The sequence below is a fragment of the Anomaloglossus baeobatrachus genome, chromosome 12, assembly GCF_048569485.1.
Source record: "Anomaloglossus baeobatrachus isolate aAnoBae1 chromosome 12, aAnoBae1.hap1, whole genome shotgun sequence".
NCBI lineage: Eukaryota > Metazoa > Chordata > Amphibia > Anura > Aromobatidae > Anomaloglossus > Anomaloglossus baeobatrachus.
Window position 1 is genome coordinate 14,288,136 of NC_134364.1, and position 72,089 is coordinate 14,360,224.

Sequence of the window (72,089 nt, forward strand, 5' to 3'; positions counted from 1 at the left end):
ATAACTACTATAATACTGCTCCTATGTACAAGAATATAACTACTATAATACTGCCCCCTATGTACAAGAATATAACTACTATAATACTGCCCCATGTACAAGAATATAACTACTATAATACTGCCCCCTATGTACAAGAATATAACTACTATAATACTGCTCCTATGTACAAGAATATAACTACTATAATACTGCCCCCTATGTACAAGAATATAACTACTATAATACTGCCCCTATGTACAAGAATATAACTATTATAATACTGCTCCTATGTACAAGAATATAACTGCTGTAATGCTGCCCCCTATGTACAAGAATATAAGTACTATAATACTGCTCCTATGTACAAGAATATAACTACTATCATACTGCCCCCTATGTACAAGAATATAACTACTATAATACTGCCCCTATGTACAATAATATAACTACTATAATACAGCCCCTATTTACAAGAATATAACTACTATAATACTGCACCTATGTACAAGAATATAAGTACTATAATACTGCTCCTATGTACAATAATATAACTACTATAATACTGCCCCTATGTACAATAATATAACTACTATAATACTGCCCCTATTTACAAGAATATAACTACTATAATACTGCCCCCTATATACAAGAATATAACTACTATAATACTGCCCCTATGTACAATAATATAACTACTATAATACTGCCCCTATTTACAAGAATATAACTACTATAATACTGCCCCCTATGTTCAAGAATATAACTACTATAATACTGCTCCCTATGTACAAGAATATAACTACTATAATACTGCCTTTATATACAAGAATATATCTACTATAATACTGCCCCCAAGCTGTGAGGTTATGTGTGAGCAGTTCTCCTGATGTCTGGAGCAAGGCCAGGGCGGGGCCCCCCTGGGCGGGGAAGCTCCCCAGGCAAGGCCCAGGCTTCCCGGCCTACACTGGGACACGGCTCCCAGGCCTCTTCTATTGGGAATACCACCCCCAGAGTCGCTGTGAGACCTGTGACTGTTGCACAAAGCTCCAGCAAGAAAGGAGAATCTAAGGAATCTGTGTGTCATGTTTTGGGAGGAAAACCAACTCCAAGTGCAGCAAAGAAGCCAGAAGTGAGTGAAGAAAAGAAACAAAGTGAGCAGTGTTGTGATTCCTCCAGAGAAGCCCCGGTCAGTGCACAGCTCCAGCCAGGAGCTCAGCTTCCATCACCGTCAGCTGTGCATGTGCAGCTCAGCTCTCCGGCCCGCAGACAGAGGACATCTTTGGAGAAGCAGACCCTGCAAGAGAATCTCCAGCAGCAGCATGTGGTGTCCGGCATGGCGAGCTCAGGCCGCACCAGGTCACAGTCCAGTGCCAGCGGTAAGCAAGTCCCAGTGCCTGGGTCCAGCAAGGCCACCATGCAGACGTCTGTGGTGGAGGCCTCTGACAAGCCTGTATTCAAGGTCCCTGCACCTGTGGCCAAGCCTGAAGCTGTGGAGACGGGGCGTGCGCCCGAGCTGCAGCTGGCGGAGGACATACCCGGACTGGTAAGGAAGATGGGGGAGTTGCAGACACATAAACAAATGCTGCAAAGTGAAATAGACTTTATTTACCACCTGAAGACCAGTCACCCTGATAACAATGCCACGTATGACATGAGGCTGAATGCGCTGGGTGTGGAGCTGGCCGGGGTGGTACAGGACATGGACTGTTGTCTGGAGGCGATGGGGCCCCTGAAGACCAGTCACCCTGATAACAATGCCACGTATGACATGAGGCTGAATGCGCTGGGTGTGGAGCTGGCCGGGGTGGTACAAGACATGGACTGTTGTCTGGAGGCGATGGGGCCCCTGAAGACCAGTCACCCTAATAATAATGCCACGTATGACATGAGACTGAATACGCTGGGTGTGGAGCTGGCCGGGGTGGTACAAGACATGGACTGTTGTCTGGAGGCGATGGGGCCCCTGAAGACCAGTCACCCTGATAATAATGCCACGTATGACATGAGACTGAATGCGCTGGGTGTGGAGCTGGCCGGGGTGGTACAAGACATGGACTGTTGTCTGGAGGCGATGGGGCCCCTGAAGAGCGGTGACCCTGATAATAATGCCACGTATGACATGAGACTGAATGCGCTGGGTGTGGAGCTGGCCGGGGTGGTACAAGACATGGACTGTTGTCTGGAGGCGATGGGGCCCCTGAAGGAGACCTACGTGAATCGGGAGCGGTTTGCCTCCTATACACAAGACTGTGCTGTGGAGACCAGGACCCCCCACATAAAGTCAGAGACTGTTCAGGACGAGACCCCCCAGCAGCAGACACGGCCGGTGGTACAGGCTGCACGCTTCTGCTTCCAGGAGGGAGCACCACTGCAGCAGCAGGGACAGCCTGTAGAGTCTGAACAGGAGCATACGCCTCAGACTCCAGCAGAGGCACCACAAGTCTCAGCATGCTCCTCACAGGAGCAGGACAGTATGTGTGAGACTGATTGTGCTGATGAGGCCGGTGCACAGGCTGGGCATAGTGACGCTGTGCCTGTGGGGTCGGGGGCTGGAGGGGATTCACAATCTGTGATGGACGTTGCACTGTCTGACAATGATGCTGCTCCTGTTAATGTACATGACATATGTGACTATCCCCCTTTACCATCTAGTCCACAAGGTGTGACAGTCCCCCCTGCTGCAGATCCTCTCCCTGTCAGTCAGCCCAGTGTGACCCAGCGGGTGCCCCCCAGGAATGCCTGGAGCCGCGGTGCCCCATCCTTCACCTCTAGTGCCAGGTATTCCGGCCAGACGTTTAAACGTATAAATGTTGTGCGTTTTAAGTACATAGGTCCCAAGGAGGATCTGCCGCAGCGCAGATATGTGGTGCGAGAGCTGCTGTGCCGCCAGATGGGGTTTGTGGTACATGAGATCCTGGCGGTCTCTAATCTGCAGGACAGGCAGGGCTATGAGGTCAGTTTCAAGCTCGTTGGTGATCTGGACAGGTTCTGGGCCCATTATCCCAAGTTCAGGGACACCGAGGGCTGGAATAAGTTTTTGTTGGTCCCCATTTCCAGGCCAGATACTGTTACTGTAAATGTCACCTTCTGGAATGAGGCCGTTCCCCCACAGGACATCGAGGTGTGGCTCCGGAGACATTGTGACCTCGTCTCTGATCTCACCAAGGTCAGGGATGAGGATGGTATCTGGACAATGGGGTGGAAGGTACAGGTGAAGCTGAGGCAATATAATAATATCACTGCCCACCTGCCCAACTCCTTCTTCATTGGGAGGGAGAAGGGGAGATGTTACTACCCCGGGCAGCCCAGAAAATGCTTCAAATGTGGTGGAAAGGGTCATCTGGCCAATGCCTGTACCGTGGTGAAGTGCAGCCTGTGTGGGGAAATTGGCCATGTCGCTGCAGATTGTCGGGACGTCCGGTGCAACCTCTGTGGTAAGATGGGCCATCCTCACAGGGACTGTCCAGACGCCTGGCACAACATCTGCAGAGAGTTACCGGATGAGGATGTGATGGCAGGGGCTGAGGCTCAGGAGGTAGTTGAGCTAGTGGCAGAGGCTCAGGAGGAGGATGTAATGTCAGGAGAGATACCGACCAACTCAGATGCCCACCAGGAGTCCGCCTATGTGACACCAGAGCAGCAGGGTACAAAGAGGAACATGGAGGCTGTCCCTCAGGTCCAGCAGCCTCAGGTAGGCCCCTCTTCAGCATCACTATTTGTATCTGAGGACTGGAGTGTTAAGCACAATAAGAGGAAGAAAAAAAATGCATCCTCTCGTAAACCTGAGGCAGAATATGACTCTGGTCAGAGTGCTAGCAAGAAGGTCCAGGGTTCTGCTGAAGTGATGGTCGTGTCCGGCAGGTATGGGGTGTTATCAGAGTCTAATGATGAGGACTATGAGAACGAGTTGAGGAAAATTGATGCTGAATGTGACAGGGACGTAGAGGACCATCCCCCGCCGAAAAGGAAGCCCATTTCTGTAGACCATCAGGTAGAGACTGACATGGACACCAGTGGTGGACAGAACATCTTTGATTCATGATGATGGCTGTTACTCTGCTCCTTTTATACTGTGTTGTGATGGCCGAGTTCTCATTAACAATAACCTCGAGTAATGTGAATAGTATTAAGGTGAGGAGGACGAGACATACGGTATATGAACATCTCAGATACCTGGGCACTGATGTCATCTTCCTGCAGGAGACGCGACTGACATCCCTGGGGCTTATGAGGGAGGCTGAGAGGGAATGGCGGTCCGGTCCATCATTCTGGTCACTGGCTGTGGAGCCTTACGCTGGGGTCGCTGTCCTGTTTAGCACCAATGACGTGACTGTACATAGGATGACGGAGGTGGTCATGGGGAGGTGTCTGGTTCTGGAAGTCACTATCCATGGTAGGCGACTCCGGCTTATTAACATCTATGGGCCACAGACGGTGACTGACAGGATCCAGCTTTATAATGACGTCAAGCCTTACCTCTTCACTTCTCTTCCAGTGGTGATGGCAGGGGACTTTAATGCGATACTGTCATCAGGTGACAGTTCCTCAGGCAGGACAGTGACCAGGGATGGTAAGGTCCTACAGAACATCATAACACAGGCAGGGCTGACTGACGCTTTCACACAGGGAGGTCGGCAGCCTAAGTTCACATATTCTTGTTCCAACAGAAGCAGTAGGATAGATTTTGTGTTTGTGAGTCCTACTGAGGCTGTCGGCGCCCTGAGTGAGAAGGTCGTCCCTTACTCTGATCACCTCGCTTTGTGCTTGTGCCTAGGGGTCTCTATTCGTCCGGACGTTGGTAGAGGGTTGTGGAGGCTTAATTCCAGTCTCCTGGATGATGTTTATGTCCAGAGTCGTATCCACTCCCTTATGGAGCTTCATCTAGACAGGGCTGACTTCTATGACAACATGACCGACTGGTGGGAGGACGTCAAGGAGGATATCAGATCCCTCTTGCAGAGACTGTCAGTTAATAAAGGGAGGAATAAGTACAGCCAGTACCTAAGACTGCGTAAAGAATTGGAGTCATTGTATTCGGCGGGTGGGGATGACAGAATAAGGATTAACCGGCTGAAATCTGAGATAAGGCAGTATCAGTACAGTAGGTACACCTCCCTGGTTCTTGAGCGAGATTATGGGTCCTTAGGGGCCCCTGATCCGTTTGAGAATTGCAGGGAGAGGGTGGCCAAGAAAATGGTCACAGGTCTCACTGATTCCCAGGGTGTATTGCAGGATTCACGGGAGGGTATCCTGGGGGTGGTGAGATCTTACTATGCTGACTTGTTTCAGAGGAAGGTTTTGGATAGAAATAAGATGGCTCAATTCTTGGAGGCAACTCCAGTGCCTGATACTTATGATCTGGACTTTTCTCCTTTGACAGCAAAATTAACGGTGGAGGAAGTTAAGGAGACTATTGATAAATTATGTCTGAAGAAGGCACCAGGTCCAGATGGCATTACAGCAGAGTTTTATAAGAAATTTAGAGACCTCCTCGCTCCAATCCTTGTGGATGTGTATAGCAATTGCCTAGAAACTCACCTGATGCCTCCATCCATGAGAGTCTCCTCGTTGGTTCTGCTGTCTAAAGGTAAAGAGCCGGGCGACATCAGGAACTGGAGGCCGATTGCCCTCCTGAATGTGGACAGGAAGATTCTGGCAAAGATCCTCTTTTGATTAATTAGCGATATACCACTAACTGAACAAAATACGCCTAAAATATACCTTTTATTAATTACTATTAAAAGAACGTGATTGTGTATGATAAAATACAAACGTTAGCAAATGCCATCGTATGGGAGGACGGGAGAATCCTTCATAGACACACTTCAGTTGTTCTCCCTTAATTTAGTCCCATACACAAAACTACTTTTTGGATATACCACCCGTGTGCACTGCACATCATCTCATTGCAGGGAAACTGATAGATCAGGATATATCAACAACCCCTTATATCAGAGTTTAACCCTTACTCGGTATATCCGCAACCCATCAAAACAGTGACTCATAAATTAAACAGCAATAATACCTTGCTATCTCCCACCCACCGTCAGAGATGCCTAGATATAGTGAAAAATGGAACAATCTCACCACGGTATAGGTGTTGTTGTCTTGGAGTCAAAACATTCTCCTACTCTGGTCACTGTTTGATCGTCAGATCAGTGGGACATTCCTGGTTCCCCCGATTTTTTCAGGTACTTCATAGGATCCAGTTATCTATCATCACTGATTACATAAAGCGCTCCACTCTCAACGCGTTTCCCTTCTCATCAGGAGAGCGGCGTATATGGATCCAAACAGTGTCCTCACATCAATGGACACATGTGCGGTTCTGGCCTCCCACGTGTCACGACAAACACAGCCAAAAACACAGCTTTTTGGCTGTGTTTGTCGTGACACGTGGGAGGCCAGAACCGCACATGTGTCCATTGATGTGAGGACACTGTTTGGATCCATATACGCCGCTCTCCTGATGAGAAGGGAAACGCGTTGAGAGTGGAGCGCTTTATGTAATCAGTGATGATAGATAACTGGATCCTATGAAGTACCTGAAAAAATCGGGGGAACCAGGAATGTCCCACTGATCTGACGATCAAACAGTGACCAGAGTAGGAGAATGTTTTGACTCCAAGACAACAACACCTATACCGTGGTGAGATTGTTCCATTTTTCACTATATCTAGGCATCTCTGACGGTGGGTGGGAGATAGCAAGGTATTATTGCTGTTTAATTTATGAGTCACTGTTTTGATGGGTTGCGGATATACCGAGTAAGGGTTAAACTCTGATATAAGGGGTTGTTGATATATCCTGATCTATCAGTTTCCCTGCAATGAGATGATGTGCAGTGCACACGGGTGGTATATCCAAAAAGTAGTTTTGTGTATGGGACTAAATTAAGGGAGAACAACTGAAGTGTGTCTATGAAGGATTCTCCCGTCCTCCCATACGATGGCATTTGCTAACGTTTGTATTTTATCATACACAATCACGTTCTTTTAATAGTAATTAATAAAAGGTATATTTTAGGCGTATTTTGTTCAGTTAGTGGTATATCGCTAATTAATCACTATTTCCTTAATACCACGTCCAGTGTGCTATATTAAAAAGATCCTCTTTTCTAGATTAGTTTGTTTGTCTCCGGCACTGTTGGCAGGCTCTCAGTTTGGCACAGTAAAAGGGCGGAACATCTCTGGAGCAGTCATCTCGATACGGGAGATGTTCGAGAGATGTAAAGCTCAGCGCTGTGGGAGATATGTTGTGAGTCTGGACCAGGCTAAAGCCTTTGACAGGATTGATCATGACTATCTGTGGGCGACTTTGTCAAAGTACGGTATTCCGGGAAAATTTGTGGATTGGCTGAAGACACTGTACAGAGAGGCGGTGAGCTTTCCTCTGATTAATGGTTGGCAGGGTGACACTTTTGGAGTTGAGGCAGGGGTGAGACAGGGCTGCCCATTGAGTCCACTCCTGTATGTTTTTGCCCTGGACCCGTTTCTGAGGTCACTGCAGGAGTGCGATTTTCAGGGGGTGTCGGTCCCCCACTGCTTGCCTCTGAATGTTGTTGCCTATGCGGATGATGTGACGTTGGTGATCTCCAATCCTCATGAGGTGCAGATGTTATCTGCGTCCATCAGAAGCTACTCAGAGGCCTCCAGGTCTCTGGTCAACCTTGAGAAGAGTCAAGCTCTGTGGACATTAGACACTGATCCCGGCTTTGATCTGCCGCAGTTTGCCAATGCCTCCACCCATATTAAGATCCTAGGGGTTAAATTCGGGAGGGATGATAATGCCAGGCTAAATTGGGAGGAGAAATTGGAAACCGGAAATGTGAAGGTTCAGCGATGGAAGAACTGGAGGCTGACCTACAGAGAAAGGGTCACTATGTTGAAGACTTACCTGGTCCCCGTGTTTTTGTATGTCTCTGTCATTTTCCCTTTGCCAGAGCCTTTCTCAGCGAGGCTCTTCAGCCTGTTCTTCCAGCTCTTGTGGGGGAATAGGCTGAACCTAATAAAGAGGGGAGTAACGTACTTACAGCGGAGAGAGGGTGGGTTGGATATGTTGAATCCAAGGGTTTTCTTTGACTCCATGTTTCTGAAGGTGAATTTTGGGAACATGGACTCAAACAGTAGCTCCCTGTGGGTGAATAGTATCCGGTACTGGATATTGCCTTTTGCAGAGGCTTGGGTGCGAGGCGGCAGTCTCAAGAGGAGGAGATGGACGGGTGACCACCTCCCCCAGTATCTGGACTATGGTCTGAAGTGTGTCAGGAAGTGGGGACTGCAGAGGTCTTACATTGAGAGCAACACGAGAAGAGACCTGTATGCTCGGATATGTGGGACTTTCTTCCATTCTCCACTGGCCCTGAGGGACTGTGTCACGACCACCCTTCAGGACAGTCTCAGGTTCCTGAACGGGAGACGACTTCCTTCCAAACTGTTTGATATTACTTGGCTTTCGCTCCATAGTCGGCTCTTTGTCAGAGGGAATCTGAAGTTTCTGAGCTTCTCTGATCGGACCTGTCCCCTTGGTTGTCGGCAGGAGGAGACTATGGATCACTTTATATGTGATTGCTGGGGAGGAAGGAAGATCCGGGAGGAAGTGTCCGATCGTCTCCAAATCCCCAGACTGCGGACCCTAAAGTATCCTGACGTAGTGTACGGTGTGCCCTCTAATGTCAGTAATATCGACAGAGAGACCATGTATATTATAATTAGTGTCATCAAGTACTACCACTGGCACATGAGGACCCGGGTATCGCTGCACAATGAGCCATTTGATCACACCGCTGCGGCCGATCAGGTTATGTCGGAGCTCAGGTGGATAAAAGCCATAGAAATTGGAAGGAGTCAGAGGAACGCCACATTATGGATGAATGTGAGGTTCAGTTAGGAGATATGGTGTTTTGTTTTTTTTTTTTTTGTTTTTTTTCTCTCCCTCTCTCTCTGCTAACGGTGGACTTCATCATTTATTTATGCATGTAATGTGATTATTTAGTGCTTTTGTATATGTGACCGCAGAATGCAGTGATTTGTGTTTTCTTCGGGCAATTTTGTGTTTTTATAATTGTATTTGTTTGTTTTATAATAAAAATTGCCCCCATGTACAAGAATATAACTACTATAATACTGCCCCTATGTACAAGAATATATCTACTATAATACTGCCCCTATATACAAGAATATAACTACTATAATACTGCCCCTATGTACAAGAATATAACTACTATAATACTGCCCCTATATACAAGAATATAACTACTATAATACTGCTCCCTATGTACAAGAATATATCTACTATAATACTGCCCCCTATGTACAAGAATATAACTGCTGTAATACTGTCCCCTATGTACAAGAATATTACTACTATAATACTGCTCCTATGTACAAGACTATAACTACTGTAATACTGCTCCTATGTACAAGAATATATCTACTATAATACTGCCCCTATGTACAAGAATATAACTATTTTAATACTGCTCCTATGTACAAGAATATAACTACTATAATACTGCCCCCTATGTACAAGAATATAACTACTATAATACTGCCCCTATGTACAAGAATATAACTATTATAATACTGCTCCTATGTACAAGAATATAACTGCTGTAATACTGCCCCCTATGTACAAGAATATAAGTACTATAATACTGCTCCTATGTACAAGAATATAACTACTATAATACTGCCCCTATGTACAATAATATAACTACTATAATACTGCCCCTATTTACAAGAATATAACTACTATAATACTGCCCTCTATGTACAAGAATATAAGTACTATAATACTGCCCCTATGTACAAGAATATAACTACTATAATACTGCTCCTATGTACAAGAATATAAGTACTATAATACGGCCCCTATGTACAAGAATATAACTACTATAATACTGCCCCTATGTACAAGAATATAAGTACTATAATACTGCTCCTATGTACAAGAATATAACTACTATAATACTGCCCCTATGTACAAGAATATAACTACAATAATACTGCTCCCTATGTACAAGAATATAACTACTATAATACTGCCCCCTATGTACAAGAATATGACTACTATAATACTGCTCCTATGTACAAGAATATATTTACTATAATACTGCTCCTATGTACAAGAATATATTTACTTTAATACTGCTCCCTATGTACAAAAATATGACTATTATAATACTGCTCCTATGTACAAGAATATAACTACTATAATACTGTCCCTATGTACAAGAATATATCTACTATAATACTGCCTCTATGTACAAGAATATAACTACTATAATACTGCCCCTATTTACAAGAATATAACTACTATAATACTGCCCCTATGTACAAGAATACAAGAATATAAGTACTATAATACTGCTCCTATGTACAAGAATATAAGTACTATAATACTGCCCCCATGTTCAAGAATATAACTACTATAATACTGCTCCCTATGTACAAGAATATAACTATTATAATACTGCTCCCTATGTACAAGAATATAACTACTATAATACTGCCCCCATGTTCAAGAATATAACTACTATAATACTGCCCCTATGTACAAGAATATAACTACTATAGTACTGCTCCTATGTGCAAGAATATGACTACTATAATACTGCTCCTATGTACAAGAATATAACTACAATAATACTGCTCCTATGTACAAGAATATAACTACTATAATACTGCCCCTATGTACAAGAATATAACTACTATAATACTGCTCCTATGTATAAGAATATAACTACTATAATACTGCCCCCTATGTACAAGAATATAACTACTATAATACTGCTCCTATGTACAAGAATATAACTACTATAATACTGCTCCTATGTACAAGAATATAACTACTATAATACTGCCCCTATGTACAAGAATATAACTATTATAATACTGCTCCTATGTACAAGAATATAACTACTATAGTACTGCTCCTATGTGCAAGAATATGACTACTATAATACTGCTCCTATGTACAAGAATATAACTACAATAATACTGCTCCTATATACAAGAATATAACTACTATAATACTGCTCCTATGTACAAGAATATAACTACTATAATACCGCCCCTATGTACAAGAATATAACTACCATAATACTGCTCCTATGTACAAGAATATAACTACTATAATACTGCCCCTATGTATAAGAATATATTTACTATAATACTGCTCCCTATGTACAAAAATATGACTATTATAATACTGCTCCTATGTACAAGAATATAACTACTATAATACTGCTCCTATGTATAAGAATATATTTACTATAATACTGCTCCCTATGTACAAAAATATGATTATTATAATTCTGCTCCTATGTACAAAAATATAACTACTATAATACTGTCCCTATGTACAAGAATATATCTACTATAATACTGCTCCTATGTACAAGAATATAACTACTATAATACTGCCTCTCTGTACAAGAATATAACTACTATAATACTGCCCCTATGTACAAGAGTATAACTACTATAATACTGCCCCTATGTACAAGAATATAACTACTGTAATACTGTCCCTATGTACAAGAATATTACTACTATAATACTGCTCCTATGTAGAAGAATATTACTACTATAATACTGCCTCTATGTACAAGAATATAACTGCTGTAATACTGTCCCCTATGTACAAGAATATAACTACTATAATACTGCTCCTATGTACAAGACTATAACTACTGTAATACTGCTCCTATGTACAAGAATATATCTACTATAATACTGCCCTCTATATACAAGAATATAACTACTATAATACTGCCCCTATGTACAAGAATATAACTACTATAATACTGCCCCTATGTACAAGAATATAACTACTATAATACTGCCCCTATGTACAAGAATATAACTACTATAATACTGCCCCTATGTACAAGAATATAACTATTATAATACTGCTCCTATGTACAAGAATATAACTGCTGTAATATTGCCCCCTATGTACAAGAATATAACTACTATAATACTGCTCCTACGTACAAGAATATAACTACTATAATACTGCCCCCTATGTACAATAATATAACTACTATAATACTGCCCCTATTTACAAGAATATAACTACTATAATACTGCCCCCTATGTACAAAAATATGACTATTATAATACTGCTCTTATGTACAAGAATATAACTACTATAATACTGTCCCTATGTACAAGAATATATCTACTATAATACTGCTCCTATGTACAATAATATATTTACTATAATACTGCTCCTATGTACAAGAATATAACTACTATAATACTGTCCCTATGTACAAGAATATTACTACTATAATACTTCCCCTATGTACAAGAATATAACTACTATAATACTGCCTCTATGTACAAGAATATAACTACTATAATACTGTCCCTATGTACAAGAATATAACTACTATAATACTGCCACTATGTACAAGAATATAACTACTATAATACTGCCTCTATGTACAAGAATATAACTACTATAATACTGCTCCTATGTACAAGACTATAACTACTGTAATACTGCTCCCTATGTACAAAAATATGTCTATTATAATACCGCTCCTATGTACAAGAATATAACTACTATAATGCAGCTCCTATGTATAAGAATATATTTACTATAATACTGCTCCCTATGTACAAAAATATGACTATTATAATACTGCTCCTATGTACAAGAATATATCTACTATAATACTGCTCCTATGTACAATAATATATTTACTATAATACTGCTCCTATGTACAAGAATATAACTACTATAATACTGCCTCTATGTACAAGAATATAACTACTATAATACTGCCCCTATGTACAAGAATATTACTACTATAATACTCCCCCTATGTACAAGAATATAACTACTATAATACTGCTCCTATGTACAAGAATATATTTACTATAATACTGCTCCCTATGTACAAAAATATGACTATTATAATACTGCTCCTATGTACAAGAATATAACTACTATAATACTGCTCCTATGTACAAGAATATATTTACTATAATACTGCTCCCTATGTACAAAAATATGACTATTATAATACTGCTCCTATGTACAAGAATATAACTACTATAATACTGTCCCTATGTACAAGAATATATCTACTATAATACTGCTCCTATGTACAATAATATATTTACTATAATACTGCTCCTATGTACAAGAATATAACTACTATAATACTGTCCCTATGTACAAGAATATTACTACTATAATACTCCCCCTATGTACAAGACTATAACTACTGTAATACTGCTCCTATGTACAAGACTATAACTACTGTAATACTGCTCCTATGTACAAGAATATAACTACTATAATACTGCCCCAATGTACAAGAATATAACTGTTATAATACTGCTCCTATGTACAAGAATATAACTACTATAATACTGCCCCTATGTACAAGAATATAACTACCATAATACTGCCCCTATGTACAAGAATATAACTATTATAATACTGCTCCTATGTACAAGAATATAACTACTATAATACTGCCCCCTATGTACAAGAATATAACTACTGTAATACTGCCCCTATGTACAAGAATATAACTACTATAATACTGCCCCTATTTACAAGAATATTACTACTATAATACTCCCCCTATGTACAAGAATATAACTATTATAATACTGCCTCTGTGTACAAGAATAAAACTACTATAATACTGCTCCTATGTACAAGAATATAACTACTATTATACCGCCCCTATGTACAAGAATATAACTACTATAATACTGCTCCTATGTACAAGAATATATTTACTATAATACTGCTCCCTATGTACAAGAATATATCTACTATAATACTGCTCCTATGTACAATAATATATTTACTATAATACTGCTCCTATGTACAAGAATATAACTACTATAATACTGCCTCTATGTACAAGAATATAACTACTATAATACTGTCCCTATGTACAAGAATATTACTACTATAATACTCCCCCTATGTACAAGAATATAACTACTATAATACTGCCCCTATGTTCAAGAATATAACTACTATAATACTGCCCCTATGTACAAGAATATTACTACTATAATACTCCCCCTATGTACAAGAATATAACTACTATAATACTGCCCCTATGTACAAGAATATAACTACTAGAATACTGCCTCTATGTACAAGAATATAACTACTCTAATACTGCCGCTATGTACAAGAATATAACTACTCTAATACTGCTCCTATGTACAAGAATATAACTACTCTAATACTGCTCCTATGTACAAGAATATAACTACTATAATACTGCCCCTATGTACAAGAATATAACTACTAGAATACTGCCTCTATGTACAAGAATATAACTACTCTAATACTGCCTCTATGTACATGAATATTACTACTATAATACTGCTCCTATGTACAAGAATATAAGTACAATAATACTGCTCCTATGCGCAAGAATATGACTACTATAATACTGCTCCTATGTACAAGAATATAACTACTATAATACTGCTCCTATGTATAAGTATATATTTACTATAATACTGCTCCCTATGTACAAAAATATGACTATTATAATACTGCTCCTATGTACAAGAATATAACTACTATAATACTGTCCCTATGTACAAGAATATATCTACTATTATACTGCTCCTATGTACAATAATATATTTACTATAATACTGCTCCTATGTACAAGAATATAACTACTATAATACTGCCTCTATGTACAAGAATATAACTACTATAATACTGTCCCTATGTACAAGAATATTACTACTATAATACTCCCCCTATGTACAAGAATATAACTACTATAATACTGCCTCTATGTACAAGAATATAACTATTATAATACTGCCCCCTATGTACAAGAATATAACTACTATAATACTGCCCCTATGTACAATAATATAACTACTATAATACTGCCCCTATTTACAAGAATATAACTACTATAATACTGCCCCCATGTTCAAGAATATAACTACTATAATACTGCTCCTATGTACAAGAATATAACTACTATAGTACTGCTCCTATGTGCAAGAATATGACTACTATAATACTGCCCCTATGTACAAGAATATAACTACTATAGTACTGCTCCTATGTGCAAGAATATGACTACTATAATACTGCTCCTATGTACAAGAATATAACTACAATAATACTGCTCCTATATACAAGAATATAACTACTATAATACCGCCCCTATGTACAAGAATATAACTACTATAATACTGATCCTATGTGCAAGAATATGACTACTATAATACTGCTCCTATGTACAAGAATATAACTACTATAATACTGCCCCTATGTACAAGAATATAAGTACTATAATCCTGCTCCTATGTACAAGAATATAACTACTATAATACTGCCCCTTATGTACAAGAATATAACTACTATAATACTGCCCCTATGTACAAGAATATAACTACTATAATACTGCCTCTATGTACAATAATATAACTACTATAATACTGCCCCTATGTACAAATATATAAGTACTATAATACTGCTCCTATGTACAAGAATATAACTACTATAATACTGCCCCCATGTTCAAGAATATAACTACTATAATACTGCTCCCTATGTACAAGAATATAACTACTATAATACTGATCCTATGTGCAAGAATATGACTACTATAATACTGCTCCTATGTACAAGAATATAACTACAATAATACTGCTCCAATATACAAGAATATAACTACTATAATACCGCCCCTATGTACAAGAATATAACTACTATAATACTGATCCTATGTGCAAGAATATAACTACTATAATACTGCTCCTATGTACATGAATATAACTACTATAATACTGTCCCTATGTACAAGAATATAACTACTATAATACTGCTCCCTATGTACAAGAATATAACTACTATAATACTGCCCCTTATGTACAAGAATATAACTGCTATAATACTGCCCCTTATGTACAAGAATATAACTACTATAATACTGCTCCCTATGTACAAGAATATAACTACTATAATACTGCCCCTTATGTACAAGAATATAACTACTATAATACTGCCCCTTATGTACAAGAATATAACTACTATAATACTGCCCCCTATGTACAAGAATATAACTACTATAATACTGCCCCCTATGTACAAGAATATAACTGCTATAATACTGCCCCTATATACAAGAATATAACTGCTATAATACTGCCCCTATATACAAGAATATAACTGCTATAATACTGCCAACCTGATGCTGAATATTAGTATAATAATAATAGGATATTTCTGCACAATGTGATGATGTTATGATGTATGTCATCTTGTGCGCTTAACTATAGAATCATCCCAGGCCAGTGAGAACGCCCCTGGTGGTTTGGCCACGAGTGGTGGTGATAACATGTGATAAAGTCTGGACCAGTGATGGAGCGGAGCGGATAGACCAGCGAGGTGAGCAGTGGGATGGGTGTCTTTTTAGTTATTTTTATTATTTTTTAATTTTGATGGCCTTTTCCAGAAAATAAAACTCTTTTTGGTGAATGCAGATTTTTGTCCTATTTGTGAAGAATTCAATAACAGTCAAACATATTCGCTTATCTCTATTGCTTCTGCCTCAAGGCGGTTTTTCATGGCAAGTGAGTATCATTGACCTAAAGGACTTCGGGATCATTTTACGTTGGACGATGGCCAAGGCTTCGGGGTCCAGTAAGGCTGTTACCCTCCGGCTTATAATTTTATTGCTTGGACGTCTTCAGGGTCTTGGCCTCATGTTCTCCTTTACACTTTCCATGTTTTACGCCATACCTTAATAAGATATCATCTTGGAGAGCAAATAAAAGAAGCGACTGTCAAGTAACGGCCGTCCCCGTCCTTGGTATCGCTTCTCCGGTGATCTCCTGGTGAGTACGGGCAGGAGATGGTCCAATAAATGTAACAGTTATATAAAATAGGCGACAACATTGATAAAATGTAACATTTTATTGAAGAAAAGTTTGACAAATAATCATTTGTTGGGGTTGAAGACTCTTCCAGTAAAAAGAACACTTTTAGCCTTAAGATCATACACAGTAAAAATATAAGGACGGTCGTATTTGACTGTAACCGGAAGCCTCATGAATGATCCCTCAAGCTCTGTGACGCCGGACGCCTCCGTCCCCTGCTCATTAACATTGAGCACAGCTTTGTGGACAGCCTACAGAGGTGGAGAAGACGCCTATTATAATACATGGTCTTACGAGAGAGAGAGAGGGGGTAGATAGGTCGGTAACATTTACCTTAGAGATCTTTGCCTTGGCTTCTCCAGTGATGCCGGATAGATCAGCGCTGTCTGAGAAGACGTCTACGATTCCCATCTTGCCCAATGTTTCTTTAAGGTTGACAGTACCGGTGATGGAGACTTTGGGAAGGTGAAGGTCCACAAAACTAAAGTAAAATAAAATGAAGAACAGGTTTTCAGATAATATACAGTTAGATCCAGAAATATTTGGACAATGACACAAATTTTGGCATTTTACCTGTTTACCAAAACACTTTCAATATACAGTTATGCAATCAATATGAGTTGTTCCGGGCATATTCTCAGCTTTAATTTGAGGTTATTCACATCCTACTTGGAGGAAGGGTTTAGAAAAACAGCTCTTTAACATATACTGTAGCTGCCTCTTTTTCAAGGGACTAAAAGTAGTTGGAAAATGATCTCAAAAGTTCTCTAATGGGCTATTCCCTCATTAATCTATCATCAATTAATCAGGTAAAAGGTCTGGAGCTGATTCCAGGTGTGATATTTGTATTTGGAAGCGGTTGTTGTGACCCCTCAACATGCAGTCAAAGGAGCTCTCAATGGAGGAAAAACAGACCATCATTGGGCTGAAATACAAGAAGAAATCCATCAGAGACATAGCAGAAATATTAGTGGCCAAATGAACACTTTGGAATATTCTGGGAAAAAATGAGAACATGGGAACTCAAAGAGGCCTGGATGTCCAAGAAAGACAATAGTGGTGAATGATCGCAGAATCTTTTCATTAGTGAAGCAAAACTGCTCCACAACATCCATCCAAGGAAAGAACACTCTTCAGGAAGTCCACCATAAAGAGAAGATTTCATGAACGGAAATACAGAGGGGTCTCCACAAGGTGCAAATACAGAGGGGTCACCACAAGGTGCAAATACAGAGGAGTCACCACAAGGAGAAAATACAGAGGAGTCACCGCAAGGAGGAAATACAGAGGGGTCACCACAAGGTGCAAATACAGAGGGGTCTCCACAAGGTGCAAATACAGAGGGGTCACCACAAGGTGCAAATACAGAGGAGTCACCACAAGGAGAAAATACAGAGGAGTCACCGCAAGGAGGAAATACAGAGGGGTCACCACAAGGTGCAAATACAGAGGGGTCACCACAAGGAGCAAATACAGAGGAGTCACCACAAGGTGCAAATACAGAGGGGTCACCACAAGGTGCAAATACAGAGGGGTCACCACAAGGTGCAAATACAGAGGGGTCACCACAAGGAGCAAATACAGAGGAGTCACCACAAGGTGCAAATACAGAGGAGTCACCACAAGGTGCAAAACAGAGGGGTCATCATCACAAGGATCAAATACAGAGGGGTCACCACAAGGATCTGTGGCGCCCTGGACGTCACAGGTACTGCAACAACACACCCCACACCCCGGTTATGCACACCAGCCACACACACAAATCCTTGTTGCATCCTTCCAGGGGCTGATGTCCACACCAGGTGGGGCGGAGCCAGGCGGTTGGCTCCTCCCACTGAGGAGTTCACAGTCCTGGAGGCGGGAAAGAAGGGCAATAGAGTTGAGTAGGAGAGTTTGAAGTTGAAGGAGGTAGTAGTGGAGGAGCAGACTGACCGTGTCCGGGTACGTGGCCCGGGCACATACAGCAAGGTTGGCAGACGGTGGTGACCATCTGCAGGAGAGGCAGATTGACGCACAACCATAAGGATCGGGGACGGGCGGTGGCCCGCCAGTACCGGACATGGGAGCGCAGAGAAGCCAGCACCATCCGGCAGGGCCTACGGACCCCAACCAGGCTAGGAGTCGCCGTTAAACCAGTCAAATCCGTCAGCGACAGGAACCTCCGGGGTTTCCCAGCAATAAAGACCCGACTGAAGGCAACCATCCAAACCGTGAGGAAGATAAAGCTACCGCCAGAGCTAGAGCTCCCAGGGCCAGAGCCTGCAGGCAACAAAAGGGGCTCCCTTAGCCAACACACCGCTGGGGAGCGGGCTACCGGTGGGAAGCCATTTGGGGCCGAGAACATAACACCGGTGCAGGGAGAGACAGTTACCGCCAACCGACCGGGAGTGACCGCCACAGCCGTCTGTGGGACTTGTCCATCCAGCCGTTTGTTTTACAAGAGACTCCATGTGCGTTACTGGCTGAGTAAGTACCACCGTGCCGTCTGGCACTGCGCTGCCCCGCGACCCTGCACCTGGCCAGTCCCTGCAATCCACCAAACAGACAATAACTCCGGGCCCCGGGACTACCAAAATCCCCCTACCCACGGAAGGGAGAGAAACATCCCAGCTGCTCCCTGTCATCGCTCCCGAGATACCCGTACAGAGCAGCGGTGGTGCCCCAACCTCACCACACACCGTGGGTGGCGTCACGAACCGACATCCCAAACCCCAACAAACCACCCTTTTCACCCACGGGCGAGGAGCGCCGCTCGAGTCCCCGGATTCGGCCCACCGCTCGAGCCACCAAGCAGCAGCAACGCCGGACCCGAGCGTGGTGAGCGCAGCGTCCCCTCTTCCGCCCGCGACAGATAAAATACAGAAGGGTCACCACAAGGGGCAAATACAGAGGAGTCACCACAAGGTGCAAATACAGAGGAGTCACCACAAGGAGCAAATACAGAGGAGTCACCACAAGGAGCAAATACAGAGGGGTCACCACAAGGTGCAAATACAGAGGGGTCACCACAAGGAGCAAATACAGAGGAGTCACCACAAGGAGCAAATACAGAGGGGTCACCACAAGGAGCAAATACAGAGGAGTCACCACAAGGAGGAAATACAGAGGAGTCACCACAAGGTGCAAATACAGAGGAGTCTCCACAAGGTGCAAATACAGAGGAGTCACCACAAGGTGCAAATACAGAGGGGTCACCACAAGGTGCAAATACAGAGGGGTCATGATCACAAGGATCAAATACAGAGGGGTCACCACAAGGTGCAAATACAGAGGGGTCATCATCACAAGGATCAAATACAGAAGGGTCACCATAAGGTGCAAATACAGAGAGGTCACCACAAGGAGCAAATACAGAGGGATCACCACAAGGATCAAATACAGAGGAGTCACCACAAGGTGCAAATACAGAGGAGTCACCACAAGGTGCAAATACAGAGGGGTCTCCATAAGGTGCAAATACAGAGGAGTCACCACAAGGTGCAAATACAGAGGGATCACCACAAGGACCAAATACAGAGGAGTCACCACAAGGTGCAAATACAGAGGGGTCACCACAAGGATCAAATACAGAGGAGTCACCACAAAGAGCAAATACAGAGGAGTCACCACAAGGAGCAAATACAGAGGAGTCACCACAAGGTGCAAATACAGAGGGATCACCACAAGGATCAAATACAGAGGAGTCACCACAAGGTGCAAATACAGAGGGATCACCACAAGGACCAAATACAGAGGAGTCACCACAAGGTGCAAATACAGAGGGGTCACCACAAGGATCAAATACAGAGGAGTCACCACAAGGATCAAATACAGAGGAGTCACCACAAGGAGCAAATACAGAGGAGTCACCACAAGGTGCAAATACAGAGGGATCACCACAAGGATCAAATACAGAGGAGTCACCACAAGGTGCAAATACAGAGGAGTCACCACAAGGTGCAAATACAGAGGGGTCACCACAAGGATCAAATACAGAGGAGTCACCACAAAGAGCAAATACAGAGGGGTCACCACAAGGATCAAATACAGAGGAGTCACCACAAGGAGCAAATACAGAGGAGTCACCACAAGGAGCAAATACAGAGGAGTCACCACAAGGTGCAAATACAGAGGGGTCACCACAAGGTGCAAATACAGAGGAGTCACCACAAGGAGCAAATACAGAGGGGTCACTACAAGGAGCAAATACAGAGGAGTCACCACAAAGAGCAAATACAGAGGGGTCACCACAAGGATCAAATACAGAGGAGTCACCACAAGGAGCAAATACAGAGGGGTCACCACAAGGTGCAAATACAGAGGAGTCACCACAAGGTGCAAATACAGAGGGGTCACCACAAGGATCAAATACAGAGGAGTCACCACAAAGAGCAAATACAGAGGGGTCACCACAAGGATCAAATACAGAGGAGTCACCACAAAGAGCAAATACAGAGGAGTCACCACAAGGAGCAAATACAGAGGAGTCACCACAAGGAGCAAATACAGAGGGGTCACCACAAGGTGCAAATACAGAGGGGTCACCACAAGGTGCAAATACAGAGGGGTCACCACAAGATGCAAATACAGAGAGGTCACCACAAGGTGCAAATACAGAGGGGTCACCACAAGATGCAAATACAGAGAGGTCACCACAAGGTGCAAATACAGAGGGGTCACCACAAGGTGCAAATACAGAGAGGTCACCACAAGGTGCAAATACAGAGGAGTCACCACAAGGAGCAAATACAGAGGGGTCACCACAAGGTGCAAATACAGAGGAGTCACCACAAGGAGCAAATACAGAGGGGTCACCACAAGGTGCAAATACAGAGGAGTCACCACAAGGAGCAAATACAGAGGGGTCACCACAAGGAGAAAATACAGAGGAGTCACCACAAGGTGCAAATACAGAGGGGACACCACAAGGAGCAAATACAGAGGAGTCACCACAAGGAGCAAATACAGAGGGGTCACCACAAGGTGCAAATACAGAGGAGTCACCACAAAGAGCAAATACAGAGGAGTCATCACAAGGTGCAAATACAGAGGAGTCACCACAAGGAGCAAATACAGAGGAGTCACCACAAGGAGCAAATACAGAGGGGTCACCACAAGGTGCAAATACAGAGGGGTCACCACAAGGAGAAAATACAGAGGAGTCACCACAAGGAGCAAATACAGAGGAGTCACCACAAGGAGCAAATACAGAGGAGTCACCAGAAGAAGCAAATACAGAGGAGACACCACAAGAAGCAAATACAGAGGGATCACCACAAGGAGAAAATACAGAGGAGTCACCACAAGGTGCAAATACAGAGGGGTCACCACAAAGAGCAAATACAGAGGAGTCATCACAAGGTGCAAATACAGAGGAGTCACCACAAGGATCAAATACAGAGGGGTCACCACAAGGAGCAAATACAGAGGGGTCACCACAAGGTGCAAATACAGAGGAGTCACCACAAGGAGCAAATACAGAGGAGTCACCACAAGGAGCAAATACAGAGGAGTCACCACAAGGAGCAAATACAGAGGGGTCACCACAAGGAGAAAATACAGAGGAGTCACCACAAGGTGCAAATACAGAGGGGTCACCACAAAGAGCAAATACAGAGGAGTCATCACAAGGTGCAAATACAGAGGAGTCGCCACAAGGGGCAAATACAGAGGAGTCACCACAAGGATCAAATACAGAGGGGTCACCACAAGGAGCAAATACAGAGGGGTCACCACAAGGTGCAAATACAGAGGGGTCATCATCACAAGGAGCAAATACAGAGGAGTCACCACAAGGAGCAAATACAGAGGAGTCACCACAAGGATCAAATACAGAGGGGTCACCACAAGGAGCAAATACAGAGGGGTCACCACAAGCTGTAAACCATTAATCAGCCTTAAAAATAGAAATTCCAGATTACACTAAAGAAGCCACTTAGTTCTGGAAACGCATTGTATGGACAGATGAAACTAAGGTCAACCTGTACCAAAATGATGGGAAGAAGAACGTCTGGAGAAGGCTCATGATCCAAAGCACAACACGTCCCCTGTAACACATGGAATGGCGGAGGTGGTGTGCTGGCTGGGCATGCAGGGCTTCCAATGGCTCTTGGTCTCCATTGTTTATTGATGATGTGACTGAACACACAAGCAGCCAGATGAATTCTTAACTACACAGGGCGAGACTTTCTGCTCAGATTCCACCAAACGCAGAAAGGTTGCTCAGACGGCACTTTATAGTAGAAATGGACAATAACCCAAAAAATACTGTGAAAGCAACCAAGGATTTTTTTAAAGCAATGAAATGAAATATTCGGCAAAAGAAGTGGAGTATTCGGCAATGACCGAGTCATCAACTGATCTCAACCACATTGAGCTGAGGATATTTTTGTTTATTCCCTTTAGTTAAATGTGAAAGTCTCCACTTCCGCTGCATCTCACTTATTTCAGTTTAAATAAAAAATTATGGCCTGCGGAGCTGAAATCACAAAAATGTGGTCCCTGTTCAAATATTTCTGGACCTAATTGTATAAACTATGGACTTTATAAGATAACGTGAAGATGATTCAAAGAGCACAAAAAGGTGGAAAAATAAATATCGATATGATATATAGATTGAATAATTCATGTAGATGTGATTGGAGTAAAAGCAGCATTTTTACTTTTATGGGATTGGAGTGCTGCCTTTTTTCTTCTGCATTTTATTGCATTGGTGCTGCTTTTTTTGGAATTTTAGTTTGGTAGATACTGTATGTACTCACTTGTTGCGCAATGAATTCTTCCACTTATAAATGGAATCTGTGTTTAAATTCCGTTCCAGTTCGGATAACTTTCCTTCCTTCGGCATGATGAATAAAGCACCGGCATCTCCATTGTAGGGTACGGAGACCACAGTGACCTCTCTGGTGATGGACGCCAAGTAAAATCCAGTCCTGAACATGAAAGGCACCTTCACAGTTGTGTTCTCATTGACGTGAAAATCTCCCTCAGTTGTCAATTCATTGGCAAATGGATTTTCCCATTTTGCTGTAAGTAAATGAAGAAAAAACAGTAGTATGTTATTATGGCATTGTGTTATCATATGGACTGATAATGGCTGAGCTGCCACATTATATGGACAATACTATTTACAGTATACCCAATAATGGCTGACTGTGGAGTGTACTCATCTGCTAGCAATCCATGTCCAACACCCAAGAGAAACATTCTGGCCAGTCATTACTGCTGACAAAAGTCATATTTCAACCTCCTATATACAGTGAAGGAAATAAGTATTTGATCCCTGATATTGTAAGAGTTCGGCCACTGACAAAGACATGAACAGTCCATAATTGTAACAGTGAGAGAGAGAATATCCAAAATAAAATCCAGAATATCACATTGTATAAATTACATAAGATTATTTTTATTTTCCAGAGAGAAATAAGTATTTGATCCCGTACCAACCATTAAGAGTTCTGGCTCCTACAGACGCTCCTAATCCCCTCACTACCTGCATTACAGACGCCGTCTTACATTGTCACCTGTATATAAGACTCCTGTCCACAAACCTAATCAGTCAGACTCTAACCTCTACAACATGAGCGACCAAAGAGCTTTCTAAGGATGCCAGGGACAAGATCATAGACCTGCACAAGGCTGGAATGGGCTACAAAACCATAAGTAAGACGCTGGGTGAGACGGAGACAACTGTTGATGCAATAGTAAGAAAATAGAAGAAATACCAAATGAGTGTCAATCAACATCGATTCTGGGGTTCCATGCAAAATCTTACCTCGTGGGGTCTCCAGGATCATGAGGAAGGTGAAAGATCAGCCTAAAACTACACGGGGGGAACTTGTTAATTATCGCAAGGCAACTGGGACCACTGTCACCAAGAAAACCATTGGTAACAACCGTAATGGCTTAATATCCTGCAATGCCCACAAAGTCCAACTGCTCAAGAACGCACATGTGCAGCCGGCCCGTCTGAAGAAGGCCCATGTGCAGCCGGCCCATCTGAAGAAGGCTCATGTGCAGCCGGGCCATCTGAAGGAAGGCCCATGTGCAGCCGGCCCATCTGAATAAGACCCATGTGCAGCCGGCCCATCTGAAGGAAGGCCCATGTGCAGCCGGCCTGTCTGAATAAGGCCCATGTGCAGCCGGTCTGTCTGAATAAGGCCCTTGTGCAGCTGGCCCGTCTGAAGAAGGCCCATGTGCAGCCGGGTGTCTGAAGAAGGGTGTCTGAAGAAGGCCTATGTGCAGCCGGCCCATCTGAAGAAGGTCCATGTGCAGCCGGCCCGTCTGAATAAGGCCCACATGCAGCCGGCCCATCTGAAGAAGGCCCACATACAGTCGGCCCATCAGAAGAAGGCCCACGTGCAGCCAGCCCATCTGAAGAAGGCCCGTGTGCAGCTAGACCATCTGAAGAAGGCCCATGTGCAGCCGGACCATCTGAAGAAGGCCCATGTACAGCCGGCCCATCTGAAGAAGGCACTTTTGTAGCTGGCTAGTCTGAAGCAGGTCCATGAGCAGCCGGCTCATCTGAAGAAGGCTCATGAGCATCCGGCCCGTCTGAAGATGGCCAATGAACTCCTAAATGATTTTGGGAGTGATTGGGAGAAGGTGCTGTGGTCAGATAAGAAAAAAATTGAGCTATTTGGCCTTAACTCAACTCTCCATGTTTGGAGGAAAAGAAATGCTGTTTATGACCCAAAGAACACCGTCTCCACTGTCAAGCATGGAGGTGGAAACATGTTTTGGGGGTTTTTCTCCGCTAAGGGCACAGGACTACTTCACCTTATCAATGGGACAATGGATAGAACCATGTACCGTAAAATCCTGAGTGACAACCTCCTTCCCTCCACCAGGACATTAAAAATGGGTCATGTTCCAGCACAACAATGACCCAAAACATATAGCCAAGGCAACAAAGGAGTGGCTAAAAAAGAAGCCCATTAAGGTCATGGAGTGGCCGACCCAGTCCCCAGACCTTAATACCATATGAAACTTATTGAAGAGCTGAAGCTCTGAGTTACCAAGTGACAGCCTCAAAATCTTAATGATTTAGAGATGATCTGCAAAGAGGAGTGGAGCAAAATTCCCCCTGACGTCAAACCTCCTCATCAACTACAAAAATGTCTGACTGCTGGGCTGCCAACGAGGGAACGGCCACCAAGTATTAAGTCTTGTTTGCCAGAGGGATCAAATACTTATTTCTCTCTGCAAAATTCAAATAAATTTATAACATTTATACAATGTCATTTTCTGGATTTTATTTTGGATATTCTATCTCTCACTGTTAACTTATCCTTAAAATTTAAAACTGTTAATATCTTAGTCAGTGGGCAAACTTACAAAATCAGCAAGGGCTCAAATAATTATTTCCTTCACTGTATCTTTGATAATTTTATGAGTCCTTGGGAAAATACTGTGGGTGACTTTGTACAATCTTTGAATCTGTTACAATGTAAGTGATTACCTTTAAAATAAATGTAGTTGATGAGGACAAAAATGAGATCTTGGTCTACACTGTCCAGCAGATCGGCAATCTTGCCATTGGTCTTCTTCTCCACGTAACTGTTGATCTGATTTTTTGCTTCTTCACTGTTTTTGAAGTCAGTTGAGAATGCCTCGGAGTGGTAGAGCTTCTTGGCTTTATCTAAGAACTCCTGCAGAATCTTGTGTTCCTGGGAGATGAAGAGCGCGTTCCCACCACTGAGCTGCACCTCCCTGTTCACATCATTTAGGAGAACCAGAAGATGGTGGAAACCGTCATGCATTTCTTGTTCTGAGATCTCAGAAGTGTTGAAACTGATTCCTTCAATGATCTGTGAGTGGGTCTGACCCTTAGCACCAAGAGACAGGAAAGCAAATGCAGTGGAAATACTGACCGGGGAGAAGACAAGGTTCTCAGAAGGATGATCTAGAGCCACCTGCCGATACAGGTCAAAGGTGAATTTGGAATTGTATTGAGCTATCTTGTGGCAGGGCATGGACTCATTATGATGATGGTGGGGCTCTTTGTCATGATGTTTCCCTTTCTTCTGATGGCCGCGTTTGTGGTCATGATGGTCATCCTTGCCATGATGTTCGCCCTCATGATGATCAGCCAAAGCCAATGTAAAGAGTAAAGTCACTCCCAAAAACAGAAAGACCCTCATTTTTTCTGCAAAACAAAGAAACCTTTCACTCACTTAGATAATTTTGAGTATGTGATGAAAAACGATGTCGTCTATATATTGTCCACAGTTACCCAACTAAAATATGAATTCTTGACTGCTATCTCCCACACTTTCTATTGCTTCATTCCAATAGACACTGCTGGTTAGTCCAACACTTCCTACTAATAGAAAACCACCATTCAAAGAAAAAAATACATTTTAGATAAAACAGTTCACTCATAACATGGTTCAATATGCAGATCAATGATAAAGTCAGTTCAAGTACATCTGCCACTAATATCATTGGAGTTCAAAAATAAATTGATTTTTATGTGTTTACAATACAGATTAATTGGAAATTAAATTATTTGTGTCAGCATGGTGGCTTGGTTATTAGCACTGAAGCTTTAAAGCACTGAGGTCCGGGGTTCTCACCAAAGACATCATCTGCAAGGAGTTTTATAATCTCCCCGTGTTTGCGTGGATTTCTTCTGGGTACCAGGTTTCCTCCCACAATCCAATGATATAATGATATGGAATTTAGATTTTGAGCCCCAATGGGGACAGTGATGATGATGATATCTGTGAAATGCTGTGGAATGTTGCTACAAAAGGTAACTAAAATAAATATTTTATGAGTCCAACACATCAGAAGATGATTGGTGTCACTGACTATTATGGAGGATACATTATATAGAAAAACAACCCCAACAATGTAGTAAATGTGAAAAACACCCAATATATAAAACATCTCGGTACTTACGGTGCCTCTGGATCCTCCAGACTTTGCCGGTGTCTCCAGTGTCACAGATTCAATTATATAGGATAATGGATTCATCCTATTGTGAAAGTTTAGTTCTCTAATAATTAACCACATAACCTGTGGACTGTGGGATTGTCTGTGCCAAAATCAATTACAATTATTTGCTTTTGAGTTGCATCAACGATGTACCCCCCCCCCCCCCCCCATTGAAGCTTATTGGGGTCACGAGATACTAAGATATATCTTCAAAATGGGAAAATTACTTTTCTGCAAGTCATTAAAATTTTACATTGTATAAAAAGATGTCTCAGTCCTATTATTATATAGTACAAACAATGGCTGGGTGAATGTAACGGTGAATATTTAATATGCGTAGCTCAGTGGTGATCATAGCAATTCCATAGATTTAGCAAATGGGTTTTTAAAATTTGGTGCACACTTTAATCATTAAACAACTACAAGTGCATCTCAATAAATTAGAATTTCATCAAAAAGTTTATTTATTTCAGTAATTCAATACAAAAAGGGAAACACATATGTTATATAGAGTCATTACACACAGAGGGATCTATTCCTATATATTATATAGAGCCATTACACACAGAGGGATCTATTCCTATATATTATATAGTCATTACACACAGAGGGATCTATTCCTATATATTATATAGTCATTACACACAGAGGGATCTATTCCTATATATTATATAGTCATTACACACAGAGGGATCTATTCCTATATATTATATAGAGTCATTACACACAGAGGAATCTATTCCTATATATTATATAGAGTCATTACACACAGAGGAATCTATTCCTATATATTATATAGAGTCATTACACACAGAGGGATCTATTCCTATATATTATATAGTCATTACACACAGAGGGATCTATTCCTATATATTATATAGAGTCATTACACACAGAGGGATCTATTCCTATATATTATATAGTCATTACACACAGAGGAATCTATTCCTATATATTATATAGAGTCATTACACACAGAAGGATCTATTCATATATATTATATATAGTCATTACACACAGAGGGATCTATTCCTATATATTATATAGAGTTATTACACACAGAGGGATCTATTCCTATATATTATATACAGTCATTACACACAGAGGAATCTATTCCTATATATTATATAGAGTTATTACACACAGAGGGATCTATTCCTATATATTATATATAGTCATTACACACAGAGGGATCTATTCCTATATATTATATAGAGTCATTACACACAGAGGGATCTATTCCTATATATTATATAGAGTTATTACACACAGAGGGATCTATTCCTATATATTATATACAGTCATTACACACAGAGGGATCTATTTCACGTGTTTATTGGAACAAAAGGGAGGACAAACGATCAAAGCCCAATAAAAATGAAAATCAAATTTATACAAAAAGTGATTTTTTATTATTATTAGCAAGTGTTCTCACAAGTATTACAGTGGACACAAAATATGCATCATATATGTCATATAAAACTCAAATCTATACAGCAGAGTTGTGTGGTTGTGACCAACAATAGCATATCCTGTTATAATATATAGCCTCTAGTCATACTCATGGTATCTATATTAGTGTGATAGAGGGTATGTTTGTTCAAAACATCCAGCGTATGTGTCCATATATATACCAATAGTCACTTTAAAATTACCTTATACAAGTAACCAGCAGGGGTCACTATGTTCCAACTTACCCAATGGCTGATAGCCAAAAGGGGACCTCTGCGTCATAAGCTGGATATTGAAATCATACAAAACCTCTAATCAGCAATACTTTACTAGATCTCAAGGCTATTAGACAATCCCATATATTGTGGCATGCTATAAACACCAAAACCGGGGATCACCAAAATATACGTAGTGTACTACTGCAGGCTAGAACTCACATAAGGGTAATGTTAGCAAATAGACAGCAGGGGTCGCTATGCCATAAATTGACTAATAATCAATGTGTGGCCAAGAAAGACCTATATATCATGTGCATAGATATCCAGCTAGATATTCAGATCATGCAAACCTTTAGTCAGCAATGCCGTATCGGATATCAAAGCTAACCGACAATCTCATATATTGTGGCAAACTATAACCACCAAACCCAGGGGTCATCAAAGTGTACGGAGTATATTTACCGCTGCATGCTGGAACTCTCATAGGGGTAATTTTACCAGATAACAGCAGGGGTCGCTATACCATGAATTTTACTAGTGATCAATATATATCCAAGAGAACCTATGTATCATATGCTAGATACCCACATCATAATGCCTCAAATCAATATTAGGGTCAAGGCTAACTAAGCTGCCGCTATTTAACATGCCACAAACATCAAGCCATAGTGGTCACCAGAACACACCAGTTGTAATTACCGCTGTGTAGTAGAACTCCCGAACTCCCGACACGTGTTTCGGCTTCTCAACCTTCGTCAGGGGGCGTGTCTAATCACCCAGGAGTACAGGCTTTAAATACTGCCTGTCTCCAATCATCATCAACCCCTTGGATGACGCGCGCGTTGTCATGGCGCCTTGCCGACGCTGATCCAGCTACCGCGTCACCAGTCATGAGCCCCAGGATATTATGACCCGGGAGTGAGAAACCAGTATAGACACAGCAAACTGGTCAGGGCCGGCCGCCAGTGACAGCCGTGCTTGCAGGAATAAGATGAAATATATGTGCAAAAAAACATAGTAATTGTGTTATACATATAAACTAGTGATCAGAAAAATATCGTCTCATGAAACAACGGTAAATATGGGATATATATATATGTGCCCATCTACAATTTGTGGCACATAAGTATCGACAAAAAAAGAGACAAATGAGGATATTATGGCAAGACATATAATTTGTGAAATAGTATATAGACTACCACATTTATACAAATCTCCAAATCAAATAAAACAATAGGATAGACAAAGTCCCCCATTCCACAAACAGCCATAGTGGTTGCTGTTTAGCATTTTCCATATATCCACAGAACAATATCATTCGACCGTATCCATTGTGTCAGCTGATACACAAAAATGAGATGTCAAATCCTCAATCTTTTCCATTTAATTTCTTCCGTCAATAGACCTATCCTCATTCATGAGAAAATATTCACAGATAACTAGAAATAATAAAACAAGGGGGTTAATTAGACAAAAATTAATTAACACTATAAAAATAGATGCATCTACGGCACATGAGTATATATAGGGCGTTCCAAGTCCTGTATGACAGAAACAGCATGATATTCTATAAGAATGACGCAAAACTGATATTTTCATTGAGGCCAGATGGACACACAGTACCCAATGTGTATATCCATCTGGCCTCAAGTTGGGCCAGTCTCCTGCTGATCTCACCACCTCTTATCCCCAAGTTGATTTGATCGATACCTTTCACCTTTAGTAGACCACTATTACAGGAATGAAATTTAAAAAAATGTCTTGGAAGGGTTTTTAGACCTTCAATGTCAGTCGCATTGCGTGCAGCTTCAATCCCCAATACATGCTCACGAGTGCGCACCTTCAGCTGACGTGTCGTAAGTCCGATATAGATTTTAGGACAAGGACATGTCGCGTAATATATAACTGCCCTAGAGTTGCATGTTATATATTTCCATATTTCATATGTTTTAAGATTTTTAGCGTCAGTGAAGGTACTCTCACGGCATATATTGGGGCATGCGACACACCCTCCACACGGGAAGCATCCCAATTTTACATTGGGTTTGAAATTTCCCAAAAATGTGGGGTCTCTCCTGTTGCTCCCATAGTGGCTACGGATCAAATGATCCCGAAGGTTTTTATTTCTACGCATGGTGATCGATATCTTCTCGGGGACAATTTTATTAAGGGTGGGGTCAGCTTGGAGTATGGGCCATGCCTTCTCCAGGCAATCACGTATGGATGGAATTTGCGCACAATAGTTAGTCACAAAGCGAATTTTATCACTTGACTCAGATTTCGGTTGGGAATATAATAGAGAATTTCTAGAAGAATGTTTGGCTCTGTGGTATGCTTTCTTTATTACTCGCCCACTATACCCACGCTCTTTAAATCTTGCCATAAGATTATGAGCCTGTTGTTCGAAATCCACATCAGTCGAGCAGATCCTCCTAAGCCGGAGAAACTGCCCGACCGGTACCGATCTGATCATAAATTGGGGATGGGCAGAGGATGCATGGAGGAGCATATTTGTTGAAGTCGGTTTACGATATAAATCAGACTATATATATGTATAACACAATTACTATGTTTTTTTGCACATATATTTCATCTGATACCTGCACGCACGGCTGTCACTGGCGGCCGGCCCTGACCAGTTTGCTGTGTCTATACTGGTTTCTCACTCCCGGGTCATAATATCCTGGGGCTGATGACTGGTGACGCGGTAGCTGGATCAGCGTCGGCAAGGCGCCATGACAACGCGCGCGTCATCCAAGGGGTTGATGATGATTGGAGACAGGCAGTATTTAAAGCCTGTACTCCTGGGTGATTAGACACGCCCCCTGACGAAGGTTGAGAAGCCGAAACACGTGTCGGGAGTTCTACTACACAGCGGTAATTACAACTGGTGTGTTCTGGTGACCACTATGGCTTGATGTTTGTGGCATGTTAAATAGCGGCAGCTTAGTTAGCCTTGACCCTAATATTGATTTGAGGCATTATGATGTGGGTATCTAGCATATGATACATAGGTTCTCTTGGATATATATTGATCACTAGTAAAATTCATGGTATAGCGACCCCTGCTGTTATCTGGTAAAATTACCCCTATGAGAGTTCCAGCATGCAGCGGTAAATATACTCCGTACACCTTGATGACCCCTGGGTTTGGTGGTTATAGTTTGCCACAATATATGAGATTGTCGGTTAGCTTTGATATCCGATACGGCATTGCTGACTAAAGGTTTGCATGATCTGAATATCTAGCTGGATATCTATGCACATGATATATAGGTCTTTCTTGGCCACACATTGATTATTAGTCAATTTATGGCATAGCGACCCCTGCTGTCTATTTGCTAACATTACCCTTATGTGAGTTCTAGCCTGCAGTAGTACACTACGTATATTTTGGTGATCCCCGGTTTTGGTGTTTATAGCATGCCACAATATATGGGATTGTCTAATAGCCTTGAGATCTAGTAAAGTATTGCTGATTAGAGGTTTTGTATGATTTCAATATCCAGCTTATGACGCAGAGGTCCCCTTTTGGCTATCAGCCATTGGGTAAGTTGGAACATAGTGACCCCTGCTGGTTACTTGTATAAGGTAATTTTAAAGTGACTATTGGTATATATATGGACACATACGCTGGATGTTTTGAACAAACATACCCTCTATCACACTAATATAGATACCATGAGTATGACTAGAGGCTATATATTATAACAGGATATGCTATTGTTGGTCACAACCACACAACTCTGCTGTATAGATTTGAGTTTTATATGACATATATGATGCATATTTTGTGTCCACTGTAATACTTGTGAGAACACTTGCTAATAATAATAAAAAATCACTTTTTGTATAAATTTGATTTTCATTTTTATTGGGCTTTGATCGTTTGTCCTCCCTTTTGTTCCATTATATGTTACACGATTTATGCCCTGATTGGATATAGTCCTGGTTTCTAATCGAAATTTTTATATATGTAATATCAGAATCTATGAAAATGTAAGAATGTATCCTATACTGCTGGTTTGTGTTCTTAATATATTTCACGTGTTTATTATATAGTCATTACACACAGAGGGATTTATTCCTATATATTATAGAGAGTCATTACACACAGAGGAATCTATTCCTATATATTATATAGAGTCATTACACACAGAGGGATCTATTCCTATATATTATATAGAGTCATTACACACAGAGGGATCTATTTCACGTGTTTATTATATATTATATAGAGTCATTACACACAGAGGGATCTATTTCACATGTTTATTATATAGAGTCATTACACACAGAGGGATCTATTTCACATGTGTATTATATATTATATTGAGTCATTACACACAGAGGGATCTATTTCACTAGTTTATTATATCGAGTCATTACACACAGATGGATCTATTCCAAGTGTTTATTTCTGGTAATGTTGATGATTATGGCTTCCAGCCAATGAAAACCTAAAAGTCATTATCTCAGAAAATTAGAATAATTACCACAGAACACCTGCAAAGGTTTCCTAAGCATTTAACATGGTCCCTTAGTCTGGTTCAGTAGGCTACACAATCATGGGGAAGACTGCTGACTTGATAGACATCCAGGCAGTCATTGACACACTCCACAAGGAGGGTAAGCCACAATGTATCCAAGCATATAAATGGATGGTTGAATAAAATGAAAAAGTGTGGTAGAAAAAGGTGCACAAGCAACCGGGATAACCGCAGCCTTGATAGGATTGTTAAGAAAAGTCCATTCAAATATGATTCACAAGGAGTGGAGGCTGCTGGAGTCAGTGCTTCAGGACGGGCACAGGCAGGACAAACTGGGCTGGCAGGACAGGCAGGGCAGAACAGGAACACAGTCTGGATGGGGAACGGGCAGGACAGGTACAGGCAGGTGCCGAACGTGCAGCATGGGTCACCAAGCAAGAGACATCAGGCACAGGACATCGGGCACAGGACATCGGGCACAGGACATCGGGCTCAGGACATCGGGCACGGGTGCAGCCAGGACAGGACATCAGGCAGAACTCCAGTCATCAGGGACCAGGTCATCAGTCACAGAACTCTGGTCGTCAGGGTCTAGGTCATCAGGCACAGATCACAGACACAGGTGCAGGATACAGACAGGTACGGACTTAGGTACAGGACACAGGCAGGTAGGGATTCCGGTGCAGGATTCGGGCTGGTACCAGAGAACAGACAGGCACAGATAGGACGGGTCCAGGGAACAGAGACAAGACAGGCACAGCAGAGTAGCACTGGTGGCGTGCAGGACTGGTGCTGGAGGCCGGGAGACCAGAGCAGACAGGCACAGCAGAGCAGACAGGCACAGCAGAGCAGACAGGCACAGCAGAGCAGACAGGCAGAGCAGAGCAGACAGGCAGAGCAGAGCAGACAGGCAGAGCAGACAGGCACAGCAGAGCAGCACTGGTGGCGTGCAGGACTGGTGCTGGAGGCCGGGAGACCAGAGCAGACAGGCACAGCAGAGCAGACAGGCACAGCAGAGCAGACAGGCACAGCAGAGCAGACAGGCAGAGCAGACAGGCACAGCAGAGCAGCACTGGTGGCGTGCAGGACTGGTGCTGGAGGCCGGGAGACCAGAGCAGACAGGCACAGCAGAGCAGACAGGCACAGCAGAGCAGACAGGCAGAGCAGAGCAGACAGGCACAGCAGAGCAGACAGGCAGAGCAGACAGGCACAGCAGAGCAGCACTGGTGGCGTGCAGGACTGGTGCTGGAGGCCAGGAGACCAGAGCAGACAGGCACAGCAGAGCAGACAGGCACAGCAGAGCAGACAGGCACAGCAGAGCAGACAGGCACAGCAGAGCAGCACTGGTGGCGTGCAGGACTGGTGCTGGAGGCCGGGAGACCAGAGCAGACATGACCAACACACAGGTTAGGATCAGAATCCTAATGCATAGCTCTGGCCCCTCCCATAAGGGGAGGAGCCCTAAGTACCTGGTGCCTCCCAGTGATAGGCTGGGTACACCATAGAAAGGTGGGCATGCTCCTCATAAAAGGACAGGAAGCATGTGGGCGCGCCCCCTAGGCTGGAGGCCAGGAAATGTGGCACCCTGGACTAGCCAGGTAGCCACAGACAACACACACCCCCACCCCCAGGCAGTTACATTAGCCAGACACAAAACCCTTGTTGCCTCCCTCCAGGGCCTGATGTCCACACCAGGTGGGGCGGAGCCAGGCAGTTGGCCCCACCCACCAAGGAGTTCACAGGCCTGCAGGCGGGAAAAAGCAGTAGATTAGTTCAGGAGGTGAAAGTGAGAGGTCACGTACTGCGAGTGTCTGGGTTGGAGCCCAGGCACTGACAGCAAGGTTGGCAGACGGTGGTGGCCATCTGCAGGAGTGGTGGAACTCCGCAGAGCCGTAAGGACCGGGGCTGGGCGGTGGCCCACCGGTACCGGACTGGGGAACAGAGTGAAGCTAAGCACACAGGCAGGGCCATCGGACCCCGACCAGGCTTGGAGCCGCCGTCAATAGTCAAATCTGAATGTGACAGGAACCCCCGGGGTTCCCTAACAACCAAGTCCCGTCAGAAGGCAACCGTCCGCACCGTGAGGGTATACAGCCACCGCCACAGGCTAGAGACCCGAGGGCCAGCACCTGCGGGCAAAACGGGCTCCTTCGGCATCCATACACCGGGGAGCGGACTACCGTTGGGCAACAACAGGAGTCAGAACATTCTAACAGGTGCAGGGAAAGGCAGCCACCATCACCTGTCCGGGGAGAGACACGGCAGCCGGCTGCGGGACCCGTCCATCCAGCCGTTTGGTTTACCGGAGACTTTGTGCATCTGTTGCTGAGTGAGTACACCCGTGCCATCCGGCACCGCGCCGCGCTGTCCCTGCAACCCTGCACCTCACCAACCCTGCCTCCCCGTCACACCACCGGGCCCCGGGACCACCAACCCCTACCCACAGAGGGGGAAAACAATATCCCAGCTGCTCCCTACCATCACTCCCGGGATCCCCGTCACCAGCAGCGGTGGTGCCCATCTTCACCACAACCCGTGGGTGGCATCACAGACTAAATCCCCAAACAAACAACCCCTTTTCACTCACGGGCGAGGAGCGCCGCTTGAGTCCCCGGCTCCGGGCCCACCGCTCAAGCCACCGAGCAGCAGCGCCGGACCCGGGCGTTAGCGAGCGCAGCGCCCCGCCGCCCGCGACAGAAACCCCACACAATATGTACAAGGCCTGGGGCCTAGGCAGGAGATGAAGGCCATCCACACATGGGCATCCACAGGAGGGAGGGGTGAGCACTACACGTGGATGGCAATGAAGGGTCACAGAGGATTACGAAACACGTGGGTGGCCACGGTGGGACGAGCCGACTACCACGAAACACGAGGATGATCGGGTAGGTAAGAGGAGGATAGCAGAAGCCGACACTGACGTGGACATCTACGGGGAGACGCGCCTGGGACTGCACTACACGTGGACGGCAGGGAAGAGGGGCGAGACATGGCGTACTTAGGACGCGGAGGAGCGCCGACGTATGAGGGGAATGGCGCTACAGCCACCATACTGTTAGGCTACTATAGTAAAACCAATAATACCGACAATATCAATATCTAAGGAACAAATAATACTGCCAGACCCTCACCACATATTACCACTGAATAATACCATCATATTGATCACTAATATTGCCGTCATACAGTGACCATATAGTGGTGGATACCAGGTGTAGACTGTGGTCTGTATACTATAAATGTGTATATTGTACAGATAAATCCAGTAACTCACCGGCGACGTTCTCTCTGATCAAAGTCACTAATGTCCCCTGCTATATCTGGCCCACACCACCATGACAACTTCTTCCAGCCACACCTTGTTCCTGCAGTGTAACACATAGATATTTCTGACTGATGGTTTTCACCCACCTCTAAAATAACAAAATAACGCACTGCACAGTAATATACCATTCTCCTATACCATGTACCATTTGTCTGCCGCCCCCCCCATAACTAATACGGCACCAAACTCTACACTGGTAAAGTGACCTCGCTGTGCCTCCGCACCGTAATACTGATCCCATTGTGCCCAATACAAAACTCATATCCTTTTTAAATATCCCTTTTGTGCCACATTAAAAAATGATGCACCCCTCTGCACTTCACGACATTAATTAAAAATAATGATCCCCTTTAGGACCCAGACAATAATTAAGTGCCCCCATAAACTAATAATACCACCTTAGTGCTTCATGCAGTAAAACTAATGCCCACTTTTTCCCAATAATATAATAATGTCCCTCTTTACCCCATATGAAAGTTATCCCCCTTTCTACAGTTGAAACCCTTAGTTTCCCTCTGCTCTCTATACAGACAGATCTGCAGGTTTTTCCCTCCTCTCTCTATATAGACACATATGCAGGTTTTTCCCTCCGCTCTCTATACAGACACATATGCAGGTTTTTCCCTCCGCTCTCTATACAGACACAACTGCAGGTTTTTCCCTCCGCTCTCTATAAAGACACATCTACAGGTTTTCCCCTCCACTTTCTATAAAGATACATATGCAGGTTTTTCCCTCCGCTCTCTATAAAGACTCATGTGCAGGTTTTTCCCTCCTCTCTCTATAAAGACACATCTGCAGGTTTTTACCTCCACTCTCTATGAAGACACATCTGCAGGTTTTTCCCTCCACTTTCTATAAAGACACATCTGCAGGTTTTTCCCTCCGCTCTCTATAAAGACACATCTGCAGGTTTTTACCTCCGCTCTCTATAATGACACATCTGCAGGTTTTTACCTCCACTCTCTATAAAGACACATCTGCAGGTTTTTACCTCCATTCTCTATACAGACACATCTGCAGGTTTTCCCTTCGCTCTCCATAAAGACACATCTGCAGGTTTTTACCTCCGATTTCTATACAGACAAATCTGCAGGTTTTTCCCTCCACTCTCTATGCAAACACATCTGCAGGTTTTTACCTTCACTATCTATAAAGACACATCTGCAGGTTTTTACCTTCGCTCTCTATAAAGACACATCTGCAGGTTTTCCCCTCCACTCTCTATAAAGATACATCTGCAGGTTTTTCCCTCCACTCTCTCTAAAGACACATCTGCAGGTTTTTCCCTCTGCTCTCTATACAGACAGATCTGCAGGTTTTTTCCTCCTCTCTCTATAAAGACACATCTGCAGGTTTTTACCTCCACTCTCTATAAAGACACATCTGCAGGTTTTTCCCTCCACTTTCTATAAAGACACATCTGCAGGTTTTTCCCTCCGCTCTCTATAAAGACACATCTGCAGGTTTTTCCCTCCTCTCTCTATAAAGACACATCTGCAGGTTTTTACCTCCACTCTCTATAAAGACACATCTGCAGGTTTTTCCCTCCTCTTTCTATAAAGACACATCTGCAGGTTTTTACCTTCACTATCTATAAAGACACATCTGCAGGTTTTTACCTTCGCTCTCTATAAAGACACATCTGCAGGTTTTTACCTCCGCTCTCTATAATGACACATCTGCAGGTTTTTACCTCCACTCTCTATAAAGACACATCTGCAGGTTTTTACCTCCATTCTCTATACAGACACATCTGCAGGTTTTCCCTCCGCTCTCCATAAAGACACATCTGCAGGTTTTTACCTCCGATTTCTATACAGACAAATCTGCAGGTTTTTCCCTCCACTCTCTATGCAAACACATCTGCAGGTTTTTCCCTCCGCTCTCTATACAGACACATCTGCAGGTTTTTCCCTCCACTTTCTATACAGACACATCTGCAGGTTTTCCCTTAGCTCTCTATACAAACACATCTGCTCGTTTTTCCCTCCTCTCTCTCTAAAGACACATCTGCAGGTTTTTCCCTCTTCTCTCTATAAAGACATATCTGCATGTTTTTCCCTCCCTCACTATAAAGACACATCTGCAGGTTTTCCCCTCCACTCTCTATAAAGATACATCTGCAGGTTTTTCCCTCCACTCTCTCTAAAGACACATCTGCAGGTTTTTCCCTCTGCTCTCTATACAGACAGATCTGCAGGTTTTTTCCTCCTCTCTCTATAAAGACACATCTGCAGGTTTTTACCTCCACTCTCTATAAAGACACATCTGCAGGTTTTTCCCTCCACTTTCTATAAAGACACATCTGCAGGTTTTTCCCTCTGCTCTCTATAAAGACACATTTGCAGGTTTTTCCCTCCTCTCTCTATAAAGACACATCTGCAGGTTTTTACCTCCACTCTCTATAAAGACACATCTGCAGGTTTTCCCCTCCACTTTCTATAAAGACACATCTGCAGGTTTTTCCCTCCGCTCTCTATAAAGACACATCTGCAGGTTTTACCTCCTCTCTCTATAAAGACACATCTGCAGGTTTTTACCTTCGCTCTCTATAAAGACACATCTGCAGGTTTTTACCTCCGCTCTCTATAATGACACATCTGCAGGTTTTTACCTCCACTCTCTATAAAGACACATCTGCAGGTTTTTACCTCCACTCTCTATACAGACACATCTGCAGGTTTTCCCTCCGCTCTCCATAAAGACACATCTGCAGGTTTTTACCTCCACTCTCTATACAAACACATCTGCAGGTTTTTCCCTCCGCTCTCTATACAGACACATCTGCAGGTTTTTCCCTCCACTCTCTATACAGACACATCTGCAGGTTTTTCCCTTAGCTCTCTATACAAACACAGCTGCTCGTTTTTCCCTCCTCGCTCTCTAAAGACACATCTGCAGGTTTTTCCCTCTTCTCTCTATAAAGACATATCTGCATGTTTTTCCCTTCCTCACTATAAAGACACATCTGCAGGTTTTTCCTTCCACTCTCTATAAAGATACATCTGCAGGTTTTTCCCTCCACTCTCTATAAAGATACATCTGCAGGTTTTTCCCTCCACTCTCTCTAAAGACACATCTGCAGGTTTTTCCCTCCTCTCTCTATAAAGACACATCTGCAGGTTTTTCCCTCCCATGTCTATACAGACACAGCTGCAGGTTTTTCCCTTCGCTCTCTATAAAGACACATCTGTAGGTTTTTCCCCTCCTCTCTCTATAAAGACACATCTGCAGGTTTTTCCCTCCGCTCTCTATAAAGACACATCTGCATGTTTTTCCCTCCCTCACTATAAAGACACATCTGCAGGTTTTTCCCTCCACTCTCTAGAAAGATGCATCTGCAGGTTTTTCCCTCCACTCTCTCTAAAGACACATCTGCAGGTTTTTCCCTCCTCTCTCTCTAAAGACACATCTGCAGGTTTTTCCCTCCGCTCTCTATAAAGACACATCTGCAAGCTTTTACCTCCGCTCTCTATACAGACACATCTGCAGGTTTTCCCTCCTCTCTCTATAAAGACACATCTGCAGGTTTTTTACCTCCGCTTTCTATACAGACACATCTGCAGGTTTTTCTCACTATCTGACATGAAATCAGAATAAACCTTTCCCGTTTTCGGTCAATTAGGAACCAAAATTATTTCTATTTGCCAAATGCCGGAATAATGAGAGAGAGAGAATGTTTAAGGCCTAAGCCACACGGCGAGAAAATCGGTATGAGTGGAGTGCGATAAAACATTGCATTCCACTCGGACCAATTCTAGCCTGTGTGTCAGCACACATGAGCGATTATTTTCCCAGCCCTAATCGGACCGAGAAAACAATCGCAGCATGCTGACACTGTAATGCGAGACTCTTTTCTCTCGACCCCATTCAAGTGAATGGGGCGAGAGAAAAATCGCACTGCACTCGCGGTACACCGGTGTACCGCGAGTGCAGAGCAAGATCGCAATAGCCGGCTACGGAGGAGAGAGGGAGAGATATTCCTCCCTCCCCTCCTCCATGCCGGCCCGCCCCTCCTGAGTGCCGGCCCGCCCCCCGCAGCTGAGGTCCGCTCGAAGGGTCGGATCTCAGATGCAGGCACACTCGCATGACACTCGGCTCCTGCTGTGCTGCCAACGCGAGCCGAGTCTCATGCGAGCATCGCAGTAGTGCCCTGTGTGGCCTCAGCCTTATGCTGAGGAAACGAGAGGTCATGCGTTTCACCAATACGTGTGGCATCCTCAGGGGTGAGTCCCCATGCTTATTTTTACCCCTGAGGAAACCACACTTGTTGTCGAAACGCGCGACGTCTCCTCTTCTCCACATACTGATTCTGTCTTCATCACCAGGTACCAACAGGTTTTTCATGTTTTCCACTCCTTTTTTCAGCAGTCCTCTTTTCCCATCATGGGTTAATACGCTGTGTTTTATTGGACGCTACCCATTTATTACTTTTGTTTTGACACATTTGATTATTTTCTCTTATTTGAGCATCATATGTGGAGTTCATTGATTTTCATATATATCTTGTTTATGTTATTCCTTTAATAATAACCTCTATTTGTTCATAGAACTATTTTCCACAATTGTTTATTTTCATGGTGGATTACCTGTATGTATTTATTGGGGGAGAAGTGTTTAGTTATTTATTTTTATTAATTTTTTTTCGTGTGTATTTATTGAGGGAGGAGTGTTTATTTTTATTTATTTTTATTTATTTTTTTAGTGTGTATTTATTGGGGGAGGAGTGTTTATTTATTTTTATTTATTTATTGATTTTTATTTATTTTTTTTAGTGTGTATTTATTGGGGGAGGAGTGTTTATTTATTTATTTTTATTTATTTTTTTAGTGTGTATTTATTGGGGGAGGAGTGTTTATTTATTTTTATTTATTTATTTTTATTTATTTTTTTTGTGTGTATTTATTGGGGGAGGAGTGTTTATTTTTTATTTATTTATTTTTATTTTTTTTTTTTAGTGTGTATTTATTGTGGAGGAGTGTGATTCCTAACAGTTACACACTTGTTGGAATTTTGTATAGTTTTATGCTCTTGTATGTGTTTTTATGTGTGCCATTGTTTCTTCTTTTTACATATTAATAAAATATTATCTTTTTAGAATATTGATGATCCCAATTAGTTTACAAACCATCTTTTTCTTTGTTCTTCCACAATTTGTATAAAATCCGATGATGCGCTGTAGCCGGCCAATCACAGTAATACCAGTAGCCAACATTGGTGTACGGCAAGCAATCCCCGCATGTTGATAGGTTGTCTAAAATCCGCATAACATGTGGGGTGGGGACTCGAGCACCTGCGATATTCAGCAGAGTATGGAGCAATGGAGAGCACCATCCCCCATGTGATCGCATCTCCTGTGACCGCTATCACTTTTATTGATTTGCACAAATCGAATTTCAAATTTTTCATTTAAAAAAATTCTACACAATTTAAATTTGTATATAAAGGACAAAAAGAGGAATAAATATCCTCCATAGATTAGAAAAGACTTACAGCAACAAAAGCAATGATGAACTGTCCAGGCCAAAAAAACAAATGCACTAATAGGATGCAGCCAAACCCCCAGTAGGTGGAGGCATCACAGGCGCAAGAGCAGCAAATCACACACACACCTCCAAAATATGGAGGGGGCGATTGCTGGATGATAAAATGCACACTAGTGGTTTGCATAGGGCACCATTATCACTTACTGGTGCACAGTGACTGGCCAGCAGCCTATTACCACGCCCATACTATTCAACCAGGCGGGGTGCTATAGCATTTATTTATACAGGGTGCAGCCAGGCCCCTTCATGTAAGGCCTTGCATAGTGGAGTTTCTGTCCCTGTATGGTGCAAATAAGTCCTGGAGCAGCCCGCTTGGTTGAAGAGTATGGGCGTGCTGCTGGCCAGTTACTATGCACCTGCATGTGTGAACGGCGCCCTATGCAAGCCACTAGTGTGCATTTTATCATCCAGCGATCGCCCCCTCCATGTTTTGGAGGTGTGTGTGATTTGCTCCTCTTGCACCTGTGATGCCTCCACCTACTGGCGTTTTGGCTGCACCCTGTTAGCGCATCCGTTTTTTTTGGCCTGGGCAGTTCACAACTGCTTTTGTTGCTGTAAGTACAATTTAAATTTGCTTCAAATTAATTTGCTCATCTCTACAAAAGAATTATAAATTCATCCTATATAACGGGGATAATAGAGTAGAAGACTAATTTGGTCCCTGCAGGACTGATGGCCAGGACTCTAGGGTCCAGTAGGACGTTTACCCTCTAATTTATTCAGTTGCATGGAATCGTGAAATTGTCAGCCTCATGTTCTCCTTTTCTTTCCGTTTTTGACCCCATGCATTAATTACAGATCATTATGGAGAGGAAATATAGGAGTGACTTCTAAGTGACGGCTGTCCCATGTTTGGTATCAGCAGTGGTGCAGCGTCTGCCTCTACAATGATCTCCAATGGTAGACATGCGGGAGGTGGTCAGATGATACATGTAGCGCCAGCGTTCCTGCACTATTCTGCCTGTCCCCAGCAGGGAAGCCAACTCACTCACTGCCAAGGCCGGAATGCCCCTTCTCCGCCTCGCCATGGTCCTATATGTGCTTTTCGGCCTCCTCGTCCCGGGGCCTGTGCATGCCATATAGGTCTTCTAGGAATTCACTTACAGCATGCTTGCGCCTCCCCTGCTCATAGAGGTCCAGTGCACCATTTCCGAGAAGTGCCCCTCAGTCTATGGCAGAGGCACTAGTTACTTAAAGGGAACCAACCAGCAGGCTTATAATATATAAAGTAAAGCCAGTGCTGAACTGGTGCTAGGATGCTGAATGTAGCCATACCTTTTGTTCAGAGATTGAATGGTTTATTTCAGAAATATGTGCAAGTAAAATTCCAGCAATCCACTGCTATTTGATTGACAGGTGCAACAAGAAGGGAATATGTGGGTTGGGTATTGCTATCTATTCTTGCCACCGCCTGTCTGCCTGCACCAGAATTAATGTCTATGACAAAGAAATGGGAGGAAGGCCAGGCAGGCAGACAGGGGTGGGAGTAGATAACAAGAGCCGACCCACATATTCCATTCCCTGTTGCACCTGTCAATCAAATAGGAGTGCATTGCTGGAACTTTACATGCACATATTTCTAAACAAAAAGGAATGCTTAGATTCAACATCCTAGAGCCAGTATAGCACTGGCTTTACGCTATATATGAAAGTCCTGCTGGTTGGTTCTCTTTAAGGCATCTTCCCACCAGGGAAGGTGCCTGCACAATGCCTTTAGTTTGTCAGTCTTCCTGCTAGCTGTCAGATCCCGTGCTCCTGTGGCATTATCTATTCTGTCCATACCTGTCTGACTCTGCTGTACCCACCATACCTGTCTGCTCCAGCTGTCCTGTCTGCCTCAGCCATTCCGGCTGCACCCACCTTCATTAGTGACTGTCCCTCCCCCGCACCTATGTCCGTCCCTGTATTCTCGGTCCTGGGGGTCAGCTGCCACAGTCCCAAACACTGCCCTGGGAGTGGCACCTGGCGTCCACCTCGGTGGTTGCTCAGTTAAGCTCCTCCCATGTCAGGGTAATCCCGGGTCCCCCCATGGTCAAGTGGGTCCACTACTACTACTGCTCACCCCAATACTGGCAAGTGTTACCATAAATGTAATAATTATATAAAATTAGTGACAACATCGATAAAATGTAACATTTTATTGAAGGAAACTTTTTTTTTAGTTTGCAGAGAATCATTGCATGGGGTTAGCGATTCTTGCACTAAAGAGAACACTTTTGGCTTTGTGATCATACAATGTAAGAATATAGGGATGGTCGAATTTGACTGTAATAGGAAGCATCATGGGAACTCCTTCAAGTGCTGTGACGCCGGCCGCCTCCGTCCCCTGCTCATTAACACTGAGCACCGCTTTATGGACAGCCTACAGAGGTTAAGAAGAAGCTTATTAAAGCACATGGACTTAAAGAGGACCCGTCACTTGCTAAAAAGAATTGAGATAAATATCTTGTAAGAATCCCTGAGATCCCCTGATTTTTCCGTTCTTTTCCATTGTGCTCTGCATTGTTTTTTTGTAGACATATTCACTTTTTTTTTTGCTGTTGAAGTGCAATATGGGAAATTTCTGCCTGCAGTTCAATTGGACATTTATTAAGACTCTTCTCTGGGGGGTCTGCGCTTTCACCCCTCCTTCCCAGAGGGTGCCAAGCTCAGTGCTGCAGTGTTTCAGCTGTGATCAGCAGGGGGTGAAAGCGAAGAACCCCCCAGAGAAGATTGTGAATAAATGCCTAGTTGAGATGCAAGCAGAGATTTCACATAATGCGCTCCAAAAGCAAAGAAAAAAGTATATATCTCTGCAATGGAATGACGGATCAGAAAATGGAAAAAAGGGTCAGAATCAGAAGAGCTCAGGGAGTTTTCTGAGCAAAAGAGAGGTAGGTCTTCTTTGAGATAGACAGTCTAAATAATGGATTGAGATTGATATATAAAGAGATAAGAAATAGGTGGATAGTTTGATGGATAAAACTTACCTTAGAGAGCTTTGCCTTGGCTCCTTCGGTGATACCAGATAGATCAGCGCTGTCTGAGAAGACATCTACTATTCCCATCTTACCCAATGTTGTTTTAAGGTCGATAGTACCGGTGATAGAGAATTTAGGGAGGAATAGGTCCACAAAACTGCATAAAAGGAAAAGGAACAGAATTAAAGATGATATATTACCCGTGAACCTCATAGGATGCTTCATAGAGTGGAAATCACCCAACATGGACCATCCTTTGATACGTGTCCATACACCTACCAAACTTACATGTATCCACAGTTGTGGTCTTATAAGGGGAGCGGACACATTGGGGTTATATATACTGTGGATAATGAGGAATATATACAAATCGCTATGTATGTACTGTATCTCATGGGATGTGGTCTACTTTGAAGACATGAAGACATCTTTTCCTACATCCTACCTCACTCACGCGTCCTCACCTCCTGTGCGTTAATTTCTTCCACTTTAGAATTGAATCTGTATTAAGATTCTGTTCCACTTCGGATAATTTTCCTTCCTTCGGCATGATGAATAAGGCACTTGCTTCTCCTTTGTAGGGTAAGGAGACCACAGTGGCCTCTTCGGTGACGGCCGCCTTGTAATATCCTATCCGGGACATGAAAGGCACCTTTACAGTTGTGTTCTCGTTGACGTGAAAATCTCCATCCTTTGTCAATTCATTTAGAAAAGGGTTTTCCCATTTTGCTGTAAGGAAAAGGAAAAATAATAGTGATAAGTTATTATGGCATTGTATTATGTTATCGAATGGAGTGATAATGGCTGAGCTGTGATATTATATGGCCGATACTATTTACACCCAATAATGGCCTGACTGGAGAATAGTAAAGCTTTATTCATCCATGTCCAACACCCAATAGAAACACTGCTGCTAACAAAAGTCATATTTTTATACAAGTGAGTCCTTAAAGCAATACTGAGGATAAAGTCATGTAATCTGTGTGTTAAATGATTACCTTTAAAATAAATGTAGTTGATGAGGATAAAAATGGCTTCCTTATCTACGCTATCCAGCAGATCAGTGATCTTCCCATTGGTGTTCTTGTTCACGTAACTGTTGATCTGATTTTTTGCTTCTTCATTGTTCTCGAAATCAGTAGAAAATGCCTCGGCGTGGTAGAGCTTCTTGGCGTCATCTAAGAACTCCTGCAGAATCTTGTGTTTCTGGGAGATGAAGAGCGCGTTCCCACCGCTGAGCTGCACCTCCCTGTTCACATCATTTAGGAGAACCAGAAGATGGTGGAAACCGTCATGCATTTCTTGTTCTGAGAGCTCAGAAGCGTTGAAACGGGTTCCTTCAATGATCTGTGAGTGGGTCTGACCCTTAGCACCAAGAGACAGGAAAGCAAGTGCAGTCGAAATACTGACCGGGGAGAAGACAATGTTTTTAGAAGGATGATCTAGAGCCACCTGCCGATACAGGTCAAAGGCAAATTTAGAATTGTATTTAGCTATCTTGTGGCAGGCCATGAACTCATTATGATGATGGTGGTGCTCTTTGTCATGATCTTTCCCTTTCTTCTGATGCCCATCTTTGTGGTCATGGTGGTCATCCTTATCATGATGTTCGCCCTCGTGATGGTCGGCCAAAGCCAATGTAAAGAGTAAAGCCACTCCCAAACATAGAAAGACCCTCATGTTTCTGCAAAACAAGGAAACATTTCAGAATAAACTGAATATAGGTAGTAAAATTAATGTCATCTATATATCGTCCACAGTTGCCCAACTAAAATAAGAAAACGTATAGGCCATGATGATTTCCTCCGTACACATAACATTGTTGGTTATAAATGATTTAATGACAAAATATACTGCTCAAAATTAAAGGGAACACTTAAACAAAGATTTTGTATTGTGGTGTTCCCTTTATTTTTTTGAGCAGTATCTATAATTGGTGGAGGAAGGTTAAACTAGATAGAACTTTTTTCAACCTTTGCAACTATTTAACTGTTTTCTTCCACAAACAGAAGAGTTAATTGAACACTTCATACTAATAAAAAAACACTCTTAAAAAAAAATAATACTCTTTAGATAATCTAGTTATTGTAACAACCTATTGCATGGCTGAAAATGCAGAACAATGACACAATCAGCTAAAGTAGATCTGACACTTCTGGCATTGGAATTCAGTAATCAAATGCTTTTATCTAGAATGCAGATTTTCTGAAAATTAAATTCTTCATATTTTGTGATCCGACACATAAGAAAACAATTGGTGTTATGTAATATTAGTATTGAGGATGCAATATTAACAAAAATATGAAACTCAACAATATTATAAATGGGAAAAGCAGCTATTATATAAAACCTCTTGATACTCACGGTGGTTCCAGATCCTCCAGACTTTGCAGAACATCTCCAGAGTCACAGACGCTTTTATATAGGACAATGGCTCCATCCTCTTGTGAAAGCTTAGACCTCTAATTATTAACTGTGTAACCTGTGTGCTGCAAAATCGTCTTTGCCAAAGTCAATTAAACATTATTTGCTTTTGATTTGTGTCTCCTTACAACAGACTCTGTGCCCCCTTATCAGAGCTTTTCTGATGCACGAGATACTGAGATATAACATCAAAATGGGGGAAAAAAAATTTTTTCCAGTCATGCGAATTTAAAACATTATGAAAAGGAATCTCAGTTCTACTTTTACAAGCTGTAGATATGGCTAATGGGCGAGTACAGCATGTGCATTAGTCAACACTCTATACTGCTATGCACGAGCATACTGTACTGTGCAAACGTTTTAGGCAGGTGCGGCTACAAATGCTGCAAAGTAAGAATTTTTAGAAAATAAAAGATTTATTAGTTTATTTTAGCAATTTACAAAAGGCAAAGTGACCGAACAAAAGAGAAATGTATATCCCTTCAATATTTGGCGTGAACACTCTTTGCTTTCAAAACAGATTTAAATTATCAGGTCTTTTCTGACACATGCATGCAATTTATGAAAGAACTCTGAAGGCAGACTGTTCCAAACATGTTGGAGCACTGACCCCAGATCTTCTGTGTATGAGGCTTGTGTAGATCATACTGTCTCTTGATTCCAGACAGACAAGATGATGGGAGATCAGGACTCTGTGGGGGCCGGATCATCACCTCCCAGGCTCTGTGGGGGCCGGATCATCACCTCCCAGGCTCTGTGGGGACCGGATCATCCCCTCCCCGCCTCTGTGGGGGCCGGTTCTTCACCTCCCAGGCTCTGTGGGGGCCGGATCATCACCTCCCAGGCTCTGTGGGGGCCGGATCATCCCCTCCCCGCCTCTGTGGGGGCCGGTTCTTCACCTCCCGGGTTCTGTGGGGGCCAGAACATCACCTCGCGGGTTCTGTGGGGGACGGATCATCCCCTCCTTGCCTCTGTGGGGGCCAGTTCATCACCTCCCAGGCTCTGTGGGAGCCGGTTCATCACCTCCCGGGTTCTGTGGGGGCCGGATCATCACCTCCCGGGCTCTGTGAGGGCTGGGTCATCACCTCCCGGGCTCTGAAGGGGCCGGGTCATCACCTCCCATGCTCTGAAGGGGCCGGGTCATCACCTCCCGGGCTCTGTGGGGGCCGGGTCATCACCTCCCAGGCTCTGTGGAGGCCGGGTCATCACCTCCCGGGCTCTGTGGAGGCCAGGTCATCACCTCCCGGGCTCTGTGGGGGCCAGGTCATCACCTCCCGGGCTCTGTGGGGGCTGGGTCATCACCTCCATGGTTTGAGTTAGTTGGCCAGCTACAGAATAAATTTTGAGCCGACCAGAAGCCTCCCTAATATATCACATGATGTAAAAGTGTCCGCCTGTATTTCTCAGCAATGAGAACGCCAATAAATTGACAACAGTCAGGACCATAGACACAGTGGTCGTTCAAGGAAACTTATTGCAGGAGATGAGGCACATCATGCTTACTTTCCTTCAAAATTGGAAGAAATCAAGCAGTGCTATCATCTCAGAACTAGTAGCCATGAGTGGGTCCATCTATACCGTCTAGTTATCAGAGTAGTTTTGCCAAAAGCTGTCTGAATGGTAGAACTGTGGCCAATACTATATCTGTCACATGGAAATAACACCAAGACACTCAACTATCCACAAAAACATAGAAAATGTCATACAGAAAAATAGCAGCAGGTTCTATGGACTAAGGAGTCAAAATGAAAAATAGTTGGCTCTAACAGAAGACCGTTTGTAACTGAAGGTCTGGAGAATGGCACAATAATGAGGGTCTGCAGCAACAGTGGAGCAGATGGAGGGTCCTGCTAGTTAGAGGCTACATTTCAACTAAAGGAGTTAAAGCTTTGGTCAGGATTAATGTTGTCAGGAAAATACTGCCCCTATGTACAAGACTATAACTAATATAATACTGCCCCTATGTACAAGAATATAACTACTATAATACTGCTATGTACCAAGAATATAACTACTATACTACTGCCCCCTATGTACAAGAATATAACTACTATAATACTTGCCCCTATGTACAAGAATATAACTACTATAATACTGCCCCCATGTACAAGACTATAACTACTATAATACTGCCCCTATATACAAGAATATGACTACTATAATACTGCCTCCTATGTACAAGAATATAACTACTATAATACTTGCCCCTATGTACAAGACTATAACTACTATAATACTGCCCCCTATGTACAAGAATATAACTACTATAATACTGCCTCCTATGTACAAGAATATAACTACTATAATACTGCCCCTATATACAAGAATATAACTACTATAATACTGACCCCTATGTACAAGAATATAACTATTATAATACTGCCCCCTATGTACAAGAATATAACTACTATAATACTGCCTCATGTACAAGAATATAACTACTATAATACTGCCCCTATATACAAGAATATGACTACTATAATACTGCCTCCTATGTACAAGACTATAACTACTATAATACTGCCCCCTATGTAGAAGAATATAACTACTATAATACTGCCTCCTATGTACAAGAATATAACTACTATAATACTGCCCCATGTACAAGAATATAACTACTATAATACTGCCCCTATGTACAAGAATATAACTACTATAATACTGCCTCCTATGTACAAGAATATAACTACTATAATACTGCCCCCTATGTACAAGAATATAACTACTATAGCACTGCCCGTATGTACAAGAATATAACTACTATAATACTGCCCCTATGTACAAGAATATAACTACTATAGTACTGCCCCTATGTACAAGAATATAACTACTATAATACTGCCCCCTTTGTACATGAATATAACTACTATAGTACTGCCCCTATGTACAAGAATATAACTACTATACTACTGCCCCCTATGTACAAGAATATAACTACTATAATACTGCCCCTATGTACAATAATATAACTACTATAATATTGCTCCTATGTACAAGAATATAACTACTATAATACTGCCCCCATGTACAAGAATATAACTACTATAATACTGCCCCCTATGTACAAGAATATAACTACTATAGTACTGCCCCTATGTACAAGAATATAACTACTATACTACTGCCCCCTATGTACAAGAATATAACTACTATAATACTGCCCCTATATACAAGAATATGACTACTATAATACTGCCCCTTTGTACAAGAATATAACTACTATAATACTGCCCCAATGTACAAGAATATAACTAATATAATACTGCCCCTATATACAAGAATATGACTACTATAATACTGCCCTCTATGTACAAGACTATAACTTCTATAATACTGCCCTTATGTACAAGAATATAACTACTATAATACTGCCTCCTATGTACAAGAATATAACTACTATAATCCTGCTCCTATGTACAAGAATATAACTACTATAATACTGCCCCTATGTACAAGAATATAACTACTATAATACTGCCCCCTATGTACAAGAATATAACTACTATAATACTGCCCCTCTGTACAAGAATATAACTACTATAATACTGCCCCTATGTACAAGAATATAACTACTATAATACTGCCCCCTATGTACAAGAATATAACTACTATAATACTGCCCCTCTGTACAAGAATATAACTACTATAATACTGCCTCATATGTACAAGAATATAACTACTATAATCCTGCTCCTATGTACAAGAATATAACTACTATAATCCTGCTCCTATATACAAGAATATAACTACTATAATACTGCCTCATATGTACAAGAATATAACTACTATAATACTGCCCCCTGTACAAGAATATAACTACTATAGTACTGCCCCCTATGTACAACAATATACTATAATACTGACCCTATGTGCAAGAATATAACTAATATAATACTGCTCCTTGTGTAGAAGAATATAACTGCTATATGTGATGACATTGAGTTTACAAGGCCAGTGCTTGCTCTTTTTAATGGCTCTCTGTTTTGGTAAGTACAGACATGGGGTCCACATTCCTCTGCGTTCCTTGTACCCTAGTATGTGTTGTCTAGTCCTACAGACCCTTTTACTGTTTTGTGTATAATATATAATATACAGGTGAAATATTTTCCACTAATTAATGACTAATACAAATATTCCATTACTTTTCTGCCCGACCGTCTTTATTAGAGAGGAGGTAGTGGAGCCATTGTCTGACGTCTCGACCCTTCCTTGGGATCAGTATTGTTTCCTATCTGGTGACCTCCAGGGGTGGATAAATGTTACCGTAATGTAAAATAAATCACAACACTGATAAAGTAGAACATTTTATTGAAAGGAAAGTTTTGCGGAGAATCATGTTTGAGGGTTGACGACTCTTCCGGCGAAGAGAACGCTTCCGGTTTTGTAGTCATATAGTGTTAGAATAAAAGGTTGGTTAAAATGAACTTGAGGTGGAAGCATCATGGGGATTGCCTCAAGTGCTGTCGTGCCGGCCGCCTCTGTCCCCTTCTCGTCCACACTGAGCACAGCTTTATGGACAGCCTGCGGAAGGGGAGGAACACAGATGAGATGAGTCAACAGATAAATATTAGAGCTGAACAAATGTTTTGAAGTCGAATTCTCCAGCTGGGTTCTCAGCTAATCCTTCTGCCCGGAATCAGGGGACATGTGTAATTCTGACACTCTTATCTCACTCTTTCTTTATGAGTTAGATCGATTTTATCATTTTTCCCCATACACTATTCTTCACATACATTAATCCATTAATTCAGTGTTTTATGGCTTTCTCTCCTTGGCTCTCTTTCTGAGCTTTTATCTTCTCAATATTCACATATAAATGTCTGCTGCATTCCCTCCCTCGGCTTTTATACAGCCCATGTTGTTTCCTGATGATTGGTCACGCTGTAGTAAGGGAAATGCAGAAGCTACAGTGTAACTTCAGAGTGCAGTTAGCAGGCAAACCACCAGAGGGCAGTAGAGTAGTTCGTAAACCAGGACATCAGCAGGAGATCTTATCAATAGCCCTGGGATAATCAAATCGTGGTCAGGTGATAGCCAAGGGTCAGAAGCCGGTATGCAATAGAGGGGAGAGACAGAGCCAAAGTTAGGAACGATGATACAGGTCAGATGCCGGGAAGTCCGAGTACAAAGAAGGGAGGAGGACAAACAGGATGAGACTGGGATAAGACAGACAGGTACACAGAAGACAGGGAGTAGTCAAGGACTGGGACAGACGGACGAACGGAGGAGGGGTACGAGTCAAAGCAAGGTAGCTGGGAGGCAAGACATATCGGGAAACTCATCAGAGCCAGTAATACACACTGCAGAGCATAAACTATCACTGGCACTAAACCGGAGCTGCAGCGCCAGGATATAGCATGTTGGAAACTAAAGTGAGGCAGGGAGGAGTTAACCCCTGACATGACCAGGCCAGAGCCTAGGGAGAAATCAATCCACAGCGGTCAATACAGACCTGGATCATGACAGATTGGCTGTGTTTTACTATGAAATGTCATAGCTGCAAGGCATTATAGGGAGCCTGTGTGGCTGTGATGAGGGTCACGTGAACCTTTTCTGGCTGATGAAATGTTCTGTAATATTTAGATAATTTGCCTAAACCAATTGTATTGTTTCGAATTCACCGAGTTTTATGAATTTCGCTAATTTCAATCCAAATTTGATTTGTATCAAATCAAAATTTGTTGAACCTGGTAAATCCCATCTGTAGTAGACGTGAGATAGTTCAAGAAGACAAAATAGGCTGCCCTCCGAATATTCAAAACATGGGTTCGTTATTGACTCATATCTTCAAGGATATAGATAGTAGAGATGAGCAAATTTGCCAAAATTTTATTCTCCCCGGAAATTTGACTTGCTTTAAAATTATGCAATGTCAAGTTGAATTGATGTCATTAATCCTCTGTTGTCTTCCAATCGCAATCCACTTGTATTATTTGTATTAGATTTGCGCAAATTAAATTTTAACATTTTTTAGAATTTGTCAAATTTGAGAAATTTTAAAGATTTTTGATACATTAACTATTATCTTTAATAGATGGATAAAGCTTACCTGAGAAATCTTTAGTTTGGCTTCTGCGGTGATACCAGAAAGATCAGCGCTGTCTGAGAAGACGTCTACTACGCCCAGTTTGTTTAATGTCTGCTTAAGGTTGAGAGTCCCGGAGATGGAGAATTTGGGGAGGATTAATTCCACCAATCTGTATAAAGGAAAATGACCAAAGTTATGGAAGCAGCCGTCCTCTCTGATACTTATATCTACACCAGTAAAAAACTGATCGTCTTCCCGTATACACAGATGTATCTCGAAATCACAGGTGGCACACATTGGACTAATACATGAGGATAACAAAGTATACCTCACCTCCGAAAACATACGTAAGGAAGTGATTATGGAAGAATAATATAGAAGAGTTGAGGGAAGGAAAAGGCAGTCTACAAATTTGTATACTAAGTGTGTGACCGGGTGACTAAAGACATCCTCCATAATCTCCATAATGTCTAAAGATGTCAACTTCTCCAACAGGTTTAGAGCATGAACCGATGCTGTCTCTACACTGAAAAAAGAAAAAGGGATGGACATTTCCTTACCGCCTGTTCATTGATTTTTTCCACTTAAAAATTAATTCTTTATTAAAATTTTGTTCTATTTCAGACAACTTCCCCTCGTTTGGCAGGATGAATAAGGCGTTGGCATCTCCTTTGTAGGGTATGGAGACCATGGTGGCCTCCTCGGTGAAGGCCACTTTGTACATTCCTGTTCTACTCATGAACGGCACCTTCACGGTTATGTTCTCATTGACGTGAAAATCTCCCTCTTTTGTCCATTCTTCCTCAAATGGTTTTTCCCATTTTCCTAGAAAGAAGAAAAGAATATTTATTATAGAAACGTGGGAAATATTAGTAGCTGAGCTGTGATATTAGATGGAAGAAACCAATATATACCCAATCTAGAATCTGAAAGCTTGTCCCATTACTAGGTGGCAAGCCAAGCCCAAACACCAAAGAGATACCTCCTGGCCAGATCACATCATGTCCCTCATCTTAGGTGTTTTCAAAACTTCTCCAACAATTCAGACCTCAGGACACTACTGAGGGAGGACAGAGGCAAAATTCATCATGTGTAGTGGACTATGTGTTATAAGTGCTTACCTCTGAAATAAATGTAGTTGATGAGGACAAAAATGGCATCCTGGTCTACACTGTCCAGCAGCTCAGCTATCTTGCCATGAGTTTTCTTGTCCACATAACTATTGATCTGTTTTTTCGCTTCTTCACTGTTCTTGAAGTCAGTAGGTAATGCTTCGGAGTGGTAGAGCTTCTTGGCATTATCTAAGAACTCCTGGAGAATCTTGTGTTCCTGGGAGATGAAGAGTGCGTTCCCACCACTGAGCTGCAGCTCCCTGTCTGCATGATTGAGAAGATCCAGAAGGTGGTGGAAGCCTTCATGGATCTCTTCATCTGAGATCTCAGAGGTGTTGAAACCGATTCCTTCAATGATCTGTGACTTTGTCTGAGCCTTAGCACCAAGAGACAGGAAAGCAAATGCAGTCGAAATACTGACCGGTGAGAAGACAATGTTCTCATACGGATGATCTAGAGCCACCTGCCGATACAGGTCAAAGGAGAATTTGGAATTGTATGGAGCTATCTTGTGGCAGGGCAAGGACTCGTTATGGTGATGGTGGTGCTTCTTGCCATGGTGCCCCCCTTTCTTGTGATGGCCGTCTTTGTGGTCATGGTCCTCTTTGTGATCATGGTCGTCTTTATGGTCATGGTCGTCTTTGTGGTCATGGTCATCTTTGTCATAATGGTCATCCTTGTCATGTTTGCGTTTTCCTTTATGATGATCGGCAAAGGCCAATGTGAGAAGTAGAGCTACTCCCAAAAACAAAAGGACCCTCATGTCTCTGAAAGAAAAACATTTTTCATCAATGTAAGTAACTAATAATGACATAGACTTTATGACTTGGAGCAGGAGCCCACATTGGCCACAAGGATCAGCTGCGATTATCCAGACAAAATACACAGGTTTGGCACATTTTTTTTTTACATTAAGCACCATTTTTATTCTGTTGATGATTTCACTGTTAACTTGTTTTAACAATATAACTTCTTTATCACCTCGTATTGACTGGTGGAGTCGGACTGCTGGGATCCACACCGATTGCAAAATGCATCTTTATCCCTGACCGGCTACTTTTACCTCGTTAAAATAGTGTGGAAAGGCACATTCCCTAATCCAAAGAATTCCAAGGCACCGAGAAGCTCCTCTCCGTTTATAGAGCTTTATTTTTTCCCAGCATTCAAAAGGAATAAGTGCAAAAAACAACGTTTCGGCCGACAAAAGGGCCTTTTTCGAACCATACAAATTACATACGGCTTGAAAAAGGTTCCTTGACGGCTGAAACTTTGTTTTTTGCACTTATTCCTTTTGGATGCTGGGAAAAATAGAGATTTATAAATGGAGAGGAGCTTCTCGGTGTCTTGGAATTTTTTCTGCAAAGTTGCAGCTGGTGGAGACTTGCACCAAGCAGCACGAGTGGTGGAGTGGTGCATGGGATACTGTTGATTCAAGCCATGCACATTCCCGACCACCACTCCATTCATTTTCCATTGGGCTGAAGTTCTGAACATCCCCACAAGGAGGAATGAATGGAGAGGTGCTGGAGAAGGCAAACTCCAGCTTTAATTGAATAGTTAGGTCCATATTTTCAAAAGCTATAGGTCCATATTTTCAAAAGCTATATGTATGAATGGTCACCAAAAGAAACCACGGAAAGAACAGAAAGACCTTCATATCTCATGATTATCATACTTCTATTATATTAAATACAGAGAAATTCTATTTCATGATCAGAAAGTGCAATTTGTATTAGATTGTATGCAAAATTATTAAAGGGATATCATTTGGAGAGGACAGGGTCATAGAGTCAATTGGTTCAGAATGCATACAGATATGAAAAAATTGTCATAATTCCATACAGCATAGTGGCCATAATATATTAGGCAGTCAGAAACATATTCTTTAGTAGGTGCTGCAGACTCCAGCTTTACCCTAACAGGGATAAAAGTTCCCCAATCTGCTGATCCATCTAATAAGTTATATCACCTATCCTAAGAAATAATATGGAGTGTGTAGAGGCACATCCAGTGAAATTAACCTTTAATAGCAAGGACTAGTGCTAATTATTGGTTCTTTGCCCTGGATTTGCTGCCACAGTCTCCATATTTGTGGAATGGTGGCGACTTTTGGATCAAATCCATAGAGGCATGTTTCCCAACAAGTGAAGAATGATTACTTGGGTCACCCATTAACTCATTATTAGGGGAGCTCATCCAACAAAAATGCATGGTTTCAAAAGAACAATATATAGACATTTAAAGGTCACAAGCAAATAGTAGAAAACTTGAAATAATCACACCCCCATCCGAATAAGCACATTTTTCTCATGATTTTATGATTGAGAAGAAATGGAAACTTAATTACCCCCATTGCTTATAGTAGATGCAAAAGAAAGGGAACATGACCTAATCACAAAATTATCCAAATATAAGTGTGTAGAGGCATACTCACAATGTTTGGGATCCTCCAGACTTTGCAGGCGTCTGCAGCTTCGCAGATGACTTTATATAGGACGATGGATACATCCCATAAGTGTAAACTGAGCTCTCGTTAATCATTAACCTTGTTACCTCTGGGATGTAGGTTCACATTTGCCAAAAAGTCAATATTAGTCCATCGTAAAGCTGAATCTGTTCCTCCCCACGAGATCCGGAGCTTCTCGAGTCAGTGATATATGGTTAAATGAGTAAAATATGGTCTTCATCTGGTGGATGAGTCCATCATCTTCATTACTCCTCCGCTGGCTTTCTACGGAACGTCCTCCTAGGTGACCGGAGGTCCTCCAGAATGAGAGACGCTCTGTACAACCGCTCTTTACTCTGGAGATCCAGTATATAAGCTCAGATGTTCCTAATGGGGTGCATGATGGGGTCTGCTAAATCGGACCATGTAAATTCTGGAGTTATACTTTTTGAACTTGAGCGATTCTTCTGAAACTTCATCCAAGAAGGTTTGCTCAATTTTAGGAGGATGGAGATTGAAAGATGTTGAGAGGGGTATTAAAGGGAATCTTTCAGTAGGACCTGCCCTCCTAAGCTGATGATATGGTCATGCAAGTGATATCTGCAATCCGATGTCTTATTCCAGACTAATCCAGGTTTTCGGAATATGTAAATTAGCTGTTGAGATCTATGGGCCGGACACGAATCTCTCCGAGACTAAAACCTCCAGAGCTTATTATAAATATATAGGGTCGTTACCAGGGTGAGACATGTAGAGCAGGAGAGCAGACTTTCAGTCATTACATGTCTCACTTCATGTAAACGCCCCCATGTATTTATAATAAGCTCTGGAGGCGGAGTCTCAGAGAGATCTATGTTCGGCCCATAGATCTTAACATGTCATTTACATATTAAGAATATGATGATTTCTCTGGAATAAGACATCAGATTGCAGATATCAAGGTATCAGTTTATTCAGCTTCCTATGATGTCCATGACCTTATAGACGGCTTTTTTGGTTTGATCCTACTGACAGACATGCTTGTCTCAATAACGCCCCTTCTTATCGAGTCCTTCAATAACTCCTCTTCGGCAGGATGCTTCTGCCATCATGGCTTCCTCCCTTTGCAGTAGTCAAGTAGCCTTTTCCCCAGTTAGCTGAAGTTTGTAGCTGAGCTGCAGCCTGATGTCTGTCATTCGGCTTCTCCTATCTTCCATGCTACAATTAGCATCATTTCCAAGCGCAGTCCAGTTTACATGGTATCATCAACACCAACCTCCCAGCAAATTACCAACAACTTGCAACTATTCTCACTCCTGTTAATACCAGCAATGAAGGTAAAGTACCTCTACCTATACTTCATTGCTTTCATACAGTTAGCCATTTCTTAGCTACATGTCCAAGGCCACACATTGCTGCTATTAACTATTATCCTGCTGGAAGACACCAGACTGAATTTAGTTGTGTTACTCCTGTGATTAACCATTGCCCTGCTGGTAGATGTGATACTGCATTCCTGTTATTAACTATGTCCCTGCCAAATTATACCAGTTTCTTGAAGTTAGTGTTTCCTTGTGTATCCGCATACCTGGCTCTGCTACTTCTGTGCTAGCTGCTTTGTTTATCACGTGGAATTCCACATATCAAATCACAAAATTTTGAGGTTTAGGTGAACTGTTGCATTTTTGATTAACTCATAATGAAAACAATTTGTTTAGAGTTTACTTCCTCATCTATTATCCCCATTGTATTAATACCAGTCCTTATTATTCAACTAATCCCTTTTTTAAGAATCGACCAATGTAGTCTGAAGAGGAGCCCAAGCACATCTGTTCAATTTAGCTGTGGTGCTGCCATAGGGAAAACAGGGTGTTAATCTCAAATCATTGAGCCGTCTTTGTAATGCTAAGATGTTTTCGGTTATCCAGGGCAGCTAAACTCCCTACATAATCAATTTACAAAGTTACCAACTTAAAGGGTCATCATGAATGAGATCCCATCTGCACAATTGCAGCAGGTCTATGTTTATATGAAATGATCCAGCATTTCAGAGACTATAAACTTTGAAGATCGGGCCAGGGACCATAGCCGGAGACAAGACTAGTCCGGCTCAAACTGTGGGCAGCATGAATCAAAGGCCGGCTGCACAGTTGCAGCCAGGTATATTTTTCATTGGAATGTTCCGGTGTACTTTAAAGATACATCCAGGGATTGTAGCCAGAGATGAGGCTAGTCCGGCTTCTCCCAGAGCTTCTAGATGATTGACAGGTCTTTCCCATAGAGAGAGGTCTGTCAATCACTTGTACCAGTGCTGGGAGAAGGCGGCCAAGGGATGAGTTGGACACGTCTGTTACGATAGAGGGTGTTTACCGATTGCACCACAAACTAGGCTTACCCTGGAAGAGCGTGACTAAGTGCCCACCATCTGATGGTGAGGATGGGCTGGGCTGCCGGGAAACACCAGGTACCACTCCAGGGCAGTCCTCGGTATTGCAGCAGCTTACCAAAACGTCAACGACAGAGGACAGGCAGGACCGAGCAGGTAATGGAAGCTGAAAGGGCGAGGAATGTTCATAAAACAAGTTGTATGGTCAGGTAGTGGAGACAGGCAAGTCAGGTTCAGGTACATGGATAGCCAGAAAGGATTCAGGAACTGGAGACAGGCAGGATGGGTACAGGTACTGGAGATGGACTGGCAGAACAGGTTCTGGTTCAGGAGACAGAAAGGACAAGTTCGAGGGCACGGACAAATTAGATGGGTTAAGGAACTAAGATAATGGGCAGACAGCAGCCTGGAGTACTGACAGGATCAGACTAACCCAGAACCTAATTGCTCAGGCAACGTCCTACAAGGCAAGGTGCCTTAAATACCCAGTGCTCTCTAGCCATAGGCCGAGGAGCACTTACCGAGTGCATGCTGTCCCTTTAAGAGGCTTGGAGTGTGCCCGCATGCACCCTAATGTCATTGCCAGGAGACCTGAGTGACGTGTGCAGGCCCTGGAGTGTGGGGACCCCAGAAGGAACAGGTGAGCGTGCAAGCTAGACGTGGTGGTGAGTACGTCGGTGTCCCTGCCGAGGAGAGAAGATGGGACAGTGCAAGGACACCGGCGTTACAAAGTCTTTACTCAGGCCATTATTCCTGGCCAGGTCTGAAACACTAGATCATTTCAGCAAAAAATATACCTGGCTGCAGTAACGCAGCTGGACTCAGGTTTCCAGTTTGGTCCCCAAAAAGGAGAAGCGCCCACTATTAACACCATACACCATAATAAGGCATTAATTAGCAGGATCTCCCAATCAGATAACAACCTTTAGTATCGGTCTCTCCAGTGTCAATACTCTTTGGCATCAATGATCTCTGTGCACTCCACTATCTGATTGCATCAGAGGGGAAGAGTCGTTCCAAGCCAATGTGTAACCAGTCGCCTCCTCCGTGTATTTGCACTGATGGCGACGTAGTTTGTTGACCCCTCCCTCCCACGCTTGGACAGAATCTGCTTTTTGCGAACAAACAAATATCTGTTGTAACGAATGATTAATATTGTCAATGAGCAGTCATACGATTTACTATGGAAATGTCTGGGGGTGGGGAGGGCACATTAAATTTTGCCCCAAGCTGGTTCTTTGCTCGAGGAAAAGAATGGCCAAGCTACACCTTCTCTGTTTATCAGTGATTATAGCCCAGATTGCACAGATAGTAAACCTTATATATGAAGGGCCAGAATTATTACACTTATGTCAGTTATCTTTTACGCTTCGGCTATGTCCATACTGGTGCAATGGTCAAAAGAAAGGAAAAACAGGTCTTCGGTGGATTGAAGGAAGGCCCAGACGCCGGGCCGTACAGGCACCGCGCTCTTTCACCACGGAGACTCCATATACGGGTGGGACTTTGGGTGGGGTGCATGACACTTACTGGTTTCTTCAGACTGTTGTCCATGATCCCGCTGACGGTCCTCGTCATAAACAAAATAGTAACCCACGAAACACCAAAGTTCACTTGCCAACCAAACTTGTTCAGTTTATTCCTCACACCTTTTGTGATAGACATGGCCTCACTCCTCACAGTTTTTCTTCTTTGTTTCTGCCAGGTCTGTGTCTCCGCTCCCCCCTTTTCCTTACACCTTCATCTGCTACTAGGCCCCGATGGCTCTCTAGTCACATGACTCTCTAAGCCTGCTGGGGTGAGCCGTAGGCTCTGGACCTCTCCAGGTTATATCAGGGTTTCCTGACTGGCCCTGACACCATGGCTACGTCTTCTCTTGTTCGAAACCTATCCAGAACTGGCACCCCACAAGGCCCGCACTACTAGCCAACCCACTTTCCAGCTGTCACTCTTCCTCTACCTCAACTTAACCCTATTCTATCTCATATATAATCTACCACTGATCCAGCCAGCCCACTAGGTGGCACCAGCTGGTAAACAGCCCGAGCTCTGCTACATCAAAAACCTAACACACATTTATGACATTCAGCACCATATATTATGTTTTGTGTAAAACAGCATAAGGACTCAACCACCTCTACACACCTCCCCATTTAAATATGGTCATCCCCAACCATAACTTTAATATACACAATATAAAACATTAAATTAAAAGGTTACTTTCTAATGCATATCAGTGATGGCCAAGGGCCAGAGTTCATCTCACTCATCCAGGTGCCTGACAAGGGTACACCTTTAAAACAAGTCGCCTGCAGGCAACAGTCCTTTTCTGCCATCAGCAGTAGTGTCCATGCACTTGTTTGCTCCAGGCAAAATGCACAATTCTCCTGGACCCACAACTCAAGACTCATCATTTCCACTCTCTCTCCCTCTTTGCGGATTCCAGTCCATTAGAGTATGACACTGCCTAGCAATAATGGGGTAAGGTAGAGTCCATGGGATAAAGTCTATAAAGCGAAGTCCATAGGGCAACTAGGGCCAGTGTCTGTGCAGGGTAAAGGCCCTGTCACACACAGAGATAAATCTGCGGCAGATCTGTGGTTGCAGTGAAATTGTGGACAATCAGTGCCAGGTTTGTGGCTCTCTACAAATGGAACAATATGTCCATGATTTCACTACAACCACAGATCTGCCAAAGATTTATCTCTGTGTGTGACAGGGCTTTAAGAGGCCAGCTTCAGGGTACTGGGTCTTCTGACCCACCCTCTATGTCATGCGGAACAGTGCCGCCACAGTGTGTGCAACAAGCACATCTGGGGGCAGTCTGGAGGGCCAACTTTGTATTGGTGACCATCCTTACATCAGCCATGGCTGCACTCCTTACTCTTCTGTGGCCGGGGCTTTCGATGCTCGAGCACTATGGAAGTGGAACTCGTGGCCTTCAAAGGTAAACATTCCCTGCATCATACTGGCAGCACACAGCCCCTGGGGTCCGCACCGAAGGCTCTCTAGTCGCACGACTCTCTAATCCCCCGGGGTAAGCCGTAGGCTCCGGACCTCTCAAGGTTATCTCAGGGTTTCCTGACTGGCCCTGACACCGTGGCCACATCTTCTCTTACTCAAACCGTATCCAGAACTGGCACCGCACGAGACCCGCACTACTAGCCCAGCCACTTAGAAAAAGAGAGAGAAAAGGCGAACACAATCCAAGTTTTTATGCAGAAAAGTGTTTATTATAATAATAATTTATGACAATTAATTCATTTAGAGCAGTAGATGAAGGCACACAATAAGAATCAGTGGTGAACAATAGTCAAAACCTGCAAGGTATCGCGCCCATACTAAATAGTAGAAAAATGATTACAGAGCATAGGGGCACTCATACAATTCAGTGTAGAATAATTGATAGAAATTCCCGTGTATAGCAAAAAGTTATTATATAATCTATGATAACAACCACAATTGTATTAATAATTGTAACAATTCGGATAGTATTACACGGGGAATCAAACTATTTCAATCAATATTAACATATTATCACATACATGTGTAAATATCCAGACAGTGGAGGGAAACTACATAAGCACCCAGAGGATCATCGCAAAACCACCAATATGGGGCATATGGAAACAATTAATATAATGTATAGTATATAGTACCTGATACAAGCCAATTTAGGTACAAAAATACATTGCCAACCACATATAGTGTAAGAGCAAGGTCCAATGGATGCCAGCAATAAGTATACTGAATTGTCAGCATACGACCCAGAGCAAGAAGCACGCTGCAATAACAGATAGTATTTAACTCAATAATATAATAGCCTATTGCAAAATTAAATAGCCAACCAACCACTGCTTGGATAGAGATAGAGATTGCACTAATAATACAACCATAATCGTATAGAACGTTGCCCCTAGCTAGTAGGAATAATATACCATAGACTGAACAGCTGTGGGGCAAAAAAAGAGACACTATTGAAAGATGGCAAGGGGCCCGATAAGGACTTCCCAAAGGTTAATACATCCAAAGATACTGCAGTAGTATAACCAAAAACGATATAGTAGCCATACCTAAATAGCTGGACAGACACGTGGCAGGGACACAGCAGGGGACAGCCCGACGGCCGTTTCGAACACCTGTGCCTTCATCTACTGCTCTAAATGAAGTAATTGTCATAAATTATTATTATAATAAACACTTTTCTGCATAAAAACTTGGATTGTGTTTGCCTTTTCTCTCTCTTTTTCTGATTTGTTCTAGCGAATGTCCAAAAATTATTACTTCTTATCCATGATTATCATGATGAAATATGCACCATTATGAATTTTTCACTTTACTCATTGTAGCCCACCCTCTTGCCTGGGGTTCAGTACTGGACTGCCGGAAGGACTCGGCGATGTCCTGCACCGGGCGCTGGCCATGCGCAGGATACACCACGGCCACGGATGAGCTTAATGCTGAGCATGTCTGAATTATTATTGCCATTTCCCCGCTCCTTTTGTTTGGTTTCTCCTACTTTTTGTCTATTTGATTTCTCACAAATTCTTCTTTTTAGTTGCATCTATTTTGTATTTGTTCTTTTTTTTTTTTCTTGTTAAAAAGTTGCAAATGATTGATCTTTCACAAACATTTAGGCTATGTCCGCACTTTGCGTCTTCATAGTTGCAGTTCAAAACGCATATTTTGGCAGAAATTGTCTTTGCCAAGGTTTGGTCGGATCGCAAAAACGCAGTAAATATACATGCGTTTTTACCGCGTTTTGACAGCTTTTTACCTGCTTTTTGGTGGCTTTTAGTTAGATGCGTTTTGATTAAAAAGACTCTGGTAAATAAAGTTTAAATATACAAACACTATGAAAAAAATGAAAACAAATATGATTTTAATCATACAAAAAATAGATAATATTAATATAATATTAACTATTTGTTAATAATTATGTTAAAATTAATGAAAATTATGGAATTTCAATCTTTTAATTGTCGGACTATGTGTGTGTGTAAAGGGACATATCATTCCATTAATATTAAGTTCAAAGAACGTGTTTTCAAAGTCCAAAACGCATGTTATCAGCATCCAAAAAGCAGGTAAAACGCAGGAATTTTGAGATTTGATGCGTTTTGACATTTTTCATTGACTTGAATGTTATCAAAACGCAGCCAAAATGGCAAAAACAATTGACATGCTGCTTCTTTGAACGCTGAGTTTTTGCCCAAAATTATGCAAATTAAACACAGCGTTTAGAAAAGCAAAGTGCGCACAAGAAAGCTCAATATCCCATAGACTTTGCTGGAAAAGCAGAACGCAAGCATTTTGGCATGAAAACGCTGCAGTTCAAAGAGCAGCTGAAACGCAGGTAAAAACGCAAAGTGCGCACACAGCCAAAGGGTTAGAAAAATTGCACCCACAATGACAAAGTGTTTCACAAATGTTACAGTTCTGTGCAAAGTTTTATTGATTTTTGTTGTTGTAACAGCTGCTTCAGGCTGTGTTCCCACGTTGCAGATTTTCTGCACCAAAAATGACATCTCTTGGAAGGAAAACCGCTGCAGAAAAAAAAATGTGCGGTTGTGTGTTTTTTCATGCTTTTTTATGCATTCTGATTGGAAAATGCTGGGAAAAAAACACAGAAACAACTGACATGTCTATTGTTTGGGGCAGTTTTTTGTGCACCAAAATCTGCAACATGTCCACAGCACTTCAGGATTCTCATAGACTGTGCTGGGATGCGGTTTCATTTGTAGATTGATTTAGGCTATGTGCGCATGTTGCGTTTTTACCCGCGTTTCTGCAGCGTTTTTAGCGGCAAAGTTTTTGCGCTAAAACGCATGCGTTTTTGTTTTCCAGCAAAGTCTATGGGAAAAGCTGAAATCCTGTCTGCACTTTGCTTTTTTTCTGCAGGTTTAATTTGCGTATTTTGGGCCAAAAACCATGCTGAAAAAGAAGCAGCATGTCAGTTGTTTTTGCCATTTCTGCAGCATTTCCTTAACATTGGAGTCAATGAGAAATGGCAAAATGCAACTGTGAGGCAAATCCCGGGATATGAAGATGAATTATGACTCCAGTCATAGTCCCTCATCACTCCCTGGCAGTGCCCCCTCCCTTCTTGTTCTCAGTGTTCCACTTACACCTCCATGGCCATGTCCTGTGATATGGAAATTAGGTGGTGTGGGAACAATGGACACAGGATGACTCCCTGCCGTCACCCTGTAGTAGGAGCTGCTAGCTAGTTAGCAAGGCTATGGAAATAGCCAGACAGAACGACTCCAGTAAAAAATGGTTCATATCTCGCAAGCCATATTTCCGATAAATATGGCAACCATAAAAATGGTGTCTCTGCATGCGGACGATGCCGGCACACCCTTTTTATGGGAGCAGGACATTGGGAAATGCCCCAGGCGTGATATCAGCCAATGGGGAACTGGCAGACAGGTCATGAGTCCCCTCGTTCTGTGGCTAAATTCATAGCTGTCACAATGAGAGCGTTGGCGTCCGCCTACGACGCTCCCAGGCAAAGTTATGGCCCATATTCCATGTTGGGATATTGTCCATAACTCCAGCCAGGGGTGGAGCAGTGCTCCCTGTGAGGTCACTAAGGTAGGAGGGGACCTGGATTTGTCCAGGTTGATAACCCTACTTCGGCCATTTTCCAGTGGTCTTTTCGCTGGGGGCACGTGTAGGAAACATCTGTGGGAAGGATCCTAGAAACCTGGGTACAGCGCCCCCCTGTGGCCAGACGCAACAAGGTAACTGCTGGAACTGTGTATGCCTGTTTGTAACCCATGCTTTGATTGTAACTGTACTCTGACATATGTATATTCTGTAGATTCCCTATTGTATATATTGTAGTTTCTAGTGTGCTTTAGGCTGATTAAATTATATAATTAATCTTGGGCTGTTCTGTTATCTCGATCTTGAATCCCACGTCTGTGTGTTCGGCTAATAGTTACCGTAAATCGGTTGGTGGCAGCGAATTGTGCCAAGGATTATTGTGGGGAGGCCAGTGAGGTTCGGGGAGATTTTATATATTCCGCCCGCGGAGGTCGGGGGAATATATACCTTACTCTCACCGGGGACCCTTCAATAATCGGCATAAGTAGTATAGCGGCCTCCTTGCTTATTGTCGGGCAATTCCATAATTGGCCTGACTATAAGAGGGGCGCTAGAGAGCGCGTCACGTGCTCTGTCTGTCGGTCGGGAGGTATAAAGGAGGGGTGACCCCCCACTTGTTACCCCCCGATTGTGACGTACTGGTAGCCAGCGCGGGGGATTTCTGAGTGACCCCCCCGGTGGTTTGTGACATATTGGTGGCATAGCGGTGGGATCGAGATAATAGTGTGTGTGAGTGTGAGACCCATACTCCCAGACACTAAAGACTGCCTGCAGCAGCTGTGGCTGCTGGGGTCTTCAGACTAGCTCAACACTAGAGTGTCAGAGTGCAGATACTGTAAGGTGTGTGGAGGCATCAGGTGTCAGTTCTGTGTCAGTGACCAAAAGTCTGCAAGAATGGCTGATGGCACCAGGAGCAGAGCTATGCAACTGGCCAATGCTAAGGCAGGAGCCGAAGAGAGGGAGGACGGTGCTGTGGACAGCAATGAGGAGGTTGCCCACGAGTCCTCCAGGAGCTCGACGCCAGAAAACCGTTCTGCCGAGGACATTGCGCAACCTGGCACTGCTGGACAAGATGAGGAGGAGCTCACCCAAGGTTCCTCAACGAGCCAGATGCCAGCCCTCCGCTCTGAAAGGGACAGTGAATCGCCTAGCTCTGCAGCGTGCCGCAGATCACCACGTGCCATTCCACCGAGCCTGGGAGGCTCGGATAGCCTTCTTCAAATGGCTATGGCCCTTCTCCAGGCTGGAGACCAGAAGGGCTACAAGGAACTCCTGGCAGAGCGCAGGGCAGAGCGGCAGGCAGCGCGTGACGCTGAGGCTGCGGAGCGGCACGCAGAGCGTGAGGCTGCGGAGCGAGAGCGGCAGGCAGCGCGTGAAGAGCGAGAGCGACAGGCAGACCGTGACTACCAGCTGCAGCTAGCTCAGCTCCGGCCCTCATCAGCCACATGTGACCTTCGAGACACCAAACTTCCAAAGGTCCGTGTTGAGGACTTCCCAGTGCTGGAGAAGGATGGAGACTTGGACTCTTTCTTGACTGCTTTTGAACGGACTTGCTTGCAGCACCATCTGGACAAGGACCAGTGGGCCAAATACCTGACCCCCCGTTTAAGGGGTAAGGCCCTGGATATCCTTGGGGACTTGCCTGCTGAGGCAGATCAGGGCTACGACACCATCAAGCGGGCCCTGATCCAACAGTACAACCTCACTCCAGAGTCCTACCGCAAGAAGTTCCGGAGCCTACAGAAGGGACCAAAGGACTCCTGGGCTGACCACCGGCGGGCACTTGCCCGAGCTGCCGACCACTGGACCCAAGGCCTGCAGCTTTCCACCGGACCGGAGATCCTGGACTTGTTCATCACGGAGCAACTCTTGTGGAACTGCCCTGAGGATCTCCGCCAGTTCATCCGAGACCAGAAGCCAAAGGGGTCCACGGCTACAGCTGCCCTTGCCGATGACTACACCAACAACCGGGCCCCTGAGGCCAGGAGAGCGGCCACCAGCAGCACCTGGAGAGGGGGTAAGATGAATTCTGCGACTGCCCCACCTGCCCCTAGACTGCAGGGGGTGTCCCCCTCAACTCCCCTCTCCAGGCCCGTGGCGGAACCAAGACGGTGCCACCAGTGCAACCTACCTGGACACTTCAAGGCCATGTGCCCTCAGCGTCCCAAGGCCCCGGCTCCGTCCCCGTCCCAAGGGCCGCCCAAGGTGTATTGTGTGGGTGGGGGTGGTGGTAGGTCCCTGGACAGCTTCCAACCTGTCACCGTCGGCCGGTCTGTGACCATAGGACTGCGAGACAGCGCCTCGGAGGTGACTCTGGTGCGGCCTGAGATGGTGTCCCCCCAAGACTTGATCCCTGGAAAAACCCTCGCTGTCTCCGGGATTGGAGGCACTGACCCGGCGCTGCCTGTTGCTGACATTTATGTGGACTGGGGCGCCGGGCGGGGGGTGAGGGAGGTGGGGGTAACTGATCGGATCCCCGCAAACGTGCTACTTGGGACAGATTTGGGGCAGATAACCTCCCAGTTTGGGCCCCAACCAAGGGCTGAACCTTCAGCCAGTACTGACATGCCTCCGGACAATGTTAATGTGTTATCTATGAATGATGTGAGAGAGGGGGGAGTGAACTCTGATATTTCTGCTTGCATAGACACCATAGACACACACACAGCTGCAGCTGTGACAGGGGAGGGGGTCAGAGAAAGGTGTGACAATGCCTCTACAAGTAACCAGCCAGTGAGCTGGGATCTGTTGCCCTCTGCAGGGATAAGCAGAGAGCAGGGTGCTGCAGGGGGAGGACCAGTGTGTGGGGTGGGGGCTACCACAGCAAATGTGGGGTCCCCAGAGATTTCACAGCGGGGTTCTGTTGCTGCAGGAGGGGAACAGGCAGGTGAGATTGGGGCCGGTCCAGGAGCGGAAGTGCTCCCAGGTAAGATCTCGGTGCATGGTTCCCCCACAACCGGGGTGTCAGGAAGCCAGGTAGGTCTGCCTGAACCGGCGACTTGGTCAGGAACGGAGGAGGAGCAGGCACGACCCACGGTCGCAGCGGCTGTGGCCGCTGTCACCCGCAGTGGGAGTGCTGGAAGCCAAGGGGCCTCCCGGAGGTCCGATAGCTCTTCCCCTTCTGACCAAGTGGCAGCCGCGTCAGGTGGAGGCCAGGACACAGGTCCCGGGGTACTGACTGAAGATGTGACAGTCTCGTCGATTCTGGCCACATCTAGTCAGGGGTTTCAGGCAGCGTTAGAAGCTGACGACAGCCTGAAAGCTCTTAAGGAGCAGGCGGCACAGCCTCCCTCGGACTCGGACCCGGAGCGAGTGGTCTGGGACCAAGGACGGCTGTACCGGGCCACGGTCCAGCAGGGTTCACCGGAGGCGTGGCCCAGGGACCGACAGTTGGTGGTACCCTATCCGTTCCGGACGGAGTTGTTGCGGATCGCACATGAGATTCCGATGGCCGGACACCTAGGGATCGCTAAGACCAAGGCCAGGTTAAACCAGCATTTCTACTGGCCAAAAATGGGGGCCGATGTGGCTGCCTACTGCCGTTCGTGTGAAACCTGTCAGAGAGTGGGGAAGGCGGGGCCACACCCCAAAGCCCCACTAGTATCTCTGCCAATCATCGATGAGCCTTTCAGGAGGGTGGCTGTGGATCTGGTCGGCCCGCTGGCCATCCCCAGCAGCTCCGGGAAACGCTTCATACTGACGGTAGTGGACTATGCCACCCGGTACCCAGAAGCAGTGGCCTTGTCGTCCATTCGGGCTGACAAGGTGGCCACCGCATTGCTGGAGATTTTCTCCCGAGTGGGTTTTCCCCAGGAAATGCTCACTGACCGGGGGACCCAATTCATGTCCCAGCTGATGGAGGCCCTCTGTAAGCAAGTCCAGGTGCGACATCTGGTGGCCAGCCCGTACCATCCACAGACTAATGGCCTGTGCGAGCGGTTCAATGGCACCTTAAAGCAGATGCTTAAGATGTTGGTCGACTCCCATGGGCGTGACTGGGAGCGGTATCTCCCACACCTGTTATTTGCTTACCGGGAGGTTCCACAGGCCTCAACAGGATTCTCACCGTTTGAGCTCCTGTACGGGCGACGTGTGCGGGGCCCCCTGGCTCTGGTGAAAGAGGCTTGGGAAGGGGATTTGGCCACCCCTGGAGTGTCGGTTATCGAGTATGTCATGCGCTTCCGGGACAAAATGCAGGCCTTGACGCAACTGGTACACGACAATATGGCTCAAGCCCAGGCCGATCAGAAGCGTTGGTACGACCAGAACGCTTGTGAGAGGACCTACCAAGTGGGTCAAAAGGTGTGGGTACTGGTCCCCGTACCACAGGACAAGCTTCAGGCAGCCTGGGAAGGCCCATACCTCGTGTACCAGCAGCTCAACCCTGTAACGTACCTGGTCACCCTGGACCCTGCCCGTGGAAGGCGGAAGCCCTTCCATGTGAACATGATGAAGGCACATCATGAGCGGGAGGCAAGTGCGCTCCCCGTGTGCAACCTGCCCGAGGAGGGAGAAGCGGAAACCCTCTTGGATATGCTAGCCCAGGTTAGGGCAGGCGGATCCATTGAGGATGTGGAGGTTGGCCACCAGCTCTTGGAAGACCAACGGTCCCAGCTGTGGGCCACCCTCCTCCCCTTCCGGGGGTTGTTTACCAACCAGCCCGGAAGGACTGACTTGGCTGTCCATCACGTGGACACTGGGGATCATCCCCCGATCCGGCGTTCAGCATATCGGGTCTCCCTGGAGGTGCAGCAACACATGCGCCAGGAGATTGACGAGATGCTGAAGCTGGGGGTGATCCAGGCATCCAACAGCGCTTGGGCCTCGCCTGTAGTCCTCGTCCCTAAGAAGGACCGAACCACTCGGTTCTGCGTGGACTACAGGGGGCTCAATGCTGTCACGGTCGCCGATGCGTACCCAATGCCACGCATCGATGACCTGCTCGATCAGTTGGCCGGGGCTCAGTACCTGACCATCATGGACCTGAGCCGGGGATATTGGCAGATCCCCCTGACTCGCAAGGCCAGGGAACGCTCTGCCTTTATTACCCCATTTGGACTGTACGAGTCCACGGTGATGCCATTCGGGATGAGGAATGCCTCTGCCACTTTCCAGCGGATGGTCAACACCCTGCTCAAGGGACTTGAAGGGTACGCGGCCGCGTACCTGGATGACATTGCCGTCTTCAGTCCCACCTGGGAGGACCACCTAGAGCATCTAGCACAGGTGCTCAGGCGGATCCACCGGGCAGGTTTGACCATCAAGCCGGGAAAGTGTCAGCTGGCCATGAGCGAGGTCCAGT

At 43.8% G+C, this 72,089-nt stretch overlaps 3 protein-coding genes across 3 annotated transcripts; all 3 read right to left on the reverse strand.

The window, feature by feature from the left end:
• Positions 1-16,948: 16,948 nt before the first annotated feature.
• On the reverse strand, positions 16,949-27,007 carry LOC142258571 (alpha-1-antitrypsin-like). Its single transcript, XM_075331200.1, has 4 exons — positions 26,326-27,007; positions 23,627-23,891; positions 17,220-17,367; positions 16,949-17,137 (listed from the first exon to the last, which is right to left on the reverse strand). Exons 1-4 carry the CDS (start codon positions 27,005-27,007, stop codon positions 16,949-16,951), a joined length of 1,284 nt encoding a protein of 427 aa, XP_075187315.1.
• Positions 27,008-45,013: 18,006 nt separating this feature from the next.
• LOC142258430 (alpha-1-antiproteinase-like) lies at positions 45,014-47,480 on the reverse strand. Its single transcript, XM_075331024.1, has 4 exons — positions 46,799-47,480; positions 46,265-46,529; positions 45,810-45,957; positions 45,014-45,202 (listed from the first exon to the last, which is right to left on the reverse strand). Exons 1-4 carry the CDS (start codon positions 47,478-47,480, stop codon positions 45,014-45,016), a joined length of 1,284 nt encoding a protein of 427 aa, XP_075187139.1.
• Positions 47,481-52,556: 5,076 nt separating this feature from the next.
• On the reverse strand, positions 52,557-56,127 carry LOC142258150 (alpha-1-antitrypsin-like). The gene is made up of 4 exons (XM_075330628.1): positions 55,374-56,127; positions 54,813-55,077; positions 54,274-54,421; positions 52,557-52,745 (listed from the first exon to the last, which is right to left on the reverse strand). The coding sequence occupies exons 1-4, from the start codon at positions 56,125-56,127 to the stop codon at positions 52,557-52,559; spliced, it is 1,356 nt and encodes a 451-aa protein (XP_075186743.1).
• Between the last annotated feature and the right edge of the window lie 15,962 nt (positions 56,128-72,089).

What these genes read in the sequence shown, in the direction of transcription:
- LOC142258150 (XM_075330628.1), bottom strand. Translation starts at nt 56,127, where the DNA reads ATGAGGGTCCTTTTGTTTTTGGGAGTAGCTCTACTTCTCACATTGGCC. An exon ending in AAAAAATCAATGAACAGGCG is followed by an intron (nt 54,422 to 54,812) that starts GTAAGGAAATGT and finishes TCCTTTATACAG; the next exon opens with ATTGGTGGAATTAATCCTCC. An exon ending in CCAAACTAAAGATTTCTCAG is followed by an intron (nt 52,746 to 54,273) that starts GTAAGCTTTATC and finishes CCCCTTCCGCAG; the next exon opens with GCTGTCCATAAAGCTGTGCT.
- LOC142258430 (XM_075331024.1), bottom strand. Translation starts at nt 47,480, where the DNA reads ATGAGGGTCTTTCTATGTTTGGGAGTGGCTTTACTCTTTACATTGGCT. An exon ending in CAACTACATTTATTTTAAAG is followed by an intron (nt 46,530 to 46,798) that starts GTAATCATTTAA and finishes TTTTCCTTACAG; the next exon opens with CAAAATGGGAAAACCCTTTT. An exon ending in AAGAAATTAACGCACAGGAG is followed by an intron (nt 45,958 to 46,264) that starts GTGAGGACGCGT and finishes CCTTTTATGCAG; the next exon opens with TTTTGTGGACCTATTCCTCC.
- LOC142258571 (XM_075331200.1), bottom strand. Translation starts at nt 27,007, where the DNA reads ATGAGGGTCTTTCTGTTTTTGGGAGTGACTTTACTCTTTACATTGGCT. An exon ending in AAGAATTCATTGCGCAACAA is followed by an intron (nt 17,368 to 23,626) that starts GTGAGTACATAC and finishes ATTTTACTTTAG; the next exon opens with TTTTGTGGACCTTCACCTTC. An exon ending in CCAAGGCAAAGATCTCTAAG is followed by an intron (nt 17,138 to 17,219) that starts GTAAATGTTACC and finishes CCACCTCTGTAG; the next exon opens with GCTGTCCACAAAGCTGTGCT.